At 32.3% G+C, this 71,150-nt stretch overlaps 9 protein-coding genes and 1 long non-coding RNA gene across 10 annotated transcripts; 3 read left to right on the top strand and 7 right to left on the bottom strand.

The window, feature by feature from the left end:
* Positions 1-12,589: 12,589 nt before the first annotated feature.
* On the bottom strand, positions 12,590-13,207 carry LOC11444334 (60S ribosomal protein L27). Its single transcript, XM_003594845.4, has one exon. The coding sequence runs from the start codon at positions 13,133-13,135 to the stop codon at positions 12,728-12,730; it is 408 nt and encodes a 135-aa protein (XP_003594893.2). The 5' UTR covers positions 13,136-13,207; the 3' UTR covers positions 12,590-12,727.
* Positions 13,208-18,590: 5,383 nt separating this feature from the next.
* LOC112419117 (uncharacterized) lies at positions 18,591-20,082 on the bottom strand. Its single transcript, XR_005644095.1, has 2 exons — positions 19,778-20,082; positions 18,591-19,646 (listed from the first exon to the last, which is right to left on the bottom strand). It is a non-coding gene; the product is annotated as an uncharacterized lncRNA (long non-coding RNA).
* Positions 20,083-21,800: 1,718 nt separating this feature from the next.
* Positions 21,801-28,557, bottom strand: LOC112419509 (protein GAMETE CELL DEFECTIVE 1, mitochondrial). The gene is made up of 4 exons (XM_024777451.2): positions 28,182-28,557; positions 27,770-28,095; positions 26,947-27,136; positions 21,801-22,258 (listed from the first exon to the last, which is right to left on the bottom strand). The coding sequence occupies exons 1-4, from the start codon at positions 28,410-28,412 to the stop codon at positions 22,040-22,042; spliced, it is 966 nt and encodes a 321-aa protein (XP_024633219.1). The 5' UTR covers positions 28,413-28,557; the 3' UTR covers positions 21,801-22,039.
* Positions 28,558-33,051: 4,494 nt separating this feature from the next.
* Positions 33,052-34,066, bottom strand: LOC11440562 (calmodulin-binding protein 25). The gene has a single exon (XM_003594841.4). The coding sequence runs from the start codon at positions 33,960-33,962 to the stop codon at positions 33,249-33,251; it is 714 nt and encodes a 237-aa protein (XP_003594889.2). The 5' UTR covers positions 33,963-34,066; the 3' UTR covers positions 33,052-33,248.
* Positions 34,067-35,816: 1,750 nt separating this feature from the next.
* On the bottom strand, positions 35,817-42,018 carry LOC11437639 (copper-transporting ATPase RAN1). The gene is made up of 9 exons (XM_003594840.4): positions 41,659-42,018; positions 40,722-41,336; positions 39,973-40,402; positions 39,341-39,666; positions 38,773-38,831; positions 38,323-38,665; positions 37,382-37,564; positions 37,015-37,272; positions 35,817-36,678 (listed from the first exon to the last, which is right to left on the bottom strand). The coding sequence occupies exons 1-9, from the start codon at positions 41,941-41,943 to the stop codon at positions 36,181-36,183; spliced, it is 2,997 nt and encodes a 998-aa protein (XP_003594888.2). The 5' UTR covers positions 41,944-42,018; the 3' UTR covers positions 35,817-36,180.
* Positions 42,019-43,792: 1,774 nt separating this feature from the next.
* Positions 43,793-49,193, top strand: LOC11439120 (protein TRIGALACTOSYLDIACYLGLYCEROL 4, chloroplastic). Its single transcript, XM_003594839.4, has 5 exons — positions 43,793-44,178; positions 45,039-45,285; positions 47,163-47,526; positions 48,184-48,521; positions 48,687-49,193. The coding sequence occupies exons 1-5, from the start codon at positions 43,919-43,921 to the stop codon at positions 48,882-48,884; spliced, it is 1,407 nt and encodes a 468-aa protein (XP_003594887.1). The 5' UTR covers positions 43,793-43,918; the 3' UTR covers positions 48,885-49,193.
* A 738-nt stretch (positions 49,194-49,931) lies between these two features.
* Positions 49,932-54,314, top strand: LOC11439119 (EEF1A lysine methyltransferase 4). The gene is made up of 9 exons (XM_003594838.4): positions 49,932-50,251; positions 50,451-50,567; positions 51,049-51,117; positions 51,221-51,240; positions 51,321-51,373; positions 51,490-51,520; positions 51,628-51,706; positions 51,930-52,069; positions 53,968-54,314. Exons 1-9 carry the CDS (start codon positions 50,083-50,085, stop codon positions 53,998-54,000), a joined length of 711 nt encoding a protein of 236 aa, XP_003594886.1. The 5' UTR covers positions 49,932-50,082; the 3' UTR covers positions 54,001-54,314.
* A 1,299-nt stretch (positions 54,315-55,613) lies between these two features.
* On the top strand, positions 55,614-60,419 carry LOC11438697 (choline-phosphate cytidylyltransferase 1). The gene is made up of 8 exons (XM_003594837.4): positions 55,614-55,862; positions 56,354-56,467; positions 57,688-57,783; positions 58,918-58,960; positions 59,321-59,476; positions 59,610-59,690; positions 59,918-60,028; positions 60,173-60,419. Exons 1-8 carry the CDS (start codon positions 55,741-55,743, stop codon positions 60,305-60,307), a joined length of 858 nt encoding a protein of 285 aa, XP_003594885.1. The 5' UTR covers positions 55,614-55,740; the 3' UTR covers positions 60,308-60,419.
* A 2,522-nt stretch (positions 60,420-62,941) lies between these two features.
* LOC11439626 (RING-H2 finger protein ATL78) lies at positions 62,942-63,570 on the bottom strand. The gene has a single exon (XM_003594836.4). The coding sequence runs from the start codon at positions 63,512-63,514 to the stop codon at positions 63,029-63,031; it is 486 nt and encodes a 161-aa protein (XP_003594884.2). The 5' UTR covers positions 63,515-63,570; the 3' UTR covers positions 62,942-63,028.
* Positions 63,571-67,196: 3,626 nt separating this feature from the next.
* On the bottom strand, positions 67,197-69,899 carry LOC11440180 (polygalacturonase QRT3). Its single transcript, XM_003594835.3, has 3 exons — positions 69,502-69,899; positions 68,969-69,196; positions 67,197-68,272 (listed from the first exon to the last, which is right to left on the bottom strand). Exons 1-3 carry the CDS (start codon positions 69,706-69,708, stop codon positions 67,232-67,234), a joined length of 1,476 nt encoding a protein of 491 aa, XP_003594883.2. The 5' UTR covers positions 69,709-69,899; the 3' UTR covers positions 67,197-67,231.
* Positions 69,900-71,150: the final 1,251 nt, after the last annotated feature.

Raw genomic sequence — 71,150 nt, 5'->3', positions numbered from 1 at the left:
GGTCCCCAATCCCCATAGACATTAGGCGACGCTTGTATATGAGACGCTTGAAAAATATCCCCTATTCTTTTAGGCAACGTTTTTCACAGTTTTGGCAACGATTTTTAATTGTTGCAAATAAGGATAAATGGTGCAGTGACAATTCCAAATAGAGTTTGGGAATTCTAATCCAAACAAGTACTTGTCATTGCTGCACTTTGAAGGAAGAGAGGTCTCCATCTTTGCACACTAAGATAATGATTGGCTATCAATACAGCAACCCTGCATACATAACTGAAATCAAATTGCAAAATAACACGATGTAAAAACTTAATAGTAACAAACCTAGATCTTTGATCAAGTTGTACTAGGCCATCAACACTGATCCATGACCACCCACTGTATCAACCACAACAACAACTCTCAAAAGCATCAATTTCTGACCAAACAATCCGAGGTGAAAAAGAAGCAACCCAAAAGTTGTGTTAAAACAGACGAGCAACCAGTCGCCATAGAAAGAACCTAAGGGTCGGCAATCTACGGCAAACCAAAAGCGAAATCTTGCAACCAAATGGAGTATGAACCAATAAAACCCAGAAACCCAAATCCTAGCCAAAGGTCACGTCGGAACCACCTTTCAAAACCTCAAACCAACATATATGTATATGCAACCGAATACCAGCAACCCACAACGAGAGTGATGCCGATCTTGTCTAATTTCTAATCAACACAAACGTGAACACAAGGAATACGTTTGAGAACGAAATTAAACCACGAAATCTTTGAAACATATTTCTTTTTGAGACTGTGGCAAAGAAGAAAATATCTTCAGAAGAGAAGTAAATCAAATAATTGCCAACTAAGGCAAAGAAGAAAATACTATTATAATAACTAATTCTAATATTTATCTATAAAAAAGGGTTAAAATGTTTTACTAGTGTATCAATCGAACTTTTTCTGCGATTTTTTATCCCTCTAAATATTTTGTTTTCAATTTTAGTCCTTTTTTTTTTTTTTTTTAAGTTCACGTTTCATGTTTTAAATGATATTTTATTATGACTTATCGTTGATAAGCCAATAAAATATCATTAGTTGAATAAAAAAACTATTTAATCATAATTTTCTAAATTTAGTCTTCAATTTAAAGTTATAGATGAATTAAATAGTTAGATTATTAAAATAATGGATATTTTAAGGTGTTACCAATTATATGTCATCCAAAATAACGTTTAGGGACTATAATATTTAGGACCAAAAATAAATAAAAAATAATAATTATAGAGACTATAATGGAAATTTGGTATTTAAGAGGGTCTAGAAATATATTTAACTCTAAAAAAGTTAAAAAATTTGTTGAACAAAAATCTTGACCTGGAAACTATGTACTTAATTCAAATCTAGGTAAGCTAAATGACAAGTACATGATAAATTGTGCATATGATAATGTATCCAGATAATCCCCAATTCTTTGGGAAGAACATCAACACCAAAGAAATTATTGAAAGCGAACCAAACACTTCCTTAAGGGTATCAAGCCTTCTGGCAAATTTAAGTTTAACCCTAAAAGCCAAACAATATAGTAGAAAGCTAGCAATAGAGACTAACATTGTCTTTGGATTGTTGAAAGGTTGTGGGATTATCTGGATAGCTAATTCGGGAAACCTCTGAGTACACAAAAAAATAAGGCCACAGGGCCATGAAGAGGATTGGTTTCTGAGAAGGTCTTATAGTCGCAAAGTTTAAGCACAAGGTTTTGACATACACACATAAAAAAAGAAAAAATAGAAAGAAAAAAGAAATCAAATAATGCATATTTTAAATTAAATGATGTAGAATTTTATATGTGCCTAAATAATTTTTTCTTTGCATTGTGACCAATCAAGTATTAATCCTCCCCTAAAATAATTTTTTCTACTCCCATATTGTTGTTATATACACGAATAACACTGTTGATGGTTACTCCATGATCTCTATTTAAATTAGATCTTCGTCTTACCACATCATCCATGGAATTGAAATTACAAGTAGTTCTTTTTTTTTTGGTGGAGTCAGAACGGTAGATAGAATATAGTGATTTGGTTTTATATTGAGTGATCAATTTTGAATTTTGTAAAACCAATATGGACTAATAGAGATCGAATTTAATTTGCTTGATTCCGATTGAACCATAACATGAATGAAAATCGAATCAATTTATCATGTCATTGGTTTGATTCTTATGTACATCACCTATTAATTAAATTGTAAATACAAAGTCACACTCCAGACGAAATTAATTAATAATTTTGGTCAAAAAAAATTAATAATTAAAAGAAAAATATTATAATTAAGCGAGCAGCAATGGTAACTTTCTAATAGACTATTTTCATCCTTCATATTGCCAAGTTTCCAGATAGATGAGATGATTAAGTTATAAAACATCTCATCTTAGTTTCTTACAAACAAAAGCATGTTCAAAAAGAACCTTTTTCATAGAGAAATGATATATTTAAACATCTACTCCCATTATGTTTTAGTTTATTTGGTATACATGGTAATTTTCTAATGAAAACTTTCTCTTTCATACTCGCATTATATTTTAGTTTATCTATCTATTACTTTAATTTTCGTATAAATATCTACTTTTTCTTTGTAAATTATGATTGTCTCATAAGTTGTCAAGAAATTGTTGTTCAAATAACACTTCTTTTTTTCATAAAATAATAACATTTGTACTACCATTTTGAATAAGTTTTTGGGACAACTCTGCATAGTTTATTGTGTTTTTACTCTCTTTTATTTTCACTTACTCTATTGTATTTGTTTTAAAAGAAGTAAAAAGAATATGATTGTCTCAGAAGTTTTAACAAAATAGTTGTACAAATTTTTATAGGTGAGTTGTGCAAAATTATTAATCTAATTGTTGTCACAAAATAATCTATTTAATATAGGGTTATAATTTTGTTTAGAATTCCATAAAAGTTGAACTATATGGCTAAGAGGAGTACCAAGAAAGTGGCATGTAGCAATTAAACCGGGATAGACATTACTTATACAACAACTATAAGTATCCATGAGTGGTAGATTAGACATTTATAATGGTCTAATAACAACAAAATAATTTGAAAGAGACTGTGTTTCGGTGACATTATGGTGCTAATGTGATAATGTCATGTGATATTGGTCAACCACAATGTGATAAATGATTTTATTCTCTCTTTCATATAGATTTTTCATTTTTTGTATTTTTTAAATAAAAAGCGACACCTAATACACTAAGTTGACTAATGTAACGTGACATGGACACCCAAATGTTATCCCTCATAAGCATTACTTTCATGAATTTCCTGGATCGTAAGCAACATTTACGTGTTTTTTCATCTTTAATTCTAATTAAACTTCTCAACAAACAAAAAAACTCTACTAATTAAAAACACACATTTCGAAAGAAAAAAACTAACACGGAATATGACAAAAATAACATAGAATCCTCATTGGAGAATGGAGTTTAAAGAAATTGTTTATTAGCATTCTAAAATAAAACAAAGGAAAATCAATACAACTAAGCTCAAAAGCAAAATTGTACCAATAAACCATCCAATTCACCAAAATAAAACCGATCAATGATCTTTAGAAGATACGAGAAAGCTTAGTATCAGAACTTGATACAGCAGCTGAACCACTTCATGAAGCTCTTCCTTCTCTGTAAAGAGAAAAAAAAATTAATTAAAAATACAATATTTTGTGAACAGAGAAAATGATTTCAATTCACATGAAACCAGTTAAATCCATTTGGATGCAAAGATTCATAAGAGAAAGATAAATGCTCATTCATCAACAACAACTAATGTAGTAAATAATGTTAACCATCTTATCTTTTGAGCCGTAAATTAGTGGTTTTAAATAATAATCTCTCCGTCCTAATAACGAAAATCTTACAGTTGGTGAAGAGTCACGCTCACTGCGTTGACGCTGAATGTGCCGAAATGAAGCCTTGAGTTCCTCCTCATTACCAAGACTCTTTTCTAGTTTTCTTGCTTCTTGGATTTTCGAGAAATCCATTGAATAATCTCGTATTGGGCTCTTTTGATCCCATTCCCCAAACCGCGGCACTGGGGGACAAGGGCTATTCTCCTGCATCAAAGTTAAATGATTTATAGGTTAGAGGACTGATCATCATAACATAAGTTTTTTCTTATTATAAAATGAAAGTAAGTTGTTAATTGCAATAATTGTATTGTTCATAGTAAATTACTTCATCCGATCATATTTATAAGAGATGTTTGGGTAACAAAAGTTAATGTATCTGATTCAAAATTTAGACTAGATACATCAACTTTTGTTGATTCAAATATCTCTTATAAATAAAATCGAATACAGTATGATGAAACTAATCAGTAATTGTTGAAAATCTTTCAATAGAAAATGAGTTATTGTTGAAAGATTTTCACTCCTAAAAGAGAAAGAACCTACATGGGTTGTCAAAAACCTAAAAAAAAAAAAAAAAAAGAATAACCATTACAAGCAGAAGCATAGTTCTTACAATAGACTAAATTTCAAGTTAAAAAATTATTTTCATATTAATAGAACACCCTTCAAGGGTTCAATCAATCAAAAACTCATTCTCTCAATAAATTGGATTTACGCAGTCGCCTTTTTTTGCAGGTTCGACATTAGTAGCCATCAGATCTTGATCGGATGGTTTGAAAAACATAGATTTAAGATTTATTTTGTTATTCTAGAAAATATAGCTTATTAAATTGTAATCTTGAGATCTTAATCGATCGATTAGAGACGCATGACTCCGTGAACTTACTGACCGCTATAAAATGCTTTTCTACTTCACATACACACTTGACTTGACTAGACACTTGCAGACCCAAACCAAATTATTTTTTGTATAATCGGCTTATAGTTTCATAAAGAAAAAAAACGAATAAATAATAGAGAGCAAGAGTGAGAAACTAACCTTTGTATGTCGTTCCATGACTCTGATTCCAGAGTTTTGAGTTGTTGAACTTGAGAGGTATGTTAGATTGGCCTTGATAGGGCTATTTGATAGGCTTATAGTACATTTATATATAGGCACACGCATTCGCACGTGCGCACACACGTGTTTGAGCATGTATAAATCTTCTTTATATAAAGAGGAACATTAAATAAAATCCCTTTTTAGGTGATTAAATAAAATTCGTGTAATATTTAAATAGATTCTTTTTCAATTTTCCTTTTTTATTGTTTATTTTTAATTAATTACAAAAAAAAAATCTTTTTTACGTTCAGTCCTAGTATTACTCTGTTTGTCTATTTGGAGCTATCTATTACAATACGAGAGTAAAAAAAAAGTTGTCTATCATGTACAATATTGCATAGATTAAGACAAATACAAATGATCATTTTTTTTTATTGAAAACAACTACTCCCTACATTCCAAACTATATGAATCTTTCATAATTTCAAACGTTTAAGAAATGTAATTAATTTTGTATGGAAAAGAGATATTATGAGTTGTTTTACAAGAGAGAGAGAGAGAGGTTCATCAAATTCAATCTAGATTGTTGGGTTAAAAGATAGTAGAAATCTTTCTTTTTTTGAGCGACCGGTTCTTCTAAAATTTGTATCGGTCTACTTTCTAATGTATTTTTAATATTCTTTTTTTTAGGTGGAGTGAGGCTGTTAGGAAAATAATTTGGAACAATTGGGATATATGTTCAAAAAAGTAGAATGGAGGGTTGGGGGTTCGGCAATCAAGGGGGTTACCTCCAACCCTTCAACCAAATTCACCATAATTATTTGAAACAAGTTTTACTAATCCTATAATAGGGTTTTAAATTACTCCAAATTACACATGACCAACAGGCATTTAAAAAATAAGATTTTACTACAACAAAAGAGCATCACCGAAACAAGATTAGTGTGTCAGACACTAATTAAATATGAGCATCGGGAAATGGACACTTTGGAGCAGCAGTTATTATTATGTTAACTTTATTCCCCAATTATACTCTTTAGGAACCTGGCAGGATCAGATCACCCCAGTGTTGATTTGATTCTCCTTCAATATCAAATTTGATGCCATCAAGAACAGCAGGACCAAGAGGACGAGACAAACTGGAAACTTTCAAATTACCTTAGATAGGATTAATCAACTGTTTTTACAATTTTGGTGAGTTGGTTTTAAATGGTTTTAGTGTTCAAGTAAAAACATGTGCACATCTGATCTAGTAGAAACAAGTTGCAATTAATTCTATCGCAGGAATTCAAATTAATTCTATCACAGAAATTCAAATTACTACAAATCATCAATGTAGCATTATGCAAGTTTGGAAATACAACAATATTCCCAAGATTACATCCAACTCTTTTAAACCAATTCCCTAAAATTGCAACAAACAAGTTGACTTATACTATCGTAGAGAATCAAAAGACTTGACCAAAACACAGAACAAAATATCAGTGTTTTCAAATGCAGATCACGGAAAATGATAGTTTGTTCAAATTTAACTACACACCACACCACTATAGACCTATTTGACAACATTTTGTGCTAATAGAGAGTATTGCAAAACAACATTGTAAACGATTTACTGCAACAAAAGAACATCATTAACGTCACATTATCATATAACAACAAGAAGGGATAAATTAGATAGTGCCTCATAGTGGTCTCCACTTTAAAACCAATTCATCGAAATTATTTGAAACAATTTGATTAATCCTACTCTATGAATTCAAATTACTCTAAATCACATGATAATCCAACACACATCAAAAATTCACTCCATCAAAGATAGGGAACATCCGATGAAACTGGTGGAGTGTGTGGATTAATTTGCAATTTTTTGCTATTATATTGCAATTTTCCAAGTATATTTTTGTATTATGTTGTCATTCTTTTGTTGTTTTGTTGTTGTTGTAAGTAAATATCAAAGAATGAAGGTACATTATGTTGATTATTTAATATGCTATAGCAATTGTCCGTTGTTGAATAATAGTTATTTAATCTTTCATTAAACAATTTGTAACGTGTAAAACTACAATTCTCATATAAAAATGGATGTTCAATTAAAATGCTAGAAGAAAAAAAAATTGAATTTAACAAAGAGTTGGACTCAACTCTCAAGTGATTGATGAGATTATACGAAGGATAAATTGTTAGAGAGAACTCGAGTTTTTATTCTAGTTGGAGATCAAAGTTTACTTATCTTTTGATCGAATATTGAATTATTAAGGTTGCCTTTCTTTAAGAATTTGAGGATTAAGACTCAAATATTGTGTGTGTGTGTGTGTGTGTGTTTTTTTTTTAAAGGAATGATATCAAATACTGAATTAATCATACGAAAACTAAAGTAGGAATGATATGAAAATGAAACTTGTCACTAGTATAAAAGACTCCAAAACTATACATGGATTTTACTGTTTCCATAAGTACTTACCATTTGTAATTTCACTTTATTGTACCCGTTACAAGTGCAATTTTGTTGGTGTAAATCGGATATCTTCCGTACGCAAACGTGGAGACTAATATCTCGAGTCTTGTAAGACCTAAATGGACAACAACTTTTCATAAGAATTTTAACGTTGTTGCATGCTTAGGGCTGAATTCGAACTCAAAACCATAATCAGTACAACTATTATTAAATGAGTTGAAGATATCATTTCAAACTACGGTACTTAATTCTATACTATTGAAGCATTTGGTAAGGTGGTGGCAACCTCCTTCTCATGCATGTGTTGACGTAGTCCAATAATCAAGACTAGTAGATAATAAATGAACCATAATGTGTATATGATAATGTATCCAAATAATCCCCAATTGTGTGGGAAGAACATCAAAACCAAAGAAATTATTGAAAGGGAACCAAACACTTCCATGAGGGTATCAATCCTTGTTGTATCAAATTTAAGTTTAACCCAAAATGCTAAAGAATATAGTAGAAAGCTAGCAATAGAGACTAACATTGTCTTTGGATGGAGTTGAAAGACTGTGGGATTATCTGGATAACAGATTTGGAGAAAACCTATAAGCACATAAAAAATGAAGGCCACAAGACCATGAAGAGAATTGGTTGCTATTCCCATGATGTTGTTATGTACATGAACATTACTAACATTAACATTGATGATCACTTGACATCTATTAAAATTGGATCTTTGTCTTACCACATCCACCATTGAATTGAAATTACAAGTTTTTTTTTTTTTTTTTTTCTCCTATGTGGAGTCAGAATTGTAGAATATGGAACCTCTATCTTCTTATATAGTGCATATATTTATTTTTGAGAAACGTGAAATATACTAGGAGAATTGCTGACATCATAAATCCCACCTTGTCTTCTTCTTTTGGGACAAAGATCCCACCTTGTCTTCTTTTTTTGGGACAAAATTCCCACCTTGTCTTTAACTTGGCCGGAATTTTCCTAGTAACACTTGATTTTGATAAGAGGCGTCATTGATAAATTTCTGGTTTGGTTTTTTTTTTTCATTAAAAAAGAGAGAAAAATTGGATCAATAATACTCCCTCCGGTCCTTATTATAAGAAAAAGTTGACTTTTTAGGTTCATAGAATAATTAATATATCTTATTGTAAATATAGACTAGATACATCACTTACACAATGAACCAACAAAATCAATTGTTTCTTATAATAAGGATCAGAGGAAGTATACTCCAATGAAGAACCCAAATCAAAATAGATAAGCACGGGTCTCATTCAAAAAAAAAAAATTATTTACATACAATTTTGAGGGATATGTAATGTTTCTCAATTGGACCACTTTGAAGATAATCATACTAAAAAATTTATAATTATATTGAATTAACAATTCTAGGACAATGTTGACGTCCATGGGTCCTTCCACTAATAGATCAAATATATTAATTAATGTTGATCCATTTGTTTTTTATAAAAAAGATTAGAGGAGTATAAATTTTTTTATACCACTAAATAAGTACTTAAGCTCTAATGACAATAACAATTTAGTTTAATGATTTTTTTTTTACATGGTAGTATAGTGATTCTAAAATACATGAAAGTAATACATCTTTTAGATATCATTATTAATATGGTATGAATTCTTAAAAAAATAAAAAATAATATGGTATGAATGAATAAAAAAATGTAATAAAATATAACGATTTGGTTTAAAGGGAAATATTATTGAAGAAATCAATGTTGATTTAGTTTTAGGGAAATGTTAACTGATGCACCCGGAGCACTGGTTAAGGAAGTAAATATAGAAATTTTTGCATTTAAAACTATGTAATTAAGATTTCAAAAGTCAAAAAAGTGTCTTTTTTTATTTAATTTTCATTTTTTAGATACCTTAACCAATGCGCACCGGTTAACACAACTCTTAGTTTTAATGTCGCGAAATCAATGTAGTAACTAATAGAGATCGTGTTTGACGTAGTTGAGTTGGTTTGAATCAGAACATGTATGAAAGTCTAACAATTTAATTGGTTTGGGTTCAATATTTGAGTTTATGGGATCGGTGATTGTTTTTTATATCCCTAAATACATCACCTATTAAATTGCTAGCAGCGGCGAAAACACCAAAAAAACAAAAAAAAATGACAATAACTATTTAAAATTGTTGAACTCAACGATGCTTCAGATGGTGAAATTTATTTAGAAGTGTCATTTGCAAGAAACTTATTGCTAACAAAGTTCTCTAATAATTGAAGAGACTAGAAATGTCAAAATATGACAAAATAAATTTATCAATTATGTGATGTCTTTTGACTTCCATATTTCTACCATTTTTTGATAAATAAATTTATTTAAAGTAGTTAAATATATATTATTGGGATGATAAGGTATAAAACATACATACTTATGGAAAGAAAAAAAAAAAAAAAACATTTAGGGTAGCTACCCCGTGCCACTAACCGCCACCGATTGTGTATTGGTATGTGCGTTTAAACATACAAGACTTGCTCTCATTGGAAGAAGCTCATCTTAATCAATTTCTTGCTTTTTGATAACGACTCTTTTCTGTGAATATAGTAGTTTCTTTTTAAGATTTTTGAGATTAATTTGACTTGGTCCTTTATGAAATTTAGAATCGAATTCGTTATTTGGTTTTTGTTAAGTTGATTTGGGTGCTGAAATTTGAATGTTTGGTTCGAGATGGTTAGCTTGTTGTTATGTGGAGATATTAGACATTGGTAATTTTGAACTTCAAACCCTCCTTCCTTCTGTTGCTATTGACCATGGGTGCTGCGTTGCTCCAGCAGTAGCTATGGAGAACTTGACCAGTGCAGATGAACTTGGAGCATTTCTCTAACGTTGTAAAAATGTTACTCATACTAATCTTTTATTGAAAAGGAAATAATTTAATGGCATGGCTTGTACAAGTCCATAATTAAAATACGACACAAAATTGATTCAACAAGCACCTTATTGTGCAAAACCAAATCAATTTGTTGTTTAAAAAATCAGTTACCCTTTATAGAGGGTTTTTATCCTATGAAACTGGTTGTAGGACCATTCTAACTACTCAACTGCTTGTTTAGGTTTAAGGAGACTAATGAGACAATTCAATATCAGACATGGCAAACACGACCTTGTCACATACCATCACAATATGAAGAAGAAAAAATTGTTACTGTGTGGGACAATTTTAAGAACATGAATACTAAGTGCTATGTGCTGGAGCCTATAAACTGCACAATTATGTTAAAAGACAAACATCGTTGGGAATTGGCAATGTAAAAAGTTGCTGATTCTCTCAAACCTTAATCTTAATATTAACTTCATCGCTAAGCTTTCATCATTTCACCGTTATGGAGTACACCTTTTAAGCAAATATGTTTTATGTTTTATCACTACTACGCTACTGCTGTTAACAAGTATGACACAATCCCTGCATGAATCTATTACAGGATGTGTACACGCTTTTACCTGAACACTCGTAACCAACTCACCAAAATTGTCAAACAGCTATATCAAAACACAAAATCCAACTAAAGAGTAACATCATTTTTTTCAAGGGCTTGATAGTTACATCATTTATCAATAAAAGTAACAAATTCCAAAAAGAAATTGATTTATCAAAATTGAAAACCAGGTAAATGCATCTCAAAACATTATGTTTAGCTTTGCCTCCTACCCTTCAACCAGGTAAAAGACATACTCCCCTCCGTCCCAAATTGTATGACGTTTTGAGATGCAAACAAGGACGGAGGGAGTATGAAATAAATAAGTTTTAACTTTAACAAGCATCACCAAAATAATAGTAATAAATGCAACAAGGAATTCCAATGGTGATTGGACATGTCAAAACTTAGGCTAGTCTCCCTTTACATCAAACCATTCAAAATCAATTCACAAAATCGCGTCATACAAGTTAATTAATTCAATAGCAGGAACTCAGATTACTCTAAAACACATGATTATGAAATTAAATACTACAAAAGAGCATTATCAATTTGGGTATGTTAAGCCCCCATGATTATAATAGACACTGTTCAACCTTTACAACCAACTGTCTAAAAACATATTCACCAAAATTGCTACAAGCCACAAGCTACAAACAAGTTACCTAATCCTATCGGCTACAAGCTACAAACAAGTTATCTAATCCTATCGGAGGAATTCAAATGACTCAATCAGATGAATGACCAAAACAGAAAAATCACTGTAATCAATTAAGGATTGCGGAAAATAAGTTCGTTCAAATTATAGTATGCAACAGACCACTACAGACCCATTTAACAGCATTTTGTACTAGTATGTATTGAAAGACAACCATGATTTGTTCAAATTCCACAATTTAACATCACTGTAAAAATGGATATATTAGAGAGTGGTCTCCTTTTACATCCAATGCTTCAAAACCATTTAGTCAAATTTGTTTCAAACAAATTAATTAATCCTACAGTGTGAATTCAAACTACACTAAATCACAAGAGTATCCAAAACAAAATTACCAACAACAAAAGAGTCGTAGCATCATCAAATTTTGACATGTCAAAAACCTGTATGTATATCATAGACCAGAATCTCTTTACCCCAACCCTTAAATAAACCAATTCACCAAATACACTCAAAACAAGTTAATTAACCCAATTTTAGGATTCAAATCACACAGGTAAATAACAACACATACACAAAGTTATATCCAAAACACAGTACCTTATAAATCACCATACACCAAATCCATTATCCAAAATACAAAACCAGTTCACAGATCCAAACCTATAGAACAACATTTTGTACTAAAAGCAAATTGGAACACAACAGCGATTTGTTCAAACAATGCTAAGCTTGAGCATATACTAAGACCATATTGCCACAAACTAAAATCTACTACAACAAAAAAGCATTCGACAATGTAGCATTTTGATATAACAACAGATGATTCCTCTGGTGATTAAGCATGTCTAACACATGTGTACTTACTATAGAAAATATTGTCTCTCTTTACATTCAATCATTTCAAACAAATTCCTGATAATTGCTTCACACATGTTAATTATACCTATTATATGAACTACAATTCACTCCAACCAGATCACACAAATATCAAACACACTAAAAAAGTTCACTACAACAAAATAACATATCAATTAACATCATCTTAGGGATTCAGATCAAAATCAAGCAAATAATAACACATCCTAAAAATTAAATCAACAAAAAAGCAATATTATAAATTCTCATGATAGTACTAAATTTCCAAAATACAAAATAAAACATTAGTCTCAGATTCAATATCAAAAATACTAAAAACATGATAAATCAAAACAGTTTCCAACAAACAGGTCAAAACCTGAGCTTGGTAAAGAACCACCTATTCTTTCCAGTCTTAAACCTCTCCTCGAACCTCTTCTTCGCCTCCTTCAAAGCAGTCACCTTCTTATCCTTACTCTGAAGAACATCAGTAGTAACAACCTCCTTCAAATCAACATCAAGAGTGTAACGAGTCGGCATCAGATGCTGATAGTTGACGAGTTTCACGAAAGCCTTCACACGCGATTTCTTCGCGGTTTTCTTCGCTGAATCCTTCTTGATAACCTTAGCTGGATACTTCTTGATCCCTGCAACAAGACAATGGCCGTAAGCACGGTCACGAGTTCCGTCGTCGAAATTCTTCACGATGACGGCTTTCTTCCCGGCGTACCGTCCTTGGAGAACGATAACGGCCTTGTTTGGTTTCAGAAACTTCACCATCTTTGGGTTTGAGGTTTTCGCTCTCTCACACGCCGTTCAGGGTTGAACTGAAAGTAGTTGCTGCTGTGATGTATAAATGGCGAAACCCTAGATTGTATAGTTATTTGGGCTGAGGTGAGTTTGGGTTTCATTTGGGCTGAGATGGGTTTGGGTTCTCATTTTATAGTTTTTTGAACTATTACTTCTACTACCTCCATTTCAAGAATATCATTTCAATGTTTTTTCCTTTTCAATTATACTACTTCAATTTTTATACACCGACATTGTATAAATTGTATTGGAGGAGGGTTTTTGAGGGCTTATATAAATTATTTAAATTTAATCTATATCATTTTTAAAATTAAAAATATAGTAATCATATGCATTAATTTTATCATTCTTTAAAAAACTACTATTTTAAAAAAATTTAAAAATTTCTCCATTTTCCCTCGTATTTTCCACCCCTCAAAGTCTTCTCTTCCCCTCCCCTCCAAACTCGCAATCAAACCTAAGTAAATGTGATGCATGGGTCATTAATATCATTCTATAAATTATGCATGTATTCGGGAAACAATGTGATATTTCCGAAGATTTCAATATCATAAAGCTTGATTTTGATTCAACCGTTAAAATATGTACCCACAATGGGCTCAAGTGGTAAGGAGCTTAGGATGGCAATTGGACCCATGTCCGATGGGCACCCGCAAAAAATACCCACAATGGACGACTAAATACTACGATTTGTACGATTTTAAGAGTTGATTTGAATAATTTTGGATCATAGTTTTGTTTCAATTGTGATGATTTTTTATTTTCTTTTCATAGATAAAGTGCGGGTATTGGGTGCGGGAATGAGCACTTTTGTGCCCATAGGGTATGAGGTAGGGTACTAAAGTTGTTGCCCACGAGAGTACGGGCTCGGGTACGGACATTTTTTACAAACGCGAGTATGGGATTGGGTACTATAGTACCCTACCCATTGGGTACCCATTTTCATCCCTAAAGGAGCTCCTTCCAAGGACGTACCCGGGGAATACTAGGTTCGATTCTCAGGGGGAACAACACTTGACCAGTGCGCATGCCTCTACGCACAAGTTAGATTAGTCGTTCATCTTTGATAGGTCGGAAACCGATGCGAAAGCCAAAAAAAAAAAATCATCAAAACTATTACTCCCTCCATTCCTTTTCTTTTGATGTTTTAGCTCTTGACACAAGTTTTAAGGAGTAATTAAAGTATATAAACATTTGTATATTTTTTACTTAAATGTCCTTATTTATCATTAAATTCACATGTGATAAACCAAAGGTCACAACTACTTTAATAGTTTATTGTGTTTTCCAACAAGGGTAAACTTGAGAAAACAATAACAAATTCACTAAAACATCAAAAGTTTTGGAATATAGTTGAAGTTCTAAAACATCAAAAGAAAAGGAATAGAGGGAGAATGTGTTAGATAAGTTTGAAGATGTTTGCAGTATAATTCTAATTTATTATGAAAGAATGGTTTAAGCTTTCTCAATATTAAACAATAATCTAAAAGTATTATAATATGTTTTATAATATTAAAAATAATTATTTAATCTACAATGCATTAAAAATAATTAAACACACTATTTCTCAATACACTCATGTTTGTTGTTTGCATTAATATGATTTTTTTTCTTGTCAAGTAGCTTAGTGGCTAGAACTCACACAATTAACTGTAGAGAAGTGGAGTGTCTGGGGTTTGAACTCCGGCCCCTGCATATAATATGCAATATCCCTACCAATTGAGCTAAGCTCACGGGGATCATTAATATGAATTTTTATGGCAACTATGATATAACTTTGTAATTTATTGGGCGGTTCTCTTTGCACATCTTGTGTGATATGAACCAACTATGGTATTGAATTCCTGATTTGTTCAAAAAAAAAAAATTATCATATATTTTTTTTCTAAGAATTTAACATTTTTGAACAAATACACATTCAATATCTATTTTATTTAAAATCTTCCCAGCACTAATAATAATATTAGCAAATTCAAATTATCTATTTTTCCAAATACTTAAGAAAACATTTTACTAAATATATAGCTACATTTCCCTTCAAAAAAAATATATATAACTACATTTATGCACGTATTTGTTTTAAACTTTTGCTAAAATGTCCGCAAAAGATTGTATATTTTATACAAGATCCTTTAAAATAAAAAATTTATGACTACCATAATAGAAAGATAATGAGACAAATAAATGAAAAAAATGATCGATTAACAGAGGTTTACACAATGAGACTTTGTTTTATTGATGATCCAACACACTGAGAAAAAAATATTATAGAAAGTTAAAAAGATTAAAATATATTATTTGTTTCAAAAGATTGAATATTTTATACAAGATCCTTTAAAATAAAAAAATTATGACTACCATAATAGAAAGATAATGAGACAAATAAATGAAAAAAAATGATCGATAAACAAAGGTTTACACAATGATACTTTTTTTTTATTGATGATCCAACACACTGAGAAAAAAAAATATTATAGAAAGTTAAAATGATTAAGATATATTATTTGTTTCATACGGTCGATGAATAAAGACTTGCACAATGGGACTTCTTTCATATGGTTGATATTTTTTTTATGTTATTTTGTTTGGATACTTTTAAATTTTTGTGCAGACTATGGTTATGGTGCTAATAATTTTAGTTTTAAAAAGTTGGATATACATTATTCAAAAAATGTTGGATATACATTTAAGATTCGGTATTATCTCCCCAATTTTCATGAGAAAAAGACTCTAGTATTCTTAAGTTTAGTTTGGACGCAAGTATGTCTGTCACATATTATTCGAATTAAATATTAAATTTGGATACTCTTGATAAAAAATAATTTTTTAATTAAATAAAAGATAAAAATAAAATTAATATAGAATTAATTTTGGATAAAAAAAATCAATGTTGATTAAATAAATCATACACAATTGATTCTTCCTCATTCTCATATTTTAAATATGATTCTTAGAGTCATACATATCAATCGCCAAAAATACCACCAACTACATGCATGATTTTCCCTTCTCTTCATCCATTACATATGATTCTTAGAATCATTAATGTCATATGAGAATAAATATTATATAAGTTAGATATACAGAGTGATTGTAAATGCTAACTCATATTACATTTATGTATCATATATCTATTATGAGTTTTTCTATTATGTGCAAATTTGCACATGTTAAGAAGTTTAAAGTGGTAACTTTGACTTAAAACTTGTGCATTTCATATTAAATATGTAACTTTTTAATAAATAAGTTTTGTTTTTCAATAAAAAAATTACTATATTTAGATGTAGACAAACCCAATAAAAAATATTATCATGTAACTATTTACAAATACTATTAAAAAGTGATGTCCGTCTAAATATGTATGCCAGTCAAAATATTACAACCAATAAACATTTGAAATTTTTTAATCTTTTTAGATGAAGCTTGATTTATTTTGCAATAAAAACTAATTAAATATCAAATACATTTTTTTTAAAAAAAAACACAAACAATAAAAAAATCATTTTTACAAATGTCCAATTATTGAAAAGAAATGGAAAATAAAGTTGATTAAAGTTAAAAAAAAAAAATCACACCTCTAAATATTAGTTGTTGTGAATGACTTTGTACAACAAAAAAAAAAATTAATGATGAACTTTAAGTCAAAAAGTCTAGACTTTAAATATTGTGGTGAGTGAATAAGTGTAAATTAGTAGACCTAGTTAGTTAGTTAGTTTTTTTATGATATTCTGTACAGGATTTTGTGTACCGGAATTCACAGAAGCGTGAATTGTTTCTGTTTTCACGCGCCAATTACTTTGTTCAGACAAAAACAAAAATAAATTAAATAAATAATAAAACCCTTGATAGAAATGAAACCCGCCGTTCACAGAAAAAATCAAAGAAAGGAAACCACCGTTCATCACCACTCCTGCCGCTTTCCCGCGAAGCGAAGAATCTGATTTGAATTCAATCTCGTTTGTTGTCGTCGATTTTTCGTTTTCACGCTCTTGCCTTGTGAGTCAGGTCTCATATTCATCCTCACAACTCTGTTCTTGCTTAGAATCACAGCTTCCATTGATTCATAGCACTAAAGCAGAGTATTTCAGACCATTAGCACTAATTTTGTGCCGATTGATTGATTTTTTATTTACTTAACTGTGTTAGTCAATTAATATAGGTTTTTTTTTATTTTAAATTTGTTATATTAGTGCAAGAAGTATTTGAGTCTTGTGATGAATTGGAAACTAATGATTGTTTAGAAGCAAATGGTACCTGTGAAGAAGAAACACCTTGTGATGGGATGTCATTCGGATCTGAGAAGGAAATTACTGAGTACTACAAGAATTATTCTGAACGGGTGGGTTTTGGAGTTAAAAAAATAAGTTCAAAAAAAGGAGATGTTAGAGCCAAATCCTATAACTCAAACGCAGTGTAAGGCTAGATTGAATGCGTGTATGTATTTAGACGGAACAACTAGTTTTTTTTAGCATAATCATGAGATCTAAGTCCAGGGAAAGTACGATATTTTAGATCGAACAAAAATATTGAGGCTCAAATGAAGAGGAGGTTAGAACTCAATGATCAAGCTGGGATTAATGTGAGTAGAAATTTTTGGTCCTTGGTCGGTGAAGCAAATGGGTATGAGAATCTCACATTTGGAGAAAAAGACTGCAGAAACTACATTCACAAAGTAAGACGATTACGACAGGAGATGCTGAAGCAATACAAAAATACTTTGTTAGGATGCAAAAGCAAAATAGTCAATTTTATTATGTGATGGACGTGAATGATGAAAGTCGACTACGAATGTGTTTTCGGCAGATGCAAGATGTAGGGCTGCATATGAATATTTCGGCGAAGTCATAACTTTCGACACCACTTACTTAACAAATAAATATGACATGCCTTTTGCTCCTTTTGTTGGAGTCAATCATCATTTGTTGGGTTGTGCTCTGTTGTCAAATGAGGATAACTTTTACTTGGTTGTTTCAGACATGGTTAGAATGTATGCATGAATGTTCTCCAAATGCAATAATCATTGATAAAGACAGAGCAATGAAGAATGCAATTGAGATTGTCTTTCCGAAGGCTCGTCATCAGTGGTATTTATGGCATTTAATGAAAAAATTCCAGAAAAGTTAGGCAGACACTCTGACTACGAGTCTATCAAAACACTTTTGCATGATATTGTATATGATTCTTTTAGCAAAAGTGATTTTATGACGATGTGGGAAAATATGATTCAGTGTTACAAACTATAGGACAATGAATGGCTGAAAGTGTCATTTGTTGAGTGACATGTAAGAGACACATTTTGGGCTGCAATGTCAACTACACAACGAAGTGAGACACATTTTGGGCTGCAATGTCAACTACACAACGAAGTGAAAGTATGAATTCATTTTTTGATGGGTATGTAAGCTCAAAGTTTAAGGAATTCCAATTGAAAATTGCGTCTGTAAATTTCATTCGATGAAATGTATTACATAGATTTGAGTAATATTACATTACATGGATAGTCTTAATAGAGACTTCTGTCATGGTTACATAGACTTTCTAAAGATCAAAAGGTTCCCTAACTAAAAGAATGATTTAGACAATACAATTGCTTTTGAACCAATTCATCATAATCTCATAGCTTAAGCGCAAGTAGCAGTGGCACAAGCATGTCCACCAAAAGTTGTATAGATATCAGCCACATACATCAAAGATTGCAAAATCTAGCTCCAAAACTTCAGTAGTAACATTTTATCTGATATGGAGCTTTTCCATTTGCATATCCTTTCTCTGTGCATCAGCTCAAAACCAGTTGGCACTTGGCAGCATAGGCAAGCATTGCTTGCACTCATTCCTTACCACACTTGCTGTTTTATCATATGCCATCAGTACCAAAAGCTGACCATAATCAATATCCTGTAATAAAAAACGTATTAAGAGCAAAACAGAAGCATATTTGATAAAATTCAGAACAACAAGGCACACTAAAAAGCTCAGAAAACAAACTGAAGATAAAAAAAGGGTCGTAAAAATTCGGTACACAATTTATCTGGACATAGAATCTGCAACACAACAGTAGCAGCAGGCCTACCAACACCATAACATAACCAGCAAAACGTCAGTAGATCCATTATTGTAGACACCTTATGTGATTTTAGTGAAGCTGACAATATGCCAAAGATTGAAGACAATGTTCTGGAATCAAATACTCAACCACAGAGCATTATTAGCAAAGTAAATGAAGATTATAAAGCTAAGGAAGAAAAGCTTACAATTGTTCCTCACATGGTAATTACAGGTGTCATTTTTTTTATTTACATAACCATTTGGTTCTATGTTATTATTACCATCTGCTCATAGTTCACAAATCTATTTATATCTTTCAGAATTCTACAATTAAGAAAGATGATGCACTGTGTAACCATTGCTGGAAAAAATGAAGGCAAAAGCTGTATGTTTTCCGTGAGAACTTTCCACAAACGCCTGGCACAAGAGCCACAATCTGCAATTTCAACACAGCTCATTTCTGAAACAGAATACTCAGTACAATACAGCAGTAAAACTAGGAAGAAGATGGTATATCAGCGATGCAGAGATTGGGGGTATACATATGTGCACGATTACTTAACATACATGATTCACAAAGGCGAGAGCATAGAAACGAGAAGACGAAGACGACGATTCACAAAGGCCAGAGCACGAAAACGAGAAGACGACCACGCCGCTGGTTCACTAGTTCACAACAAATGAGAGTGAATTTCAATCACAGTTTTGATTCGCGGGAAAGGAGAAACAATTGCGGCAGGAGTGAGTGGCGAACGTGGGTTTCGTTTCCATCAAGAGTGGGTTTCCTTTAAACGAGAGTTTTTGTTCTTTTTCCGTAAAAAAAATCAGAAGCTGAAGCGCGTGCAAAATAGCTGAAAACACGCGTCCGTGAAATTTCGTGATTTTTTGTTCATCCTATAGCACTTCTCATATATATAATACTCCCTCCGTCCCTAATTATAAGATCCTTTTGAGAATTTTTTTTGTCCCTTTTTATAAGACCCCTTTGCTATTTCCAACTACATTAATTATTTCTTTACATGCATGCCCCTATTTATTATACATAATTTTCTTCAATCAGCAATAAATATCATATTGAAAACATAAACCAATTCTCTCTCGAAGGATAAAATTGTAAAAACAATAGTAATTACAAACATATTTAATACAAATATCCATTATCTTAATTCCCGTTATTTTTTCAAAAGGGTCCTATAATTAGGGACGGAGGGAGTATAACAAAATTGTTTTCTTGTGTCCTCGTGAGTTTAGTTTAGTCGGTTGGAATAATGCATAAAATATGTAAGGTCTGAGGTTCATACCCTAGCCATTAAAAAAAAAATTGTTTTCTTGTGGGGCTTATCCTAAGTAACTTTTTTTTAAAGCAACTTGTTGTATTTTTTTTTAAAAGTAACTAGTGAAATAAATATCTAAATTCTACTGCTGCTCCCCCTTTCTGACCATCTCAAGATTCCGCTGAGGTTGGCCTCAAAGAGCATTGAACCATATTGAACCATTTGGTGATTGATGTGATTACGTCATTTTATTTGTGCCAGTTGGAAATTTGAGTTGAGTATTTTGAAAGAGTTGGAAATTGATATACTGCAGTGATGAACTCGTCGTTAACCGTGAGGAGAACTGATGTCAAGATAATATACAGACAAATTCATCTGATTACAAGATGGAATGGGTGGTGGTTCTTCCGCTGCGGGCTCAGGGTTGGAAGGAGTCTTGGTTTCAGCGGCAGTTTTCGAACTTTTCTCCAGCATGACTAGGGTTGGAAGGAATCTTCTTTTTCTGACCGGTTAAAATTGCATACTTGGCACGCTGAGTTGGAATTTTATAATTCTTTTATAATTTTTTTTACAAAAATTCTTTTATATTTTTGTTTATTCAATTTAGATTTCTTTTATTAAAAAAAAAATTCTTCCCTTCTCTTCAACTCAACTCCCCTCTCTTCTCTCGAGTACCTCTCCCATCTCGGTTCTCCCCCTCTCTCTCCCCCTCCTCCTCATCCTCATCCTCATCCTCCTCCTCCTCCTCCTCCTCCTCCTCCTTCTTCTTCTTCTTCTTCTTCTTCTTCTTCTTCTCTCTCCATTGTTTTTGACCAATAAGAAGAAATAAAAACAAAGTTATCATGAAAGTTGTTCAACATAGATGTACATATATCACTACTCAAAAATAAAAGCTTTATAACTTATACAAAAGTAAAAGCATTTTAGGTCCCAAACTCACCCTTTAAGCTTTATAAATTCATGCCTACAAAATAGAAATAAAAAGCTTTATAAATTCAATTGAGCAATCAAATATGCTTGAATACTTATAACTTGTGTACAACAAAAACTCAAATAAATTATTGAGATTAAAAAAAACAATGATTCCGTAAAAATTAATCTCATTAAAAAATGCATCAACACACCAGGAAAAAAAAAAGGATGATAAGTGGTTGGATAAACGTGCAGTCTTAGGTGTTGAACAACCATACCTTCTTTAATAACTAGATTCCAGAATATCATCTCTTCATGCCTATACCACCATTGATAACTGAATGTGGGCAATATAAGTCACACTTTTTCAATAAACTGAACGCAAATAACTTTAAACACACAAGTTCCACACGCTAAAATCGGTGTTAGTTACCTTTTTCTTGACAACAAAGAGGATCTTAATTATTGACATCATTGTGCATAATTTGAGCTAGATAACGAGGATGAATTAAAAGAAACCCTTGGATAACTCATCCAACCAAAAAGGATAAATAATAATACATATGCATATCTCAAACCATTTGATGCATTAGACTACAAATTCTAATTTTAGCAGCTAGTCAAAACAAAAACAAAAATGTAATCAAGGAAGGATCCTGCGTCGCCGGCGTGGAGTCTCTCGTCTCACATACATTTTTTCCATCTCATTCAGTGGTCGGGTTGATCCATCAGGCATGCTAGCAAATTTCCAGCCCCCACCATCTCCACGCTTCCCTTTGGGTCCCATTTTCTCTATAGTGAAAGTCCATCCATCTTCAGGGCGTCGTCGACTATACTTGTGGCATTTCACCTCTCCAGCCATCTGTACATAATCACAACCACATTATTTCTACAAATAAAAAACTGACTAGCAGCACATGGAACAAAGAAAAGACAGAGCACATGTGTTTGGGGATTTTTTTTTTTTTTGAGGGAGGGTGTTTGGGGAATTGTACAGTCATATACTTGTTACAATGTGTATTGATCAGCAAACAATAAATATTTGTAAGAATAAAGGCCAAAAATAAATATTTGTAACAGTAAATTACGTTATAGTTCAGACAACTCTAATCATCTTTCCCTCAATAGTTTTGCTACTCCGGTTCCCCGCCCCCTGCCCCCCCTCAAATATTTTTTTTTTCATCTCAACAAATTCTTTCCCTTAGACTTCCACTAATGCAGTTTAGCTCTCTAATCTCAGAAATAGTTTTTTTTTTTTTTGCTTGTTTGAACTTCTCAGTCCAACACTCATCACCATAGAACATTGTTGGTAACTATTAAATAAAATTTTCTTTTTAGTAGGCACTTTGGAATCACAACTCACAAGTAGCACTAGAAGCATTGTGTCCTTTATCAATCAGCTACAATCCAGGTAACATCCCCATTGATGATCAATCTCTCGATTACGTTTATGGATCTTAAACCATGGTATGATGTGGTATTGATTTTTTCACATCCAAAGCATTACTAACTTGCATTCCACGTGCTCCTTACTCCTTTTTAAACTCAACAGAGAACTTCAGAATTCCAAACTTCAATTACAACTCAAGTTTACAATTTACTAATTCTATCCAGTCATCAAATGGGACAATATCACCTCCATGAATTCATCACACACTATCATATACACCCTTTGTAGTTCAAAATACATGCAATACAAGAGTATTTCAACTCTAGAACCTTCAACAGGATTTATGCTATTTTGAAACCAACAAAGTTTGTGTGCAGAGTCACCTTTCATTAAACCTTTCAACATGTATATATCCCCCATGGTTGAGCTAACTTACATAAAACCAAACATATGGGTGTCTTGTCTCAATATTCTCATTCTTTTTGGTTTCATGAAACTTGTAGATGTAGATAGGTACATAGTACCCTACATACCCTACAATTTGCACAACTTTGTGTGCTTATTTTTTCCCTGTTGATAGGCATCTAAGGGTGTGTTTGGATCAAGGGTTTAGGAGGGGAAGGGAGGGGATGGTTTACTTTTCTTTTTTAAATTACGGGCTATATAACATGTTTTTCTAGAATAAATTAAGTGTGATTGAAGTATTATATGATCATTTATCATGTTAATATGTTAGCTTTTTAAAAAACATTTCATAGTGTCCGTAATTTAAAAATGAAAAGTAAACACTCCCCCAAGGTTTACAACTCGAGAGTTTACCTAAAATTGAAATTTTATACAATTTATTATATGCATGACATATGTAAGCTAATATAATATTGTAAAAAGATCAATTGTGAAAAATATAGACTTATTTATAAATGCAAAGTATACCAAACCACTATAAAAAAGTGGTATGCTTAACTTAGTATCAAAATAGAAAAATTAACACACAAAAGCATAACGTTTCATTTGTGATTGTGCTCTCTTGTTCTTAGAAAATGAAACGTTTCACTTCAAAGCTGAAACGTGTGTTACTGTAAAGCTAGAAAGTTGAACTTTTTCATTTGGGCTTGAAAATAATGGGCCGAAAAAAATGGGCCAATTTTTCTATTTTTTTTATTTTTTGAGGAGTGAACTCGTAAACTCGGCCTACTGAGTGTTAATTCGGTCAAACTCGTCAAACTTTTCGATTTCACCAGAAATCGAGTTTACCTCTGAGTTAACACGATTTTGGTACCTAAACACGTAAAATTGGTAAACTCGGAGTGTTAACACTCGATTTGCGGAACATTGCACTCCCCTCCCTTCCCCTCCTAAACCCTCCATCCAAAGGCACCCTAAGTGTTTCATCTCCACTAATCCAATATTTTCTTAGACATGGTAAAAAAGAAAAAAGAATAAAACCTAAACTCCCCCTGAGAAAAAGTGTAAAAAAACAAGTAAATGATGATGGACCAAAAATAAATAAAATTGGAATGATGGCTACACCAATGCCCTGATGGTCCATTAAACAATCTGGATGTTCTTAAGGGTCACACTAAAAGCATTACCAGAAATGTCATTGATCAATAAATAAAACATCTATAACTTAACTCTTCCACTCCACAATTTTCCCTTTCAATAAAAAGAAAATGACAATTCGGAACATCGTGCATCCAAGTAGTTATACACCTAAACTATATCTCATAATATCTGTACAACCATAAAAATTTAATGCCCAAGCTTTGTCCTATAATAAATATCTAGATATCCGGATCTTCATAAGACAGTTTGTCAATTGATAAAAAAAAAAAAAAAAATAAGACAGTTTGATCTGATCAATTGATAAAATAAAAAAATAAAAAAAAATAAAAAAAAAGACAGTTTGATCAAATGAGCAACACAAAGCTCCACATTACATTGGCTATATATGCTAACTGAGCAGTAGTAGCATCAGTTGCGAATAACATCATTCTATGCAGGAGCACTAGAAAGAATTTAGCTGTGGGTTTATCTTTGATTTTCATAATATTTAATATCATTTTAGTTACTACTGGTTCTGGGTAATATTTTCTAAAATCCCAAGGATTCTTAAACGAACTAGGATCAGTACTTAGTACCAAGTTCATATGGGAGTTCATTTCTTCTAAGTTAATAAGTTGGGCCTTTTCTGAGAGCATAACCATACTCACACAATAGTTCTACTCTTTTCTATTCTTATTTGTTGAAATATATTATTTCATTTGTTATCATCATCCTATTTGTGGTAATTTATTTGTCTTTATATCACTCTTAAAATCATGGAGTTGATTGATTGTATTCTCTCCTATAAAAGGAGCCCCTTTTCATTCATAATAATATAACACTCATATTATTTACTACATACCAACTTACCCATATTCACATTAGTGTTCTAGTCTTGTGTTTACAATTCCATTCTGATATAGTGTGTATGTGCTATGCAGCTTTCAATGGTCTTTATATAGATCATGCATGCATGTCACAAAAATTTGGTTTGTGACGTAAACTCTGACTTGATTAATTTGTGAGCATCTAATATATGAATCGAAGTTCTTCTGAACATGAAATTTAAATCTTTTGAAATTAGTAAAATCATCCGACTTCCTCATCTACAAAATTCATGTTTTTCCACTAAAATCATCAGTGAAAGCAATCTATCCTTACTTTTGCTGACGGGTTTAACAGGACCACAAATTAAAGACCAATATGTACTAACTAAAGAATTTGCGAAGTCTCCAAGTGTTCATCTCTGAAAATTAGTCCATTCATTACTTCCGATCAAGTAGTTTTTTTCATGGCTTTGAGGGATACTAGAACTAGAACTGTGGTAAACCATTCAGCATTTTCTTCTTTTGAAGAGTCTTCAAGCCATAGTCATATCCGCTGTCACCAGTGCTAAAGTTGCACCATATCTTCTATAATTGTGTAATAGATATTACAATGAGATGTGCATAAACAACAACAACCAAGTCTTATCCTACTAGGTGGGGTTGGCTACATGGATCAAATGAAGACATAATGCCCGATCATAAATATAACAAGTATATCTAATAGGCTGAAATTATATAGCCTGTACTATTAACATTCTATTTGAATACATCTTATTATCCATGATTAAAATTCTATCAGAAGTCAGAATTAACACCTTACAACTTTTACATTGAAACAGAAAGGAAAACTCCTTTGCTTCTAATCACCCAATACTCAGCTAATTGTCTCAGCTCAGGATCAGCAAATGATTCATTATGATTTGTATTTTGTACTATTCCATTCACTTTTCACCTTACAATACCTTTTATTTCCATAGCCTGGCTAGATTGGGGGCTCTAATAATGGTTGTTGGACACTGACTCATCAGAATACAGTACAAACAACGAATCTATTACAAAAATAATTCCCTCAGATCAGCATCAGTTTGATACAAGTTTGGAGACCCCATAATGTAACAATGGAAATGTACCTCTGCTCTACATTTCAGGTATTCAATAGACCTAGACTGTCCCTTTCAAATTCCACTCCCAATAGTTAACGAATCAAGAGTCCACACTATTCCTTCCCTCTTCTTATTATGTAATCCTAGCATTAACAGATACTACCTCGTATTTCTGTTACTAACTGAGTCAAGCCCGGCTGCAGCATCTAACAAAGACTACATAATATGAAAGGTAATAGTTGCGCCAATAAAAGCTAAGCGTAAGCATTTTTCAGGCTAAGGCAGGTCTTTTGTCTCGAACACCAAACCCAAAACCAGAATTATCAAGAATAATGTTTGTTTAACCAGTCATTCGCCGTCTTTAAATCTTCTATTTTAAAACCTTTTTTTATTTCTCAGTCGAAACTTATATAAACTGTGTTCTACAAAAAATTTGGAAGTCCTCTACACTCAACAGTTTACCAACCATAAACCCACCAAAATACCATGCCAAACTATCCGCATAGTACCCTATTTAATTTCTACAATGAAAATACCAAACACTTTTACTACTCCACAAAAACATAGCAAGGCCATAATAAAGTACACAGGATATCTATCTATTTCTATATAACAAGGTATGCTTCATTGACAAAAAAAAAAAAAAAAAAAAAAAAAAAAAGAATAGCAGCCAAATAGAACTCACTTTCTTCTTGTTGAAGTTCATCTTCTCAACAAAGTCTCGATAAAGCATATCATCCTCCTTTTTGGAGATTTCATAATGAACTTCATCCAAATCTTTGGTAATGCCATCCCACCCCTCAGGCATCACCTTGAAGTCAGGCTTATAAGGAAGCGACGCAACATGGAATTCCCTATCATGGGAAATAAAAAATCTGCAACAACAACATAAAGAAAAAGCAATAAATACTATAAATTATAAATTCAACTTACTAAACATATGAACAATCAATTTTAACTTAACAACCAGAAACCCTAAAGTCAACTAATCATAAGAACTTCATTTTTCACTTAACAAGGAGTGTATGTTTGATTCCACTTTTGAAGGAGGGAAAATTGATTCTAGAGATATAAAATTAATTTTGAAATGCTTGGTTGCTCTCAAATAGAATTGATTCCAAATTTGATTCTAGCATTGGTTTTGCTTCCAAAATTTAGACTTCAATTTATTGTTCAACTCACTTTAACATGAATGTATCCAAACATAAATCACTTTACATTCAACTCACTTTTCGTCATAATCAATATTACAAAATCAAATTTTATTACCGCAGAACTAAACACACGCTAAATAAACCATAAACCCTAAATTTAACTAAACGCTAAATAAACCATAAACCCTAAATTTAACTAAACATATGAACAATCAATTTTCACTTAACAATAACTAAACCATAAACCCTAAACCCTAAATTAAACTAAACTAAACATACGCACAATCAATTTTCACTTAATAATAACTAAACCAAAACCCTAAATTCAATTCAAATGTTCAAAAAAGTACTAACTCCGGAAAAGTGTCAAGCAAAATCTCAACAGAATCATCAAGTTTATGTCCAAGTTTCTTCTCTTCTTCCTCTTCAAGCTCCTTCAACCAAAGAATAGCATGAACTCTCTGTCTCATTATCCTATAATCCTTAGCAAGCTTCTCAATTGTATAAACCTGAGGATCCTTCTTATGCAACCGATACATTTCGGCTTTTTCACTGTCCTTCAAATACGAACCTCGCGCACCGGGTTCATGAACTTGCTTCAACATAACACATGTATCCGCCATTCGTTGCTTCCAACTATCAACATAAACTTTGCTCTTCCGATTCTCTTCTTCGAGTTCCTGTTATTCGATGTAATAATTAGTTACAATAATTACTCTTTTAATTAATAATTAGTTACAATAATGTTTCTGTTCTATCGTAATACCTGAAGTTTTTCTTCCATTTGTTGGAGATCGGAGAGAGTTGATTGAGGATCGGAGTCGCCGTTGAAGTGGTCTTTGGTTAAGCCGGTGGACCAGGAGGAAGGAGTTTCCCAGTTAGGGTCGTCGTAGGATCCGCCGCCGGAAACTGAGATTGAGAATGTTCGGAGATTTGAGTGGCGAAGGTCGGTGGTGAGGTGGCGTGTGACGGAGATGAGACGGTTGATGGCTTGCATTGTGACGGCGGAGGGAATGGTGTTGATGGAGTTACGGCGAGTGGGAGTGAGGGAGAAAGGGAAAGGAATGGAGATGGTGTTAGTGTGTGTTAGTGGATTCTGTCTTTACCGTAGACACTATCGGTGGGTGATGCACACTACAATTGTAAGACGTTTTTGAGATTATAAAATTTTGGGTGCGTTGTTAGGCTAGTTTGATTTGATAAACAACAAATAGAGCGGCACACACGACAAAACAACACAACATAAGATAGAATAACGATGCATTAAATTTTGTTATGATATTGAATAATTTTTTGTCTTAAATAATTTTTATTTTTGGACAAAAGTTTATTTTAGTATTTCAAATAACTTATATGTGGGAGAAAAATTGTGTTGTGATTTAATAAAGGACAAGCTAGCACTCATCCATCCGTTAAGATCAATTGTTGTTATGATCATGAACATACCTCTTATCAACTTGCAATCGATAAGGAACCAAATATTTCTCATTTAAAGATTTTTGGTTATGCAATATATGTCTCAATAACTCCACCACAAAGAACAATAATGTGACCTCAAAGGAGGTGGGAATATACGTGGGGTATGAATCATTGTCTATCTAGAACTTTTAACAAACAATGTTTTTCAGGCAAGATTTGTTGATTGTCATTTTGACGAAACAAAGTTTCTAACTCTAGGGGAAGAAAATAAACAATTGGAAAATAAGATAACATGATATGTACCCCCATTTATTACATTTGGACCCATATAATAAATAATGTGAAGGAACTATAAAGAAAATAGTGCACTTACAGGAATTAGCAAATCAACTGCGATATTCATTTACTGATTTGTAAATAGTGACAAAGTCGCATGTATCAGCTGTAATTGTCCCAACTCATATTGAGATTTTGAAGCTAAATGATGTAGCAGGTACATCTAAGGCACGCTTGAAGTGTGGCCAACCTATGGGATCCAAAAACAAAAATCCCCGAAAAGAAAAGGAACATAAAAGGTGAATATAATTGAAAGTGATCTCGAAAAGACACTAGATAATAATAAATTCATAACTGAAAAGTGTGCTATCGAAGAACACAAGATGATAATGAGATCATTGATAATGAAACTGAAAACAAGAATGATCTTGAGATTTCAATTAATTATGTTAATACGGAAAATAAGTGGAGCCGAAGAGGCATGAATATTGATGAGATATTTTCATTCTCCATTGGATGTGAAATTACGAATGAAAATGATGATCCCAAACCCATAACTACTAACGAATGATAAAATAGACATGATTGGAAAAATTAGAAAGATGCAATATATACCGAATTAAATTCTCTTAAAAATCGAAAAGTATTTGGGCCTATTGTGGTTATTCATGAAGGCGTGTTTGTCAAAAAAATAAAAAAAGACTGAAGGTGTGAAACCTCTTGGTATAAGTGAGTTTTTGTAAGAAAATGAAATGAGAAAAATGAAATTGTAAGATACAAGGCTCGTCTTGTTGCACATAGTTTTTTCCAAAGACAGGAATTGATTATGATGTAACATATTTTCCTGTTATGGATACAATTACTTTTTGTTAATTAATTGGTTTGTAGGTTTTTAACAATCTTGATATGTATCTTATGGATGTTGTTACTGCTTATTTATATGGATCACTTGATAATAACATATACATGAAAATACTGAAAGGACTAAAGAGGCCTAAGACATCAAAACCTAGAAAAATGCATGCAGTTAAGTTACAAAGATCATTGTATAGGTTAAAACAATCCAGACGCATGTGGTACAATAGGCTAAGTGAATATTTGTTTAAAGAAGACTATGAGAATAATCCAATTTGTCCTTGTGTTTTTTATAAGAAAACAATATTTGGTTTTGTAATAACTGTTGTTTATATTGATGATTTAAATATCATTGGTAATAATGAAGAAATTAAAGAAGTAAGAGAGTACTTAAAGAATTTGAAATGAAAGATTGGGGAAAAACTAGGTTATGATTTTCTCTACAAATTGAGTACATTAAAAAAATGGTATATTAGTACATCAATCAAATTATGCAGAGAGAGTATTAAAAGGGTTTAATATGGACAAGACAAACACTCTGAGTACTTCAATGATAGGTAGAACACTTAATGTTTGAAAAGGATCCCTTTAGAACTAAGGAGGATAATGAAGATGATCTTGGCTTTGAAGTGCCATATCTCAGTGTAATTGGGACACTTATGTACCTTACTAATTGTACAAAATCTGATATAGCTTTTGCCGTGAATTTACTTGCGAGATTCAGTTCATGTCCTACAAAGAGACATTGAAAAGGAGTAAAACATATATTTCGATATCTCCGAGGTACACGTGAGATCTTGGTTTGTTTTATTCTAACAAAAAAAAACTAGTTTTGCTTGGTTTTGCAGATGCAAAATATTTGTCAGATCCACATATTGCTAAATCACAAACTGGATATGTGTTTACATATGGTGGCTCTGCAATATCATGCAGATCTCAAAAGCAAACACTTGTAGCAACTTCTTAAAATCATGATGAAGTAATAGCCGTTCATGAAGCAAGCAAATAGTGTAGATGGTTAAGATAAGTTACCCAACATATCCAAGGAGCGTCTAGTTTAACAGTTAATAAGAATCCAACAATTTTGTATGAAGACAATGCTGCTTGTGTTACCCAAATGAAGGAAGGTTACACCAAAAGTGATAGAACCAAATATATCCCTCCAAAGTTCTTCTCATTCACACAAGAACTTGAAAGAAGTAAAGAGGTGGATATTCAATATATTTGTTCGAGTGATAATGTGGCAGATCTTTTCACAAAAGCACTTACATCAGTTTTCAAGCACGTACAAAGTATCAGAATGCGCCAACTTCAAGATCTTTAAAGAAGAACATCGTGTGTTTGGTTGAGGGGGAAAAATGTTGCACTTTTTTTTTTCCTTATTAAGGATTTTATCCTAATGGATTTTTTTAATAAGGTTTTTAACGAGGCAACATAAATTATCCTCGACAAGACTTAAATGGAGCATCATGTAGATATTTCAAAGGATCAGTGTTATAAGAAATTATAAAAATCTAAATTATTCTAGAATTATATGTCTTACTATTTATGTTGAAATATTTATCAATAATGTCAACTTATAATAGTAGCGGTCAATTACCTATCTAAATGTCAACTTCGAATAGTAAATTAAATAATTTCATATGTAATAGTAGTAAATTTTGTAGTATAAATAAATACCACACTTTTGTTCATATAAAAAATACACTATTTTTAAGAAATCTAAACATATCATCCTACTTCATTCTCTCTTGATTTTCTTATTAGTTTGATAAATCCTAACACTATATATTAGTATTTGAAGTATTATATAATAAGATTAATAATTTATATTATAAGTTCACTAATATCATAAATTTATTTTGAATATCTAAATCTTTAACACTACTATCTTCTACTATCTTTCTAAGGGTCTGTTTCTTTTGTTGGAGAGTTATGACTATGCGATGTTTCTTCTATATTTTTTTATTAACATCGTTATACTACTGTAGATTAATTTGTACGTATATTAAATCAATATTGTAGTGTGAAACAGAAAAGATAAGGTTGGACTTTGTTCAAAGTATACTTCATTAAATGCAGATGCAGCCAAAACTAGCCCACCATCTACCCTTGTTTCCCTCGAGCTGGTCCCTGTGACCAAGACTAGATCACTCCTTTTGAACTATCCAATTCAACACTAGTAATTGATATTCTTCCTGCTACAAGATGTGATGCACAACATTAGCTTATAACACCTCTCTCACATTGTTAACTGGCACAACCATTGAACATACTTTACTTAATTTATGGTTAGATTTTGGATTACTATGACCTCTTTATCAGAAGAGAACCGTTATATATAGCAAAGTACATCTCTCGTGAACACCACGAATGTTTACGTCTCAACCAACAGTAGAAAAAAAATTGAACCTCTGCATTTGTTGGAAATTAAGAGGGTATGCATTATGAAATAACCAATAAGACGTTTCACTATTTGTTCGCTATCATCCCTCTCGCTACAAATATCATTTCCGTTTTTAGAATTTGACGGTTAAGACGAACAAAAAAATCATACTTAAATAACATTGTTGTAAAGAGAAAGAGAAACTCTAATCAGTAATCACAATGTAGAATATATATGTTTAGAAGTGCTAACAACAGTTACTCTAACACTCTTCGATGTCAATATTATCACACATATTGAGGGACATTCCCACATAAAGTAATTGTACCTGCCTTGATTTTATTTAGGGTAATGTTAAGTTGTGCATTCAATTAATAAAAAGTAATAAAATTAAATTCAAATGCATTAATTTCAACAATATATTTCTACTTTTGACTCATTAACTTATGTTTTAAGAGCATAAGTTAACATTTTCCTTTTATTAATAAGAGAATGAATAATAAAAATAATGTTACCACTTTTCGTATACAATCACATAAGTTGAACTACACTTGAAGAATTTAAGAACATGAAGAAAAAGAACAATTTAATCAAGGGAATTCACCGGGAACAAAAGGGATTGAAATCACCTTTCTTTTCCTATTCATCTATAATCTAAACAAGAGATAAATATTAATTTTCAAAATAAATTGAACTAATATTGAGATGTTATGTTTTCATTATACAAAAAGAGACGTAAAATAATAATTGGTGTATTAACCTGAAGAAAAGATAAATAGAAACTAAATTGAATTTAAAGATATTAAAGCTAGCATATAGACCTTATACATTATTCTTATATAATATGTGGAAGCATACACAATGAACAAAATATAACTAAGTCCACCTCTATTTTCATCACATAAAAGTATCATTGGAGAATTCATTCACAGTTAGATCATGCAAACCAAAATCATTATCCACAACCAATCCATCAGAAACATCCAAGTTCCTAGGCCTTGACAACGAGTTACCCGAATTCGGAACAAAATTGTTGTTCTTGACATATTCAAATGAGTTATAGCCACTCTGCTGTTGCCGAGGCGCTTGAATTTGCTCCTTGTTCCATGGAAATGGCTTAGTCACTTGATGATGAACTTGATTATAACTTGTGCTACTAAGTTGTGACATTAACCTAGCTGTTGTGTCATGTTGAACATTCTGTTTGCTACTACCTTGTTGAAAGTTTAAGGTAATAGGTCCTTTATGAACACCTAGCGACGACGACGAGGACAAAGTTGTACTAGGACAACCAGTGAATTGTTGCACAAGTTGTCTAAAATTGGTTGTATTTGCATTGAGTAGTGTTGTTGGTGTTCTCTTAGAAGCTCTAGATCTTCTTCTAATTGGTTTGGATATATTACCACCCTTTGGTGTCAATTGGTCACTAGTGTTTGTGTATGAATTTGTTGGGCTCAAAATCATAGTCTCTAATGGAATAGGATTTGTTGTCATCACAGTTGAATCAGAGAAATTTTCTATAGGTGGTGGATTTAGAGTATGATCCATGAGAGGTTGTTGATAGTATTGCATCCAATATTGATCAGTAGAAGCAGTCATGGTACTACTCATATGTGTTTGGATTGGATTTTTTGAAGTAGGTGTGAAAATGTGAGGAGGATCAGTGATGAGTACTCAACTCTATTGACATAGTCTTTGAATATTTAAAACAATGAATTGGAGCATGTTTGTTTACTAGTATGTGTTATGTATAAGTATGTGTGTATTGTCAATTGTCATGGTCAAAGTAAAAATGTCTAATTTTGACTATTCTTTGATAGTGATAGGGAAGAAACTTAGGGCCAAAGAATGGTGTGCTTCCAGGAAATAGCAGCACATTTGAAGTTTATATATGAGTGACGAAATCAAAATCAGGGACAACATCATGTTTGGGACTCTTTTTGTTTGTTATGTTGGTCTTAGTGTTTGTGCATGGTCAGAAAAATGTGTACTGTAAGGTTGAAAATTATAAATAAATATCTCCATGCTCTAGCCACCCACCCACCACACCATATCTTGTTATCATTTGATTTAATTAAGTTTCCTATGTAATTATACAAATTTTGTATGACCGTATAAGGTACTTCATGCTATAGTAATAATCCAATGAGAGACCACTTTTTTTTATAACTGAAAAGCAAAGTCTGTGTCAATTGTATCAACAAGGGGAAAGGAATGTAAACTAAAGAAATTGAGTATCTGTTGCTTAAATTTGTATGTGAATTTCGTGCATCGATAATTACATCTAAAATCTTAAAGCATTCAATTAAAATGGTTTATCTATTAACGTCTATTGATAAAAACTATGACGTAGTATGTTAAATGAACATGTGATATTCCATATAGATTGTTCATCAACGTAAACTTATATAACACGCTATTCACAGATTTCATTTAAACTCTTGAGATATTACCCATTAAATAAATTTTATCTCATAATTTTCATATACAACTTACCACATAGATTACCTATAAATTTCATTTTCACTTAGCTTCTTAGTTGTCATTAAATAAAAACCTTTCAAATTTAATTATAGATAATACAAATTTAGGTCATATATCTATTATATACACTGTAGAAGAATAAGTCAAGGGGCACGTGAGATTTGTTATACGTTTCCATTCCACATACATATCCATCCCCATTTTATATTTCTGCCACAACCACATGATAATATTTTTACTTTGTCCTTTATTCTTGTGCATGGACTTCATGCAAGAGACTGTATCTACATGGTGATCCTATTATTAATATTATAATGTCATAGAAAGGAAGAAAATAATAAATGGTTACCTTCTATTTTACTTTTAAAATTCCTTAGCTTCTAAAATAATTTTTGTGACACTTCTCTTCAACCCGTATCAGAATCAGTGGTTCAAGGGTGGAACTTTACTTCATCAATTTCTCTCGGAGTTATATGGTGAATTAGTTGGTTTAATAGGTATTAGAAAAAGAAAGATTTCCATTGAAAACTGGAAGTATAAACTTTGTTTATATTCAATTAATCATACTGTTCCTGATTTTTTTTAGCTGCTTTAGCAGCCATCAAAACCTCGGAATTGAACACATTGTATGCAACCACATTCGTTCATCTCAATCTCTCCTTTTTTTTACCACAAACAACTTACACATATTTCAAAAATACATACAAATATGGACATTGTACGTATTCAACATCAAAGTTCTTATGTCAAAAATCATTTCTCAATATAGATCGATAGAATGAAATAGACGGCGACCTACTCTTAACCACCAATAACATAAAATAATCATTGGCTAAACCATAACTGAAATGGTTTAGCTAGTTACAAGAGATCACATATTCTATACTCCAATTATCCCTCTTAGAGATGACAAAAAGAATATGCACCGCAGCTGCAGGTATCAGTTGATTAAAACCCGCTACATACATGGGGGCGAGTAGCTTGAGAGCAAACATCAAAATTCACTTTAGATTAAATAAATAACAGATAAATATAATCGTGATTATTCATTTTTAGAGACAAATTCACCTTAATGAATCGTGTCCCAAATATTAAACCTAGGTTCCACATGAAACATGACAAGTTTCATCAACCTGCTATGTTTCTAGACACACTCACATATATACTACACCAATTCTAAACCACAAGGAAGTTTACAACCTATTGGCATCTACAATTACAATAGCACACCCTAAGGGGTGCATGAACTGAAGGAACATGCACAAAACTGTAATTACAAGTTCCTATCAAAAGTCCTTTATAACAGGGATATAAGTTATAACTTTTTTATTTTATTACAATCATGTTATTCTACAATTATTTCAAGTCCTGTGGTAACTCTGGGTCTACTATATCTTAGTCTGGGTCTTCTATATCTTTTAAGAAGCAAAGAAGAGCATACAACACTTACAGAAGAGAGAGCCATGCATGCACCAGCAACCCATGGTGGCAGCTTGATACCCAGTGAAGGATATAAAGCCCCAGCTGCAACTGGTATAGCAACAACATTGTATCCCATTGCGAATACATAATTCAATCTGATACGAGAGAACGTCTTCCGGGAAAGATGAATGGCTGTGATCACATCTTCCAGGTTATTTCTCATTAACACAAAGTTAGCAGCTTCTATTGCAACATCAGTTCCAGCCCCAATTGCCATGCCAACATCAGCAGCAGCTAATGCTGGAGAATCGTTGATGCCATCGCCCACCATTGCAACTATGCTTCCGTCCTTTTGGAATGAACGAACAATTTCGGCTTTTCCCGCAGGCATCACCTCTGCCCTTACATCTTGGATTCCAACCTGTCATGCAAAACATTTGTTATCACAAGTTTCATAATGATGTCAATTTCTGTTCCATAAAATTTATGTTGCAACTTGCATGTAAGTACCAATTTCTTTTTACATGGATCATTGATTAGTCATTATTCACAGTAGGGTGTAGAGACCTCAAGAAACTGGTAATTAATGATAATAAATTTAAAATTCTGGCACTTCTTTCAGTTATTATTTTAGTTATCATCAATAAGAAAATCAATAGTCCAGATGTTGAATGTTGATACTAGAAGTACAGCTAGTTACCAGGTATGAAAATCAATAGCCAACATAAAAGAAAAGTTGATGCATATATATTCAGACCTCCTTTGCAACAGCACGAGCTGTTCGCCAGTTATCTCCTGTAACCATAACAGGTATGACACCCATTTTCTGGAGGCCCTCTATAACCACAGAAGCTTCTCTCTTTAGTGGGTCTGCAACCCCCAAAACTCCGATTAATATATCATCATATGATACTAGTATCCCTGTCTGCGCATTTTGTTCCAGCTCAACCACAAAATTTTCCACTTCTGTTGAAATATCTATGCCATTTTCCACCATCAACTTTCTGTTGCCAACCTGTTGAGGACATGCTGCCTCTGATAAGAAACTCTTCAGAAAAAATAAAGCAAATTTCAATGTATTTAGATACCAAGACGGACATATTACAATAGTAAAGTGACAATACCAAAATACGCCTCCCGTCTATAGAACATTGAACACCTCTTCCCGGGAGAGCGGAGAAGTCTGAGACATCAAAAAGCCATCCAGACTTTGCATCATTCTGCGTAGCGTCTGAAGAATCCTCAAAGAAATGAAAGTGGCGTGCATATGCTAATACTGCTTTTGCCAATGGGTGTTCACTGCTAGCCTGAATTATAAAAATAAAAAAAGAAACAAAATAAGTAATTAACTTAACTTTGGTTCCTCTAAAATAGAAGGGTGAGTTTTTCCAACAATCAAACAAACAAGAAAGATAGATCTACTCAAATCTTGTTCTTTATGCCATGCCTATGACACCATGTCATAACTGCTGTTGTGTATGACTCATATTTACTGATAAGTGGCAGTCACTGATGCGTAGCAGAGGGTTGGGACTGTAGTATTCAGCAAAAATTGTAATCTTGTACCCATAATCTCGATTAATAGAAATCACAGTAGCTACTCTGCCGTCAGGGAGACGTAGGCCCAATTGGCTGAACTCTTTGATCAAATTGTGTGTCCAATTAATCACGTTTTTCGGGGAGTTTGTTAGGCAGTTCGGGGAGCACCAAGAGCAACAACGGTCTAATGACCGGAACAACTAAGAGACCTTGACACCACGTATTCACCCAAAACATTAAGGTATTGATATATGGGTCACCTCTCTTATATATCCTTGATTTAGCTTTAATTTTAGCTGATGTGAGGCTAACCACTCACACTTCAATTTCAATAATAACACTATTAAAGAAGTTAAGCAGTCTGTGACGAGAGGAGGGGAGGAAATATGAAAAATATTTTATATCCATATGATATTCATATAGGTCATCTTTAACAACCCTACGACCTAAGCTCTGAACCAGATATGTGACAGTATAATAAATAAAAAACAAGAATAAATAAAATGGATAAGAAATCAGAATTCACCTCAGCAGAAGCCACCAATGTAAGAAATTCCCCACGTTGCATTCCAGTGAATACTTTGGCAGTAGTAACACTGGCTTTTCCCTGAGTTAGAGTGCCTGTTTTATCAAATATCACATACTTCACCATCTGAGCCGTTTCCAAGGCATCTCCTCCTTTAATTAATACTCCATTGTTAGCCCCAACCCCTGTTGCCACCATGACAGCTGTCGGTGTTGCTAAGCCAAGTGCACAGGGACATGCAATCACTACTACAGATATTGAGAACATTAGGGCAAACACAAAGTGATTTCCATTTTCTGGAAGCCATTCTTCTGGGTAAGCTCCAATAGAACCAGCAATATACCTACAGATAATAAATCCATATTTAAAGATAAAATTAGGAATAAGCATTTCAGTCATATTAGAAGTCAACTTTAAGCCATTTACCAAAACCAGTTAAGATGAACTTACCAACCCAAAAATGTCAATAATGCCAAAGAAACAACTGTCGGTACAAATATGCTTGCTACCTGCCAGCCAAAAGAACGGCACCAGAGTTCATATCTAATATTTCCTCAGTCATGTGAACCAATCAACAAAAAAGAAGAGCATAATTTTAGAGCATAAAGAACAAGCCAAAGAAACAGCTTAAGTGAATCCCTTCACACCACAATTTTCAGCAATCTGAGGAGAGCCTTCAAAAGGTTGCCCAACTATGCAAGCTCAACTAAATTTCTCAGACAAAGCAGGCAAGCAAGAAGAGACCAAATTCCAAGTCACTAGCCACTCAATGTGTTTTCATTAACTGAAGCATACTAAATTTTGTAAGTTTTGCATGACAAAATAAATACACAGCAACAACCACTGGTAAAACTACCATCTTTCAATTACAAGAAACATTTTGCAGAATAGAAGATATGTTTCACAGACTAAACTTCTTCATAAAAGAGAATGATACAATTTCATGCAACACAGAAATGCAAACACCATGAAAGTAACTCCGAGTTTGAAGGTTTACAACCATGACCCAGGTACTTACATAATCAGCAAACTTCTGAATGGGAGCTTTGGACATCTGTGCTGTTTCAACCAAACTTATTATCTGACACAAAACTGTATCAGATCCTACTTTGGTAGCTTTAATGTGAAGGACGCCATGCAAATTTATTGTACCCCCAATAACAGAAGCATTCACCTCCTTCAAAACAGGTATAGATTCACCAGTTACCATGCTCTCATTTACATGACTTGAGCCACAAGTAACAATACCATCAGCAGGAATCTTCGTACCAGGAAGAACTTTCAATGTGTCACCAGGTTGAACAAGCAAAGAATCAATTTCCCTTTCTTCAAAAGATTTACCATCTAGAAATTGACATACTTGTTAATTATTGTTGTCAATGAATTGATGAAGTCTAGAACGTGGGCAATGATGTACCCTTAGGAAATGACATTTCAACCTAAACATAAGATAATCAAAGCCACCCGTCTCCTTTTGGATTCACAGTGAGTTTGACAAAATCAGAGCGAGCTATTGTGACTTTGCAAAAGCTACACTATGGAGCTTCAATAAAATTACAAAATCACGATGCCACCGTGATTTCGTCAAACCCGCCGTGAATCCAAGCATGAAGTAAGAGAACAAGCAAATAAAATGAAGGTAATATGCACCTTTATCATTAATAATTAATATTGCTGTTGCAGGAGCAAGTTCTACTAATTTCTTGATGGCATCGGATGTCTTTCCCTTAGCAAGGACTTCCAGATACTTCCCCAACAATACAAATGTTATAAGCATAGCACTTGTTTCAAAGTAAGTTGGGGACCAAAATCCAGTAAGAGCACCATATAGAAGTGCACAGACAGAGTAAACGTAAGAAGCGGTAGTTCCCACAGCAATTAGGACATCCATGTTTGTTGAACCATTTCTAAGAGCCCTGCCAGCTGCAACGTAAAAGCGTTTCCCAATTCCAAATTGGATTACACTGACCAATGCCCATTTCAACCAATCACCCATGAGAAAAGGCCCACATCGCCAAAGTAACAAGGAATACATAAACGGAATATGAGGACAAACTACCTTCATGAGGAAGAGAGGAACCTGATAAATGCATCAAGCTAAAATCAATTCAAAAGATCAAACAAGAACATAAAAAGCATAAGGTATGCTAACACAATATCACTAATTGAATGTAATGACGACAAGTATTTCCTAATTTGAGGATAGCAATCAACAGAACTTATGTAATTTATCTTTGTACAAATTAGAATCGAAAGTTATATTCAGTAATTTTGCAAGCGATTTCACATGCTCCAAAGAGATCACAGTTCATGAATATATGAAAAGGAATACAAAAAAAACAGGAAATATAAAAAATTCATAAGATTATTTTGTAAATTAAGTTTAAAGAAATACTCACACTAAGACACAGGCTGGAGATAAAGAGCCGAAATATAGTCGAGGTCTCTTCAACATCTTTAGAAGCCATTCTTGTATAAGGGCTTCTAACATGTAATTCAAACTTACCATTGCTTTCCCCATGGATCCCATCAACCAAGGATCTTGGACTGAGAACTTGAGGATCAAACAGAACATCTAATTCACTCGATAACTGGTCAAAACGAAACTGTCTTACTCCTTTCATGTTACTAAGCATGCCTTCTAAAACCTGTGTGTCTGTTAAACTATACACACCAACAACTCCAAAAATAATTTTATCCTGCTCGTTGCTCTGTACAAATGAGGCTTCGAAGCCAGAATCTTCAATTGCATTGACTATATCATCTTTACTAATTACACTTGGATCATATTCAACTTCGCCTAACGAAGTAGCCAAAGCTACCACAGCCCTTTTAACCCCTGGAAGATTTCTCAGAATACCTTCAACAGAATTTACACAAGCTGCACATGTCATACCTCCAATTGTGAACTGTCCAACCAGGGTTTCATGTGGAACCTTTCCTGGTCCACTGGATTCAGGTAATATATCTGCTTCAAACCCTGCATCTTCGATTGCATTTTTTATGTCTTCATCCTGGAATATGATAAGTTTCAAAATATAATTCAATATCTATTGAATACAAGCTTCTGGTAGTAATTCATGCAAGCTTTTGATTAATATATTTCTTGAATGGTAATTTTTATCACCTCATAACAAAACAAATACACACACTCTTTAGTATTTTTCTCATAAGTTCGTACCATACCATAAGAATTCATCATACCTGGCGCGGGTTCAAACCATGCAATGCAATTCTCAGCTTCTAAGTACTAAGTATGTGTGAGTTTCGCCGCTAAAACTAAAAAAATAAAACTAACTATGATCAAATGCTAATTCAAGGAAAGAAGCGATGAACCTTGACGAGAGCAGGATTGAAAACGACGTCAGCTTTGTTCTGTAGTAGCGCGACAGAAGCAGTGAGAACACCGTCAACGGCTTTCAGAGCTGATTCTATGGAATTAGAGCAAGCGGTGCATGTCATACCGGAGACTCTCACCTGAATTCTTCTCATTTCATCGTCAACACCGTCGTCGGAGTCTAGAAGCCGTACGTTTTCCAAGTCATCGGAGTTATCGACGGCGGCAATCTTCCGGCCGGCGGGTAGATTAGTGAGTTGTAAGTCTCTCACAGCGGAGGCCATCAGTGTAGTTAGTGAGAGAGGGGGTTTAAGAGAGAAATTGAGATTTTGAAGAGTAAAATGAAGAAGATGATCAAAATATTTTTTTTCAAAAATGATCATATACACGTCGTATGTACTATACGGTTGACATTAGTTTTTTTTTTTTTTTTGTTGATTTTTTATTTATTTATTTTTCATATACAAACATATTTTTGCAACATTTCATCTAAAAATAAAATAATATGGCAAATTCTATGATACATCTAAAAAATTTGAGTGTACTGGTACACCAAATCGTTAAATTAATAAATGAGTTGTTTTTTGAAGAAAAAGAATCATATTCTATCATTAAATATTATAATAATTAAATCTTATTTACCAAAAGCGTCGATGAAATAAAATATACTTTTTTTGAATTTTTATTTCTCATAACAAAGAATATTGATTATTTTTATGCGAAAATCTTAAAAAATTTATATGATTCTTATAAACAATGAAATGATATTTTTTCTTATGAAATGATGTTTTCTAAAATATAAACATTGACAAATACCTCTTTACTTCATAAAATGATCGTTAATTTATAAATTTACGAAGTAGGATTACCTCTACACCTCAATTTGTGGGGTGTATATTAGAAGTTTCCAAATAAGAGTACCATTTAAATCCCAATTTTTTGGTCATATAAGATGAAAATAAATTTTATTTTTTAAAGGAAAATCAATTTTATCCAATTATTGCTATTCTGAATAAGTCGTCTTTGATTAAATTAATTAGTCATTTGTTCTCATGAGCATAGCTCAGTTGGTTTAGACAATGCATAATATATGTAAGGTCCAGGGTTTAAATGCCGGCCACCACAAAAAAAAAAACTAATTAGTCATTTTTTTAGGCAAAAACACAGTGAGGTAAAAGATTGATAAAACAAGTACAAGTAAGTAATGAGCTCATAACTTAGGAATTGAGCACAAGTTAATTCTATTTACACATGGAAACAAAAGAAAGTAAAAAAAAAAAACACCAATTTACCGAGCAATACAACAAGTTAACAAACCACTCATAAAACAAACAAGGACCCTCTTCCTTTATCACCAACAACCATTCCATTGTCAAGAAATATTTTTGATTGAGTCCACTATTATTACCAATGCCTCTTTTATCCATACCTCTATTTTTTTTTTTTTTTAAGGGCTATCCATACCTCTATTATCACCCTTGAAAATTCGATCATTACACAACCTTCAAATAGTCCAAACACTCACATGGTAGAAATAAAGAAGTCTCGTTCACTACTTAAAAATTAGGCAACAATTATTTGTTTACACCTAAAAATAATCATTATGTCATCTGATCTCGACAAATAGGCTATTAAACTATCTTGCGAGGAAGTCTGTCAACCGAATGGCGGAAAGGCAATACTAAAACAGTCGAGCGAATGAGTTGATTGTTTCTCAATGCTATTAACCCCGTACATAGTTCTTCAAAACCCTATAACTGAGTCAAAACACATTAGGACCAAACAATGACGTAAGAAACTCATGTTCCTTTTTTTGGCACTACTAACCACTTTGAGGAATGAGAGAGAAAACAAATTTTGATGGAATTATGGACTAAAAACTCTATCATCGAATCACATCATAAAAATGAGATTAAAGTTGAATGTGGAACACTAAATTTTAATATATATAAAAAAAAAGGTTATTCTATCGTAGAATTAGAAGCTGACTCTCTAACTGGATTACAATTAATACGTTTCTTGTCAAATTCTTCGTAATTTTAAACATTTTCCTTTATGAATTGAAATATAATTTATTTAATTTAAATGTTGGGTGATTTTAATTTATAATAATAATCCGGCCCAATATTCTTTTTCCTCTTTTTCTTGTGTCAAACCAAACACAAAATCCTTTTCCAACACCGTCTCTTTTGAACACGATGAAGAAGTGTGAGTGAACAGCAACAACCACCAGAACGAGGAGCATTAGCATCTGCAGTGATGAGGAAACTAAGATGGGTAATGGACGGAGGAGGATTTTGGGATTTAGACATTTCAACACCAAAAACACTTGATGGCTCTGCTTGTCCTGTTCCAGAAGACCCTCTTACGTTGGGTTTATCACGAGGTACAAGACTTTCTAGACCAAGACAACTTCAATTCATGCAACTTTTCATGAATGCTCCTCTTCATCCCACTTTTTCACAACCTCAAGGTTTCAGTCTTCAACGTGTTTTATCGCTTCCCTTTTCTGACAACTGGTAATTTCTTCACTTCTTTTGATACCCCATTTTTAAAGTTTTGATTTTTATGTCTGTTTGAGCTTTTTTAGTTAATGGGTTGCTCTCAAATTAATAGTTTATTCATGAATTCATTCGGTTTGAGTTTATGAATATGAATTGACTAAGACCCTGTTTGGATAAACATTTTGAAAGTTTTGATTTTTATATCCATTTGAGATTTTTCAATTAAGGGATTGTCCTCAAAATTCACGAGTTCATTCAGTCTGAGTTTATGAATATGAATTGACCAGACCCTTTTTGGATAAACAACTTAATTAAGTTGTGCTTATAAACCTTGAAGCACGGACGCTAGACACAACACCGATTATAATTTAAGAAAATGAATTAATTGAATGAAATTACTTGTGTTGGTATTATGTCAGTGTCAGACACTGGTGGCAATGACATTCGATCAGTTATGTTGGTGCTATAAAGCTTATAAACTGTTTTATATTGCAGCAAAATATGGCTGATGCAGTCAAAATAGTGGCATTACGATAGCAATTGCGGCTGCAGACTGAAATTTAAAACAATAAGCCCTTATCATATAAATGCTCATGTATAAACTATATTTAGAACAAACAAGAGATAAAATAAAGTTAAACTGTTTTTATAAGCTATCGTGGAAAACTTATAGAAATAAACTGAAAAACAACTTATCGTGGAGAGCTAACTTATCTCAGTGAAGTTCAAATAGGTCAATCCAAATACGTCGTAAGTCAATAAAGTCTGCATTAATGAAATTGGTTTTGTTAATTTTTAGCTGTGTTTTGATTATGATTGAACTGTGTCTGTTATTAGTTTATGTTGACTGATATACAAGTTTGAAAGTTTTGCAGGTTTGTATTTTTACTGGGTCAATTCAATTTGCAGAAATTTGTTTCCTCTGTTAAGAGCAGTGACGAAAAGCCAGCACGGTTTTCCTCCTGGTTGAAAAACTTTGGGAGACACCTACAACAGAAATCTTTGTATGCCTTGGGATTATGTTCGGAGTTCCAGTTAACACCGGATGATACTTTACTTTTTGGCTTAGATTCATATGACTATACCGATAAACCTCGTGGGAAAGCTGTCTTTCATCATAAGGTAATCAATAGTTTGTACTGCTATTCTGAATTTCTAAGTTTTTTTGCGATGCCTTTTATTCTTAATGATTTTTAGCATTTGCTGCTATGATAATGTTTTAGAGTTCTATGACATTATGTGTTTATTGCAACATTCTTGATCATCATAAAGGGGTTAAGTCAGTGTTATCGCAAATCACAAAATAGCGGTATGTTTCAAATTCTGCTATGCTACAGAGCTATAGTGCTGCAATCTAATAACACTTTGCACTCTAAATCAGATATCGTGGAATAATAACATGTTGTCCAAATTCCACTATTCTATGGTACTATAGGCTACAGCGTCATTATAGCTGCAATTTGACAACACTGGATTGAGGGTTTTTCAGAGATTAGTTAATAGCATGATCATGTGAGGATGTTTAGGAGAGGGAAAAATAGAGTAACCGACTGAAAGAATTATTAGACCTTGGCAGCTTGGCTATTCCTCATTAAGATTGATCCTGACACACCACCATAAAATAGTTGCAAAGACATTCGTCTGTTGTAACACCTTATCTCAGTCGCTGGCTCAATTGTCTGATGTGTCTTCCTACACATTTAACTGATCACATGCCATCGTGATTTAATGTCTGTATTCTGTCGTGTCCATTATTGTTCTGGTTTGTGCTCCGTCAACCCTCGCAGTTCTGGTGTGTGCTTTGCGGTGAAATACAGAACAACCAGACTGCCATGTATCTCCTTCTAGCTGTTTCTCATCCGGCCTCCATCCTGGTTGATTTTGGGTTATATTTTATTTCAGTTTTGTGAATTCTTTTTTAATATATATGCACACATGATATCTCCATACAGATCAAGTTGTCTAAACTTTTTTGTCATAAGCCAACCAACCAAACCAAAGCTTTTTAATTAGTCAGGACTTGTTTTCCCCCTAAACCTGACCCAACCGAATTCAATTACATTCCTAGAATCAGTCAGGAATCGGACCGGTAGGATAACTTTTCAGTGGCATAGAGCCGTGGTGCAGTGCATAGAAAAGTTGTGGTAGAGGAGATTGACATGGTGGAGCCTGTAGGTGACTGTCAGTCTAAAGCAAAGAGGTGATAGTAATGCATGCAATAGAAGACAAGAAGAGCATTGCCATTGGCATGATCATACTGGTGAAAAAAAATGGAAGCATCATATCCAGTCTTTTGACTAACTGGACCGTCCATCATCTTGTGGTAACCACCTTGACTTTCATAGACACGGCAAGCAAAGAGAGAGATAAAGTTGAAAACATGCTTAAATATTTGTATCATATCTGTTGAAGTCGGTGTCGAGGCCTTACATTCATAGGGCTTATTGTACATTTGAAGAAAACTGTTACAGAAGCTAGCTAACTATAACTGAATTTGAACAATGGTTTTCAAATCATGAATCGGAAGACCTATTTTCCGAATCGTTAATCGAATCTTATTACGAATCGTAGATGCATCACCAATAAAATATCATATTTTTAATATAAAGCAAATGATATAGCAACATTATAAGCCGGCATGTCATATATGTACATCAAAGTAATGCAAATCGTAAATCAAATATTCATAGAAAAAAGTTGTAAATCAAATGAAAAGAAAAGTGGCTGACTATTTTGAACAGTTAACGGTTATGAACAGTTGTGCAGAAGATAATAGCTTATGTAACCAAACTATAAACTAGCTTACTGAGCTGCATGAGTAAATCTATCACACAGTTGATTATAAATTCTACATTATCTATCTGCGAGTATGTGGAAGTTAATCCAATTTATGCTAAATATCTACTTTATTTTTCTGTTGTCACATTTTGACACAAATTGAACTATAATTGGGTTTAATTTTATCAACTAATACAAAAATTTATCGCTGTGGTTTGTAGTTTCCACATCATGATTTAACAGTGGAAGCAGTTTATCCCGGTCTCTTTGTTGATAAGATTGGTAATTACTGGGATGTACCATTATCAATGGCTGTTGATCTTGCTTCTTTGACTACCAGTGACTCTTCGGCTGGTTATCATTTGTCGGCGCACTACAATTCAGGGTCACCCAAGCAGTTTGAAAGTATTCAATATGAAAACGATAGAGTACCTCAGACTCTTCTTCCGGGTTTGGCCTTCAAAAGTGTCTTTTCTTATAGGAAAAACCTTGATATCTGGAGAAGCGAAACTCCTAAATTGAAATTGATACAACCATATGACATCTTTCTTTCAAATCCTCTTCTGTCTGCCTCAGGGATGATCGGTAAGTTGTTTCCTTGTTTGTAGTGATTTGCATATACGTTCTAGAGTACAGACATAAAGGGACATTTGGCTATGACCTAAGATTATGCTAATTTCTTTGCTTAGTGAATTGAGGAAACTGATATATTTTGTTAAAATTCTAAATGCTTGTTTTTCTATCATTAGATTAGATATTTAGGATTTGGGAGCCTTTGGGATGTATGACTTGAAGTAGCGGGTGCGAATATGGTATAATAGTAGGTGTAGTAGAAGATTTTGGACATTATGTTTTGATAAAAAACTTAATTAAGCATTTATAGCATAACCATTTATCGTATAAGTGCTTATTCTTAAGCTATTTCTATAGAAAAAAGATAAAATGAAGTCATTAATTTTATATCAGTAAGCTGTTTACATTAGCTGCCCTAGAGAGCTTACGAATATAAGCTGAAAATAGATTATACACTTATTGTAAGCTGTTTCCACTAGCTCTCACAAACAGTCTCACAAGTACTTATGCCAACAGATAAGCTCAAATAAATCAATCCGAACAGGCTGTAGAGTTATAAGTAATATAAAAAATTACATCTTTTATCTGTTGAGCATTTCTATGCTACCTTAAAGTTGCAGATGTTTTTAGAAAGTGCTTATTGTTTCCTTGAATTCTTTATGGTATAAGGTGCTGCTGCAACAGCATATTTTGGGGAGAATTCGACAAGAGCTCAAATAGATGACGATGGACAACAATCTTCAGGATTGTTTCTTCAGGCTCCTGGAATAAAGTCTTCTTTTCTAGCAGATATATTTGGATCCGTTTCATTTACAGCCCAACATGGAAACTTCCAAAGGCTTTTTCTAGATCTTTCTCGATTTCAGGCCCGGCTGGATTTTCCTTCTGGTTCCAAATTCCTTTTAGGTGCAACAAGTCTTGCGCAAGATCTTCTCAATTCTCAAAAGCCCAATATGGAAGCTGTTCAGGCAATTTGCCCCAATGCTACCTTATCTCTTCAGCAGCAGGTACAACCAATTATTCCACAAACTTGAAAGAACTATAAGGACTAAAACAAATAATGAAGTATGAGTTTAATGGAGATGCACTGTCTATGTAAATTAGTTTTACATTGACATACAATGAAAACTAATCATATTGTCACATATGGCCGTTTTATTTTCATCTTGCAGATTGTTGGTCCTATCAGTTTCAGAGTGGATTCAGGAATTGCAATTGATCTGAAGAACCATAAGTGGCCTATACAAGCACAGGATCCTATATATGCTGTTGAGTGGGCATTGCAAGTACTTGGTTCAGCAAAAGCAGTTGCTTGGTGTTGTCCTAAGCGCCAAGAGTTTATGGTCGAACTTCGTTTCTATGAGACATAAGCCGAACCTGAATCTCTACGGCCGGCCTTATGGTGCAGCATGCAGTAGAGATCCAATTTGACATAAGCCATAGTCAATAGGCACTATAGAAATCTCTTCCTTTCCTAAAAATTATTAAACACTTTGGTCCTGAAAGCAAGTTGGTAAATGGTCCATTAATTCTCATGATGTACTATGGCTTTTAAATGTAGATTATGCTTCTCAATTTCTTTGCAAATGATTATTTATCTTGTATTTCTATCTCTTGGGATTATACTGTAGTTCCAATTTCAATAAATACAGGGATAACTAATGTAAGAAAATTTTGTACGAGTTCTTTAGAAATTTAATGTGAAACACTTTTATTCCTAATTTGGCTGGGTAAGAAATTAATTTTCAACTATTGTGTAAAATGTCAAGTAAACAAAGAAGGGTTATGGATTCAAGAAGAATGTTCCAAATGACATATCATTTGAAAGATATGGAGTAAGGAGTATCATGTATATTTAAATGGGAAATACTAACATATGTCATAAGACAATTGTGCTAATTTATTTCACAAAATTTTGATAATTATTTTCAATGAATACTTACTATTAATTGAAACCATATCTTAGAGCATATTTTAGCATGACTCTATTTAAATACTTCCTTCGATCACATTTTTTATATATAACTTTTGCTTTGTAATAAAAAAAAAATATACAACTTTTGCTTTTTCAAATTCATTAAAATATATTTTTTAATTTATATATCTAGATTATACTCTATTTGATTCTTATTATAAGAAACAATTAATTTTCTAGTTCTTATTATAAGAAAGAATTAATTTTTCAAGTTCTTTGAATAATCGGTATCTTATTTCTTATAATAAGGACGAGATTCATCAAATGTTGAAAAAATAAAAGATGTTTCTAATTGTGATCGGATCAATATCGTAATTAACGGTGTTAAAAATGGTGGTTAGTTAACTATTGTTAAAATCGAATGTCCAACAAAATTTATTTATGTTTGAAAAGGCATATTATAGGAAATGAAATAATAATAAATAATCCGCAACAATATGTGACAAACATAACCACGTGTGTGTAAGACGAACGTGGCACTTGTTCAGTTTGATTGATCCTTGTTTCAGATTTGGAACAAACATAAAACTAACAACAACAACTTTCATCATTCTTCTTGTTCCAAACAACATATTTTGAAGATCGAAACAGTGATGGCAACAGGTACACAAGCATACGGTGAATCATGGTACTGGGACAACCGTTACACAAACGAACCTGGTCCTTTTGATTGGTACCAAAAGTATATTACTTTGGCTCCTATCATCAATCTCTATGTTCCCAAGAACCAATCTATCCTTGTTGTTGGTTCTGGTAATTCAGGCAAGTCAATCCAAAAATACCATTTTTCTTCTTCTTAGATCTCTCTTATAGTATGATATTTAATGCCACCCCATTTATTCTTTTTCATTTGGGTTCAATAAAAATCTTTTTTTTGTTTTTTTTATCACCTTTTGTGTTATGCATGTGGGCATGTTAATTTTCAAGGAAATGAAAATTTTTGTTTTTGTGTTATTTGCAGCGTTCAGTCAAGGTATGGTTGATGAAGGTGGTTACAAGGATGTTGTTAACATTGATATATCTTCTGTGGTCATTGATGCTATGCAGAAGAAATACCGAGATCGTCCTCAATTGAAGTGTATCCATATGGTGATTAATTCATGCTGTATATGATGTTTTTAAATTGCAGTTGGATCTTAATTTTTCATATTATATAGAGAATTGTGGTCAAATGCGGTTTATATCGTGATCACGAAGATATCAAAGTGTATGTTTGGATTCACAATGATTTTGCAAGAATCACAGTAGTATTTCTAGTGTGATTTTGGCAAAATCTATACTTCGATGCTTCAACAAGATCACAGCTAGTGTGATCTTGCCAAACGAACCACCAAACTAAACATGTACAAAAATAATTATATTTCGGTTCATGTTGCGGGTGAACACCTCTTTTTAAAACCTTTGTTGTGTATAAATATATTGTTTTTCATTTTCACACTACTACATTTGTTATCAGAAAAAGTATGCATTATTTTCCAATACTCCATGTTATAGAATCATAAATAAAATTTTGATGAAGTGGTGATATTGAGGGTGAAACATCCTTAATAATTATACAGATTTGAAAATGGATGTCAGAGACATGAGTGCTTTTGCATCAGAGACTTTTGGTTCTGTTATTGACAAAGGTGTGCTTCCCATTGATTCATAGATTTATTTTTGAATAAAAATATAATTAGATTACCTGTTGAACAACGAATCATTCTGATATTGTTTAATTTTGTTTTTCAGGAACTCTTGATTCTATCTTGGTGAGTGATGATGTTCATTGAAATACTTGTGTGTTTAACAAGACTAACAGTTTGCTCATTGGATATTTTTGTTGTACTAGTGTGGAAACAATTCAAGACAACATGCTACTAAGATGCTTGAGGAAATTTGGAGGTATAATGAAACCATGAACAAAAAGTCCATAGTTCTTTACCACTTCTGTTTCATTTTGGATTTTTTTTATTCTTGATCTGTTCACCATTATTGAAGCAGTTGATGACACACTATAGGGTTCTCAAGGCTAAAGGAGTCTATATTCTGGTAACCGAACCTCTTAGTACCGATTTGTATTCAGATTTACTCTCCAATAGATGAAACATGTCTTTGAATTTCGCCTAATCGGTCTTGAATGCGTGCAAAAATTGCAGGTGACGTATGGAGCTCCACTATATCGCTTACGTTTGCTACGTGATTCATGCTCGTGGACAATTAAACTCCATGTGATAGGTTGGTTTAAATCCTCTTATCATCGCCATTTTTTGTGCCAAGTTAACACATGAATGGTTCTTATATCATATCTTTAATCATATATACCATTTTTCTAAAAAACGTTTTCCTTTATAAATTTGCCCCCCTTTGGTCGAATATATAGGCATTGTTTTGCCTTGTTCATTCATAGTTGGAATGTTAATTAAGTCATTGACATTAACCACTTCCATGATATGTGCAGAGAAACTTGCATCAGAAGAAAAATCTGTTAATCCACTCTGGGAGCTGACAAAACCTATTCCACTTAATAATGATGGAAGCTCTGTGGATGAAACCCTAGGACTGAATCCCGATGTCCATTATATATACATTTGCACTAAGGTAAGCAGATGATTTGTGGTACTTACACTTCTTATAAATTCTTGGTCAATAGTCTTGGTATAAATATCTAAAACATTATTTGCTTTTTTTGTGGGTGTCTAGTCATTAATTTTACCGAACGGAGGCAACTTTAACTATATTTAGCAATAAAAATTAGAAGAAAAATAAATAAGATCGCCACAAATTTTGAAGTAGAAAATCCCTTCAATGTAAAATAATAAAAATCACAAGATTCATTGTTTTGAAGGTGGCCAGTGAGTCGTCACTCCTACAGAGGGACTCACTTGACAAATCTCCCCATCACGGCTCAAATGAGGCCAAACCTTGATATCTTAGCAACAAGTCTCAAGATTCTCTCCCTAAGGCAATTCCACTGTATCATAAATATGATTCTCATATATGGCTTCTGTCCACTCTTCATTATGCTTATCTTATATAGTTTCATCCAAATGTTCTGGCTCTCCTTCAAAATGCATGAGTAAAAAATTTCTAGTCTCCTAACAGGCGAGTGATTCTTCAAGAAATGTTATTTTGCTCTCCTACAAAATAGCCAACACAATTCTGCATATGCGGATTTCTCATAATAGGGAACACGTCTCATTTGACTGGCTCAACCATGGCTTTCTAATTCATGCAACACAGCCTATTATTATATCGTAATAACACCTTATTAGTTGATTCTTTCCACTACTCGAACATCATCTTTAATTAATATTACTTTTATCTGTGCTATGTAAATTGTAGAATATAATGTACCTCTAGGAACATATGTAGAACCATTTGTGAGTTTCCAATCATTCTATAAGAACAAGCTGTCATTTTAACACATAGCTTAGTCCCTAAAAGCAAATTTGGTTGGATATCTAAGACAATATTAATAAAATGGGAGAAGGAAATTATTAGATGCTGCAATAGCTTTGCCTTCACTAGTAATGTCTTTTTTTTTTTGCACTTTATTTGTGTTTCTTCTCCTTTTGAAAGTTGGCAGTACTTCTAAATGACTAAATATGTCATTATCTACTACAACGGCGGCATTTCAACATTTTTCTTTTTCTTATTTTTAGATTTACATTTGACTTGGTCTCTATGTCAGTATGTCTTGAATTCCTGTTCTTGCTTCTCTCTCGAGACTCAATAACCAATACCTTTTAGAAACTAGAGAACTGAAGTGAAATTGTGCATTAGTGACTGATAATGTATGAGCTTGAAGATCTTTACAATGGTGGAGGTATGGCGACAGAGAGAAAATGACACGAGAGTTCTAAGAACGCCTAGACCAGAGAGAGATCCTCTCATAAGTGATTCAAACTTACTTTCTTCAATGATTCACTTATTAACCTTCCCTCTCTTTATAACAGAAATTCTCCTCAACTTCAGGGTATATCCTAACAACCTTTACTCCTTCAACTTCTTGTACAACCTTCTAGAAACTGCACTAGTGTGAATTGGGCCTGATGATTGCGCCCTCACTCTTACTGGACTCTGGTGCTCTATTTTCTTCTCATTTCGTTGAAACACCCATGACTTTCTTCTCATCTTGTTTAAAATACACATGAGTATATAATTAGACGTTGATAAAAATTCTCATTCTTCACGTTAAGAAAATTCACATGTGTCCCACCAAATCATGTCGGTCCCATATATATTTGGTGCGACCCATGTGACTTTTAACCAATCAAAAAGAGTGTGCTGAAAAGTGTATGTTAAAATTTGTGTTGCTAGCAGCATTACTCTTTGAATAATTTAAATTTACCATTCAGTTTTCATTTGTTCCCATTGCCGCTTATTTGAATAATTAATCGTCATGGTTTGAAATTCATTTCTGAGGGATGTTGAATGTAGCAGTATGTATCCTTTGCCTATTTATATTAATCATTCTGTTGTAATTTTTCTGACAGGAAATTTCTGCTAACTCAAACGTAAAAGCATGAATGCGCAGTTTAGCGTGGAAGGCATGCATTTCCAATCTACACAAATTTGTGATAACTACTCTTTTACTCTAGTTGATACTAGAATTTGTAATGTCAAATCGAAAGTTAATGATGTTATTTGGTACATCAGTTAGTATTATAATTTTTCTCAGCATTTGTGTGATCTAAAGACAGTATAACATTTCTTCACTTTTAGATTAGGTTGATTATTCCATAAGTTTTATGTTAATTGGACCATTTGTAATACAGTTGTGATTATTCTCTTGTGTTTTAAATATTGAAAATGGCTATTTTGATGCAGCTAGTCACCCAAATCTCAAGCTACTAGAGCCAATTACTGTTTGAATACAAATAATTTGTGTACTTGCTCTCTTTCAGTTTGAATAAGTTGAAGGAATTGTTACCATATTCTCATATAGGAATATTATTTATCTATATAGAGGAGAATTAGATTATAACGGTGTAATATTTGAATTGTTATACCGTTGAATAACTTTTTGACAAAATGCTTTACTGTTTTCTTAGACAATTTGCAAAATTTACTATTGAACTGAAGATTTAATTTCTCTAAAAAAAAAACTGAAGATTTGATTTAGTATACTATTGAGTTATGCCTAAAATCATACATTTGTTTATAACATAAGCCACGTCCTTCAAAAAAAAAAAAAAAAGTACATAAGCCACGTCACAATTTATTGGACTCATGTTTCAAAATTAAAACGAAGAACGGCTGAAAATGCAGAAAAAGGGTCAGTCGGCAGGGAGTTGCAAGTTGCAAAACAAATTAGTGGGAAGATATTCATTCTCATCTCATTTAAGCGTTCTCCGTATAACTAAACCAAATATGAATTGAAACACGAATAAAATTGAAAATCTATAAATAAATAACATATTTCTTTAAACAAAGTTGTACAAGGGTAAAACATCGATAGGGAATTTTATGTATATTTGTGAGTTTGGAGACAATTGTTCTTGATTGTGCCAAAGCTCAATTTGTCTAATATACACACGGTCAAAAGCACAAAAATCCACATTCAACTATGAGAGTTGTATCATATTTAGGAACGCAAATAATCAAATCTCGTGATTGAATCATGACCTTTTGATGATGATCAGGCAATGATTCATGATTCAATTTGGATATACAGCAACCAAAGTCAGTTACATGACATCTATATAAAGGACCCTCACTTTAGTTAAAGACGAAAGTTATGTTTTTTTAATTGCTTAAATCTTTAGGCTCTTCTAAAATCCTTATTAGAGTCCTTGTAGATATACCACCCTCTCTATTGAGTTAACACTGTCCACTCCGTATCAAATTGTATAATACCCTACTCATTGTCATCTATATGCAAGTGTTTGATAAACTAACCGCAACACATAATTATTTATTTAAACTAATTAACTATTTAACCTGTTACTAAATACATAGAAAAAACTTATTTATTCGTCAATGTGCATCATCTAAATTGGAGATTCAAACTCCAACCAATACATCCTACTCAAGCGTCCCCGCCTTATTTTTTTAAAGGAATCTCTATAATTGAAAATTACAATTTTATTAATAATTCATTTAACTTCAACCTATGTTTTCTTTCATTTAAACAAAAAGACAAAATGAGAGAGTAAAAAAGAGAGAGAAAAAAAACAACAATAAACGAAAGAGGAAAAGTGTGTGACTTGTTTTGGAGTTCTGTTTTGACTTGAACATTGAATTCAACAACAACAAGTACAGTGATCATGAATGAACAAGATGACTCTGAAGTTGGCAAAAACGATAAACCTGTTCGTGTTTATGCTGATGGTATCTACGATCTCTTTCACTTTGGTCATGCCCGTTCTCTTGAACAAGCCAAGAAATCGTAATTTCAACTACAACCCTCCTTTTTCTTTGGCTTCATTTCATTGAAATTTCTCTCTTTTTCATCACCCATCTTTCTCAATTTCATTTTTTATTCAAAAAGATCCCCTTTTTTTTTTTTATGATTTTTAGTCCAACCCCATTTTTTGTTCTTTTTCGGTTGGTGGTTTTTCATGGCTATACTTCAATTTTGCTCAATCACATGTTTTTTTTTGTTCTTAAGATTGTTTTGTTGTTGTTGTTGTTGTGTTTTTAAGGTTGTTCTTTTTTGTTTTGTTGTTATGATTTTGTTTCACTAATCATCAATTTTGTTGATTTCACATAAGGGTTTTTATTTTTATTTTTTTATTTTTTTTTTATGGTTTTCAGTGGCATGTTGAATTTTGCTATGGTTTTTTTTTTTCTTGTTGGATCTATGCAGATTAGTGTAGTTGTTGTTTGATTGAACTTGTTCATGTTATGATAATAGTTTTTGTTGTTTGTTAATTGAAGGTTTCCGAATACATATCTCCTTGTTGGATGCTGCAGTGATGAGATCACACACAAGTACAAGGGTAAAACTGTTATGAATGAGCAAGAACGCTACGAGTCTCTTCGTCATTGCAAGTTCGGTTTTTTTCTTTTTCCTTTCTTCTTTGGTTAAATTATGAATCATTATTGCTGATATTTTAACTTTTGATGTGTACTTCAGTTAGAAAGCTTCTGTTTTGCATAGAATAGTAGATAGTAGACGTATCAGGTCATGTTTAGATTGAAGTTTGATTAATCTGTGTTTGAAATTTACTTGCTTTTCTTTCCGCGAGCTTGTGGAATCAACTAATTGTTGTATAATTAATAAAAAATTGAAGAGTTTGTGCGGGTCCAAGCAATGATAGCAGGCACTAGTTTGTGCGGGTTAATGGTTTTTTGCGGTTCAATGGCATGAAAACAGTGTTTCATTGCACAATAATTCGATAATGGTGGGTACAGTGGATCTGTGGTACTTCTAGCTTCAAGTTCAGATGTGGCTATTGTAGGTTTTAAATTTCGGCGGTGTGGGGAATATAGAATATGGTCGAGATTTGGTGCTTCAACGATGGCATGATTGCGTTAGGTGGTGAATAAGCTAGGTGCGATGACAATGAAATGGTGACATTGACCTTGTTGTCTTGGGGAGCCTTGAAGCTTGCTTCTTCTCGAGTTCTTTGCTATGCTAGATTTTCTTTTCCCTCTTTTTTATGTTAATTATTTTTTTTAGTTTAATCTTGCAGTTTTGAAGTTTGAGATCTGATGACATGGCCTGTTATAACATGTAAAATTTCATCCTAACCAGTAAGGGGGTTTTATTCTCCGTTATCATAGACGTCGCTCACTTTGTTGGGCAACCAAATGTTTTTTTTTTTTCAATAATAGATTGATGAAGTGAACGGTGAGATTGGAACTGCAAAAGTAAACACGAGATTATAGGTTAGATTGTAGACAAAAGTCTTGTATATCATTCTGTTTCCATCTTTAAAGATCGTGTTTGCAGATAACTGGCGGAGTAAATCACACAAGTTCGTAATGTCAAAGTACTTTGGTGTCTTTCTGATTATGTCTGGTCAAAATATTGGATTTGATATCCTCGTTTAATTGCTTACGGATGTGGAGTGGGCCCGTCATGTTATTTCATCTAGTTATATTTTGGAGGGATGAGTTTTACTTCCAAAAATTTGTTTTCTTTTGTTAACTCCTAAAATCTTACGAGTGGTTATAAAATCTTACGAGTATATTAGACCTTCTCATTTTCTATTTACTTATTTGCTTTCACTATGGATTGGTAATCAGTTCAATTGCACTTGCTGCAGGTGGGTTGATGAAGTTATTCCAGATGTGCCGTGGGTAATCAATCAGGAGTTCATTGACAAGCATAAAATTGACTATGTGGCACATGATGCTCTTCCGTAAGATCGACCAATCCCAGTCCAGCTATATTTCTCTTTTTATTTTATCAGGGTTCTAAATTTGTGGCTTCTTGATAAAAATTATTGATACACAACTATTTTTCTTCACTTTGACGTACCTCAGACACAACTACAGTGACAGCAAACATGTCTAATATTTTTACAAAAATTTGAAACTAGAAAGCTTTTAAAAGGAATATGATAGTATTTTAATTTGGCATTTGAAAAGTTTTCACGTACAAATATCTTCATCCTTTTCTGTTTCCCCTTTTTGTCTCCTATTTAACCTGTTATGATTTTGTTCTGTTTTGGTGATCATTTGATTCTAAATTTAGATGCCGCACACGCACATACACACAAATAATGCTTTGCTGTATAATTAAATTACTTCCTTTTTTTTACTGGAATTAAATTCCTTCAAATAACTTAAAGCCGGAATTGAACGACTACTAAAGCATATTTTATATTCATCATGATAGTATTGATAATAAATTATACCCTCTTCTCACATGATATTTTTGGCAGTAACTAGTAGTTATTGCCTTCATGATTGACTATATATTTTTAAGTGAATAGTGTGGATGGTGATTTATACAGTACTTATCTATTAACTTTGTAGAAAATGTTATTATCATAATGAAGTAACCTTATGTAAATTTAAGAAAAAGGTACGTGAAAACTATTCATGGTGAGGTCTGTTATATTGCCTTGGTAAAGGGGCATTATCCTTCCGTAAAGGAGGATGTGGTAAGGGAAGGGTATATATATGTATAGGCGTGCCCTATGTTTTTGAGATAGCAGTGTTTGCATGTCGTGTCAAACTCTGTCTTCATAGGATAACTCTCGAGTTGAATTTGTTTTTGTGGCTTCTTAAGTTAGATCATTTGTTGAGTGAGTATAGATGTTTTTATTTGTTTGTAACTTTGTATTATTATTGTTTCATTTGCTTGTTGTTATTATTATTATTAATATTTTTAGCACTACAGGTTTTTTTTTTCTTCCATTATCACTACTACTATATTACTATAGTTTTATAAGATTCTCTTTTGTTGTTTGATCATACTTCTATTCAATCTGTTCTTCTTATATATTCTCGTATATGTTAATACTTCCTTCGTTATTTTGTTACCATAGTTATGCTGATACAAGTGGAGCTGGAAATGATGTCTATGAATTTGTAAGTATGAGTAATAGAACTACCTTTTAATTTAGTTGTATATGATCATTGTTTTTTCTTCCCACCTTCTGGTGTCATTCATCTTAATTTCTCCAACAATTTGTCTCTTTGATTATGATTTCTTTTGACTACTTTTGAAGCCCTTTTATCATTCACTTTTATTTCTCCAAGATTTCCTCTGTATATATGCTTGTCGGCCTACAGCTTGAAGATTTCTTATTTGTTTAAACTTTAATTTGTTTCCTCAGTCTTTTTCTTGTCTGGCTGTGTCATTATGTATCAGATTAGGTGCTTATTGTTAATATCTCAAAATTTTCAAGCTTCCATTGATGGTCTTATGCCTATCAATTTCTTATACAGGTTAAGGCTATTGGGAAATTTAAGGAAACAAAGCGGACTGAAGGAATTTCTACCTCTGATATCATAATGAGAATCATCAAAGATTATAATCAGTATGTAATGCGTAATCTGGATCGTGGTTATTCAAGAAAGGAGCTAGGTGTTAGCTATGTCAAGGTTTGTTCTATTCGTCAGCTCCTCAGTTTTGCTTACCCTCATGATTTTCTGTTCCGCTAATCAGTTGCCGTATTTGTTTACTTTCTCGCATGTTGGGAGGAATTATCTTTGATATATGATCTCTTATTTGTAGGAGAAAAGATTGAGAATGAACATGGGACTTAAAAAGTTGCAGGAGAGAGTCAAGAAACAGCAAGAGACTGTAGGAAAGAAGGTAACGGTGTAAATCCTGAACTGTAATGGTGTCAATGTTTCGGATGTTCCAGTCTTGAGTGTTAGGGTGTGGCAGATCAATGAATTACTAGAGCAATAAAATGATCGTATCAAGTACATGAAAGATTGAAATTATATTTAGTTAATTCACAAAAATCTGTCTGATTATTCTAAATGATCCATTGCATTATTAAGACACTATCATATGACAAGCCAAACTATGTGCAGATAGGAACAGTGAGAAGAATTGCCGGGATGAACCGTACCGAATGGGTTGAAAATGCAGATCGATTAGTTGCTGGATTTCTCGAGATGTTTGAAGAAGGATGCCACAAAATGGTTGGATCTCTCTTTCCTCCCTAAAACTAAGTTTTACTATATTAGATGACTAATTTTTGCATGGAATCCTGTTAATTTCTTGTTAGATTCTGCATTTTGTATAACTTCTGATTGACTGAATTGGTTGGTTTACTGATATACCAGGGAACAGCAATCAGAGACAGAATTCAAGAACAGCTGAAGGCACAGCAGCTAAAATCTCTTCTTTATGACGAGTGGGATGATGATGTTGACGACGAATTCTACGAAGATGAATCTGTAGAATACTACAGCGACTAAAGTGAAAAATATGCTTGTTTATTTCCAGATTCTGAACTATTACCATAACTATGTCTTTGTGTAAAATATTAGATATGTTTCGTATATGCAATGCAATATGGTTTGAACATAATTTGTCTTCCTTCATAGTTTGATGTATATTTCCTGTCAAAGTGACGTGATCTAACGAGGTTACAACGGTTGCACGGTGCAACAACAGTAAATAATTCAAATTCGAGGAGATATGGTCGAGTTCCAAGTTCCAACCCAGATTCTCTCCAACGGTGCAGTCCATCCAACCATATTACCTAATAAAATAATTTGATCTAATTATAATTTCAGTATGAATCAAATCAAATTCGATCCGAAGATCAAATCTAATATAATTCTTGAATGGTTGTAACTCTTGTAATATTGTTTTTGGGCACACTTGTGGTTGGAATTTTTTTGTAAGTACAAGTTTGGCTAACTTGAGTAATATTTGTCATGATAGAGACATATTTTTGGGGTACAATTGATAGAGGCCATTACTAAAATGAATATTTATGTAGAGAAATTATTAAATAGTATGACTCTTATTTTTCTTTAGTAAGAAAGTTCGGTGAATTGGGTTCCGAGCGCTCACCAATATTAGGGCAGACTTCAATGTTCAAATCGCTAACATAGATATTCTCATATTACGTATCAAAAAAGTCTTATCACTGATAATAAGAATTGAACCTGTGTCGGATATGAGTTCATTCCTTACCAATTAGGCCAATTTACTTTTGTCAAGTGTTGTGTTTTAGCTAATATATCCTTCTACATCCTCATTTATTACAGGTCACCATTTTGATTGAACGTTTTGTTTTGTCTTTGTTTGAAAGAAATGAAGACATTCAAATAGTGGGGCATATTATGATGATTCTATTTATTGAACCCAATCCTGTTATATATAAATAGTGGTTTTTGTTGTTGTTGTTTGAGCTGATAAAAGGCACACAATCCTGATCAGATAATAGTGATGGGACAAACGTGGCTTTATCACACACTTGGATATGTCGGAAGAGAATATGCATTTATAAAGAATTATGCTTATAGCTATATAATTCATCTATATGTTTGTGCCTCAACAATGATGTCGTTATCACCCAACTCATGCTTGTGGATTATGATTAGGGACATCAAAATCAAACTAATTATCTGATCTACTCGAAATTTTAATACAATTTGATTAAATTGGTTTGGTTTTTTTCTTCCCGTTTTCATGTTTAAACCAAACTAGATTAACCCGATCTCAATTGGTTTGGATATAGATTTCTCATCGTTTAAAATCATTTATCTAATACCTAAACTAAATTATTATATTTTTCACACTAAAAATTTGTTTTTGGTAGAACACTAGTACTTTTTTTGTCTTATAAAAAATTCAAGTAAGTTGAATTACAAGATTCATCGGAGGTCAAGAAGACCTCAAAACTTAAAATTCTATATAAAGAGATACAAATTATCTATTAAAGAGGTCCTCATATCGACAATGAGATTGAACTCTCAATCTTATTGGTGAATCAACTTCTTACTAACAACCGACCTTTCTACTTATGTATATCTTAATGTTTATACGTTATTTTTGAAGAATTTTTTTTTTATTTGTTTTGTAATAAGATTTTTTTTTTTGATGGAACGTTGTTTGGAGAATTTCTGGCGCATGAGTAAAATTATGTTTGGCACATATATTTTAACCAATAGTTGAGTTAGTTTTCCATCGTTGATTAATTGTCAGCAAATATGTATTTATAGGTAGCCACCATCCTCTACTATATAAAAAGTAGCGTTGTTTTTGCAGTCTAATCTTCAATAAATTAAATCTCTTAAGTATGTTATTTAACAAAGTAAAATATAAAATAAAATTTTACATAAAAAAAATAAAATTCAACATGTTTAATTCATCATTTTTCAACACAATATTTCATTATTAGTTTTCATAACAAGTGTGCTAAGAGCTCCTTTAGCATCTTCTTAAGTATTATATATGTGTACTATATCATCCAAAATAATAGTTTTAGTAGTTTTATTTAAGTTAGTTTTATTAGCTCAAATTCATTTGCAACATTAGCAATTGTTAATTGAAACAAAAAAAAACCATCAAGCTACGCTAACATTTCATGCTTATAGACATCCTTCATATTTATTTATTTTTGGGGCAAAGATGGTTTTGTATGTATATATAGGAATGAAAAACAATCGGACAATAAAGCTACATCGCTCACCCTTTATGAACGACAAAACTACTAATTCTCTCGAATTCTTAAATCTAGGAAACACAACATTGGTGTGGATGACTCTTTCTAAAAGATACACAATCTCCGATGTTAGAAAGTCAAAAATGTCAAACACAAATGATATAAAAAAGGTTGATCGTCAAACACTTTCGAATTAAGAAATGTGGTAATTTTATATTAAAAAAAATTATGATTAACTTTATAAAATTATATCCTTTATTAATGACATAAGAAAATAATTAAAAATATCAATCTCTCACTCTCATTGTTAACGATGGCACTGGAAATGCCAATGGTTTCCCAAAAAATGCAACATATTTAAATTTATGCATAATTTTGAGCAGACAATAAGAGAATATAGAAATAATTGCAAAAACAAAATTTGATTGCGATCCAAACATTTTCTTTCCCAAAAAATACAAGCACAAGAGACATAGATAGCACGTAGAATATGATATGTAAATTCTTGCATAAAAAATAACTATGATATGACAATGCTTAAGCAGTGTACTGAATCATTGGACTTGATCATTTTCCTACAAGTAGGACAAAAAGAATGAGCAAGTAACCATTCATCAATGCAAACAACATGAAAACGATGGTTACACTTTGGTAGCAACTTCATGTTATCTCCATCACAAAACTCAGCTAAACAAATGGCACAATTAGAATCCAAAGATGGAGGTGAATGAGTATTATAAATTGATGTTGGCAAAGCAACCATTTCTTTCTTCTTGAGTCCGGAATTGCGTCTTCGAGTAGCAATCCATTGTAGAGGTTCAGTAAGGACACGGTTGGCACATTGGAATACACATTGTAACATTGTGTTGAGGCCAAGAGCACAAAGTAAAGCACATACTATAGCTGCTACAAGAACCATTGAATTGAGTTTATAACCTTGTGGAGGATTACATGGTTTGCTTATCATGGGACTAATTGTTGGAGTTTGAGTGTGGATTTCAGCCATGCATGGAGTGTTGTGCTAGTTACCTAGATGAAGTTATGAAGAAATTTGATACATAAACTAAGTGTTTGAAGATTTACACAATGGTAAAACATATATATATATATACTGCACTTATAGTCTCTCTCTCCTATCTTGATTATAAGTAAGGGTAGGAATAGCCTGTTATTGGTTAGACTTTGTAAGATCTAAACCTGATTTAATATTGAAATAATTTAAAATTTAGGTTTGATTTGTAGTCAATACTTATTTTTAAGTTTGAGTTTGACATTTTAAAAACTGATATGACTTAGCCTACTTAACATATTTTACATGAACGTAATTAAATAAGTAATTTAAATAGACTATCGAGTTAATAGACCAATAAAATTAAACACTATTTAGATAATTAGTGTAATATTTAAGAAATTCCAACTATACTTCTATATATGTTTTATTGGTACAATCATATTTACATAAACACACAAAAACACACGAAAAATATATTTAAAACACAACAAAAATAATACATTTAAACAAGAAAAATTAACCTAAACTAATAAACTTTTTTTTGACAAAACGTAAACTAATAAATTTAAATTATTGAAAACGTAAACAAATTTATAATTTAATGCAAAGTACAAAATTTTTAGTTTAATAAGAAACATCATTCATATTTACTGGCATGCAAGATAGGCTTAAAAAAACTTTTTCGTGGTCCAACCTAGTCCATTTAACTAAATAGCTTCTAAAAAAAGTCTCAACATTATCTATTAAAAGATATTTTTGCTTATATTCGATAGAGTATGAGACATAGGAGGATACATAAATTAGTGGAGCAAGGACATGGGATATTAATTATTGCTTACTTGGTATTCCACTTTCTTTGTCTATGCACTTCAAAGGAGTGTAAAAAGCACGTGTATTTTGTCTACTTTGCACTCTTTCCTTTTATGTTGGTGATATTCTTCAGCTTATGGATATGTACCAGGACTCATTTCTCATTCAAGTTCAAATTGAATTGCATCTAATTTTGTGTTGTTTTCTTTCTTATAATTAAGAAAAAAATTCAAGAAAAAAAGAGTTGGTATAACATCCTCTAACAAATAATCAAGTATTCAATCATAGCTTAACTAGAAATACTCCATCACAATCTTATTTTTTTTTGGTTACAAGGCAAATGAAAGGAAAAAAAACAGAAGAAAAAAAAACAGAAAGAAAAAACAAAGGAACTACTCTATAGAAAAGAGAGTTCAAGCCGCGTTCATCTTGAGGAGGTGCAAGAGATCCTCTGGAGAAGAGATATGGTATTGTAGTTCAGAATCCGAATCTGCTTCAAGCTTGGCCATAAAATCCACACATTGACTTCCCTAAGAGTGTGGCAAACTGTTACATTACCTTACCTAATCAGATCCTTCACATCTTAGATCAAGACAACATAAACATGATATCTCATTGACGATATTTTGAAAAGGTTTAAACAATGCAAGGGGTCGGTATAGCAAGCAAGCTTAATGGTGTTCAAGCTTTTCGCCAAAAGGAACCCCTGGTAAATACTCCCTTCGTTCCTTTTTAAGTGTCACTTTTTGAGAAATTTTTTGTTTCTATTTAATTGTCACTTTCGAAGTTCAATGCAACATTAAATGTTGTTTTACCAATATTGTCCTTAGTTATTTATTGCGGAGAGAGAAATATATGAAATGAGATATTAAATGAATAAGGTCATTATAGTAAAAATATAGCTTATTGCATCAAAAGTAGTATCAATTGTTGATTATCTTGGTTTGTGTAAAATGTCAAAATGTGACAATTAAAAAGGAACGGAGGTAGTAACAATCTTAATTAGGAGCATACAAAAAATTATAAGTAAAAAATATTTAGAATGCATAATTAAAATTACAGCAGTGTATCATGCTTAATCAATTCAAGTAAAAGTCTAAATGCATGGATAAAATAAATAAAAAGAATTTTCTGAGGTTATAAAAGAAAGTGTATGGTAAATGTGTAAACAGAAATTAAAATTTAAAACAAGATATGTCATCGTGAAAGAAAAATATATTAAAAAATAGATCAATTTTAGGCATTTACGAATAACTCTCACATTCATCAAATTAAATCACACTATCATATGTCATGTAAGCACAACTCAGTTGATAGCTGCAAAGATAATATTATTATGGGATTGATGTTTGAACCCTAGACTCTCTACTTCTCCACATTTGAAATGTGCGAGCTTCAGCTATTAGACTATTTAAAAAAAAAATCACACTATCATATTGGACTCTCGCCCTTTAATAAAAAAAAAAACACTATAATATCATATTATTATATGATTTTAATTTATACACACCTATAGTTTATTTCATTTTTTTACATATATTAATATACACCGATTGTTTACTTTATTTTTTTACATATATATCCAATCAAATAATTTCATGATATCATATTTTATATCTAATGTATTGTCTCTATCAATTGAGTTATGCTCAATATAGATGGTCATTGATTAATGTCTACATAGTGAAGTTCGAAAAAGGTATTGTTAAAAAAATTACACCAAATATGATACAAATTAAAGAAACTATGATAGTACAAATTAGGAATATATTGATTGAAAAACTAATGACTTAAAGAAACTTAATTTGGTGGATAAGAATGGATAATTTGGCAAAGTTATGCACAACAAGTGAAAAGACTCGTACAATGTATTTTCCTTCCTGTTTTTGTAACGCGGCGACAATGCAGCAAGTTGAAGAACATGAGATAATTAATGTGATTTATCTTTTAATCTTATGTTTGGTTGATGCATGATAATGTTTGGAATTGATTTGATTATTGGAGAGTCTAATGAAGAAATATTATTTCAAGTGAGTAATTAGAAGTCTTCTTGAAAGTGTAACAAAATTGTTGAAACCTAACTTTTATATCTTTTAACTGCTTCTTTTTATAACTGTAGCAATTTGGTTATTGAATAATTCGGGGAATCTAGACAAGTGTTTAGCATTTAACTTGCATAGGAGTTCACACAATTTTGTAACTAGTTTTGATCTTAATAGAATTTGACATGTTTTAATACTTCTGTGGAAGATAGAGAATTCCCTCCAAAGGATTATTGGTTGAATCAATTGTGGATCTTATCCAAGAACTTTTCAAATCTCTTGTGGCGATTTGAAAATGTGATCCTTTTAAAATTTAATATTGCACATAATTACCTTTATCAAATATGAATTTGAAAAAAATAATAATTCGCTAAAAAACCTTTTATCGCAGATGAGGTTTTGAAATAGGCTTATAGTAAGTCGGTTTTCAGAGTAGTTGATTGGTTCGTAGCATGATTCATGTCACCGTTCCACTTTCATATACTTCGTTCGAAACTTGCATCTAATTATCGGGGAAATAGTAATGAACTTAATACCAATTTAATAGTGAATAGTATTGGATTTAGCATAAGGAGTGTGTGTTAAGAATATCACACACAAGAAATAAATTGGCTCCTCTAACGTGGGTTATCTAGTACTCAAAGTTGTGAGATTTTTATTATGATGCTTAGAGAACGTTCTCTAGTATGCTCTTTCCTCTTTAGTCACTTACAAATTCCAGCAAGTAGTAGAAAATAAAATCGAACAAAGTACAAAGTTCATTTATGATAATTAATGGCAATGAAAATATATTAAGTTTTCCTTTGTATATAGTATAACCATAATTTATCAATGATAAATACTAGACAAAGTTAAAACATCATTGTTCAACAAAGTAGGAAACAACACCATGAACTGGTTTCTCACTTTCAACAACTACAACATTATTTGACACATTACTCACTGAATGTGCAACAAACTTTGGTCCTTCTAATGTATGAAATGAATACTGAAAATGACTAATCCTATTAGGAAACACCAAAACATTTGAAAAATCACCCACCCATTTTGTGCCATTACCATCCACACTTAACTTCCCAACCGTTGATCTTAAAATCATACCAATCACATTGTTCCTATCAATCACCACTTGATCAATGTTACTAAATCCCCCATCTAATTTTACAATTGGAACATTATTATTAGGGTTTCCACTAAACATATTGTTAACAATATTTAAACCATAAACTTTCCCTTTAATTGACTTCAAAACAATATTAGCATCTCCTAAGAAAAAACCATCAGTGACATGAACTTGAACAGGATCTTCCATGACTATACTATTATAATCCATGTAACAATTATCAATTCTTGTTTGTGAATTCCCTGCTAACTTCAACAAAATTCCAATTCCACCAAAACCTGTTGCTTTGTTATAACAATGCACACCTGTGATTATGTTAGCTTGTCCCCTAACAACAATTCCAATGGCTGCTGAGAAAATTGCGACATCGGTGATAGCATTGTCATTGCTAGCAAGATCAATTGCAGTTCCAGAAAATTGTCTTTCGCCTTTGTCTCCACCGACTGTTGAGTGTTGTCCAAGAAAACTACTTGATATGAAGGTTTCATGGCCACTTTGAACTTTAATTCCTTCTGTGTTGAAATGGAGGAAGAAACAATTGTCGATTCTGATTCTAGCTGAATCGACGATGAATATTCCTCCACCTCGGTAGCTTGAATCAAAGAGGATATCTCTAAATGTTATGTCTTCATAGTAAATTCCTATTGTTTGTTGAAGTAATTTGTTGTTGTATGCTGTTGTTGCATTTTGGAGTACTTTGGAACTTGATGCACACAACTCAACAAGGTATCTATCAGTTGGAAATGTATTGGAAGCTCTTAAGGTTCCTCCTTTTACCTTCAAACATTTCATGTACAAGTTAAGTGTAAAAATTCTCATTTTTTTCTTGTTTACTTTTACCTTTTTTTTATTTTTAATTCAATTGAATCGTTAGATTTGTTCATTTTCCAACACAATTGCTAGCCAGACATTTTGGTCAAGGCTTAAGTGTACTCAAGGGTTTTCCCACATCTTGTTGGCTACCTTTATTATTGTTTGGTGAGACTTAAATTGATGGAGTTATTAAGAATTTGCAGGATGGTGTTTTCCTAGTCTACGCTTCTAGCTCACTAGACACATTTTTTTTTTTTTAAGATTAAGACATACCACCATATTCAATGCACGAAATATTTTGGCGCCAAAGAAAACAACATAATATTTTTAAAATTTTAGTCCAAAATTAAATGAGAATTTTGTTTATAACACATATCTAACTCTAAGAGAGATCCTTTGGTAAGGAAAAAAACACTTATAGAGGTCGTACCTAATTTAAGTAAAAGTAAAATGAAAAGTTAAAGATATTCCCCTAAAAAAAATTGATTTTAATAAGAAATTATTGAGAACGATCGCCAACTGTCATTTTTAAAATTATTAAGAAATTATTGAATTTTTTTTTTCAAAATGATTTTCCAAAAGGAAAAGGGATCAACAAATTCATCAAAGTAGTAAAAGAGGAAAAGGAAAATAATTAATTAGGATAAATTAGATGCTAACCACAAGATTGCCAGAAGATGAAGGAAATGTGATGGGATTGCTGATTTTATAGTTTCCACCTTGAAAATCAATGATAACACCTCCAAGGTCTCTAATTCCTAGTAATAATTCAAGCCCTAAATTATCAATATCAAATGCAGCTTCTACAGCTTTCATCATGGCATCACTGCTTTCATTCACTCCAGTTGGATCTGCACCATATTCAATTGGGTACACCACTCTTCCACTCTAGTTCAATTTCAAAACCAAAAACACATGCAGATAATGAGATTGTTATTGTAATTTAGATATATTCGCAACGTAAAATTGTTTGCATCATCAAACAATCACATATTTTAATTAAAGTCAAATATTTTGAATATAACTCAATGATTATGATTGATTGAGAGTGTAAAAAATATCCGTACACATTATATGTCAATTAAATCTATCAATGAAATCCTAGAAAACCAAAAACTAAAAATTTATTAAGATTTATTGTGACATATTCATGATGCATAACAATTAAATTTTGTTATTAATTTGTCACATACCTTTTTTGTGTGTGAAGATGGTGATGGAGAAGGAGAAGGAGAAGGAGAGGGTGGTTGTGACAAGGCAATGTCTACTTTATGCTTAGCAATTTTTTTCATGAGATGAGAAAGTTGTACGTGTTCATTGAAGCAAATGGTTTCTTGTACTTGTAGTATCACCAAAAGTGATAAGAGAAATGCTAGGGTTGAGAATCTCATGGTAAACATAAATTTAGTTTAGAATGTTAAGGTTTTGGTTTTGGTTTCTCATACACACAAATGAAGGGAGTGAAGACAATTTATGTAGAGGCAGGTGTAACTGTTTCCTTCTAGCTTTAAAGAGACTTCTTCATTTGTACACCATTGAATTTAATTTTTTTTGGTTGTTTCTCTGCATTTGCATGTTTCCCATGACCATGAGCAAAGCAAAAAAGCTAATAAGCCTACTATAGAATTAATTGTAGTTTTAACGTATTCTTTCTACTTTTTCTTAACACTGAAGTAATAATGTGTGAGTGGCTGATTTATTTATTTTTTATATTTTTTTTACTTTGTGATCTGTTCTGTTTTTATTTTATTAGTATGCTATGGTGATTAGTGGGCTGGCATTTCTTTTTCTTGTGCTAGGTTTTCCTAAAGTATAAAATGTTGGGTCATGCTAACTTGTTTCATTGAGATAGTACTCCCTCCGTTTTTAAATAGTATAAGCAAATTTTAACTTTTAAATTTATTCAATTAATGATATATATGATCATGTACATCATTAATTGAATGAACTTAAAAGTCAAAATTTGCTTATAATAAAAAACGGAGGGAGTATATGTTAAATTTCTACAAAATGAAATTATTTATTGAAAAAAATTCAATTTTTAAAAAAATAAATTGACGCAATTTTCAAAGTATAATTTTTTTTAAGAAGTCAAAATGAAATTAGATTAAACACTGGGAGTAATTCATCTCGCACAAGGTGTGCAAAGAGAGTCACCTCAAAGTATAATTTCTATTTTTGATACCTTAGCATTTCTCTAAAAAGTTTACACTAATAAGACCCCGCTGGTGAGGTCTTAACCATTTAAAACTCAGTACTAATATGTACCCCGTTAGGGAGAAATTTTTTGAAGGTCTTATAGGTCTATAAAATATATCAAATATTGTTGAAATAAATAAAACTCGAATACTTTTGATCGCTTTAATTAGTACTCCCTCCGTCCCATAATACATGACACAGATGACCATATTACACATGAAAATGCATAATTTTGAGTTTAAATATCTTGAGTAATATATTATAAAAAATTATGAAAATTTGATATTTTGAAAATACTCATCGAGACGAATCTAACGACATCTTATATGATATTATTTATCTTTGTATATTAGTATAAAAATATGGTCAAAGTAAGTTAAATTAAAATTGTACATTTTCAAATAGGTCATCTATTACGAGACGGAAGGAATACAATATAGTGGTTTGACTGTAAGGACCTATGGGACTTGAGTTTGTTCTCGGATCTACACACTCCTTGCTACATGTCTTTACGTGTGTGTTTTCTTTTGGTTACACGAGCAAAAAAGAAAAGGAAAAATATGAGCAGTCGAGTTCCTTATAAAAGACACTCCTAGAACAAATAACGAAAGGATCAAGACCATTAGCTTCCAATTTGGTTAGA

Source organism: Medicago truncatula, chromosome 2 (genome assembly GCF_003473485.1).
Source record: "Medicago truncatula cultivar Jemalong A17 chromosome 2, MtrunA17r5.0-ANR, whole genome shotgun sequence".
In the NCBI taxonomy this organism is placed as follows: domain Eukaryota; kingdom Viridiplantae; phylum Streptophyta; class Magnoliopsida; order Fabales; family Fabaceae; genus Medicago; species Medicago truncatula.
The sequence above is the reverse complement of the archived record's forward strand: the minus strand, read 5'-3'. Positions and strand labels throughout refer to the sequence as shown.

Excerpts from the sequence above, each read along its gene's own strand:
- LOC11444334 (XM_003594845.4), bottom strand. The coding sequence starts at position 13,135 with ATGGTGAAGTTTCTGAAACCAAACAAGGCCGTTATCGTTCTCCAAGGA.
- LOC11438697 (XM_003594837.4), top strand. The coding sequence starts at position 55,741 with ATGAATGAACAAGATGACTCTGAAGTTGGCAAAAACGATAAACCTGTT. Across the intron at positions 56,468-57,687 it reads GAGTCTCTTCGTCATTGCAA|GTGGGTTGATGAAGTTATTC; the intron begins GTTCGGTTTTTT and ends CACTTGCTGCAG. Across the intron at positions 60,029-60,172 it reads AAGAAGGATGCCACAAAATG|GGAACAGCAATCAGAGACAG; the intron begins GTTGGATCTCTC and ends CTGATATACCAG.
- LOC11440180 (XM_003594835.3), bottom strand. The coding sequence starts at position 69,708 with ATGTTTACCATGAGATTCTCAACCCTAGCATTTCTCTTATCACTTTTG. Across the intron at positions 69,197-69,501 it reads CATCTTCACACACAAAAAAG|AGTGGAAGAGTGGTGTACCC; the intron begins GTATGTGACAAA and ends AAATTGAACTAG. Across the intron at positions 68,273-68,968 it reads CATCTTCTGGCAATCTTGTG|GTAAAAGGAGGAACCTTAAG; the intron begins GTTAGCATCTAA and ends AAATGTTTGAAG.
- LOC11439119 (XM_003594838.4), top strand. The coding sequence starts at position 50,083 with ATGGCAACAGGTACACAAGCATACGGTGAATCATGGTACTGGGACAAC. Across the intron at positions 51,118-51,220 it reads TGGTTCTGTTATTGACAAAG|GAACTCTTGATTCTATCTTG; the intron begins GTGTGCTTCCCA and ends TTTGTTTTTCAG. Across the intron at positions 51,707-51,929 it reads AATTAAACTCCATGTGATAG|AGAAACTTGCATCAGAAGAA; the intron begins GTTGGTTTAAAT and ends TGATATGTGCAG.
- LOC112419509 (XM_024777451.2), bottom strand. The coding sequence starts at position 28,412 with ATGCAAGCCATCAACCGTCTCATCTCCGTCACACGCCACCTCACCACC. Across the intron at positions 27,137-27,769 it reads TTGCTTGACACTTTTCCGGA|ATTTTTTATTTCCCATGATA; the intron begins GTTAGTACTTTT and ends TTGTTGTTGCAG. Across the intron at positions 22,259-26,946 it reads TGAACTTCAACAAGAAGAAA|ATGGCTGGAGAGGTGAAATG; the intron begins GTGAGTTCTATT and ends GATTATGTACAG.
- LOC11437639 (XM_003594840.4), bottom strand. The coding sequence starts at position 41,943 with ATGGCCTCCGCTGTGAGAGACTTACAACTCACTAATCTACCCGCCGGC. Across the intron at positions 37,273-37,381 it reads TAGACGGGAGGCGTATTTTG|GTTGGCAACAGAAAGTTGAT; the intron begins GTATTGTCACTT and ends TGTCCTCAACAG. Across the intron at positions 36,679-37,014 it reads CTCGTGCTGTTGCAAAGGAG|GTTGGAATCCAAGATGTAAG; the intron begins GTCTGAATATAT and ends TTTGCATGACAG.
- LOC11439626 (XM_003594836.4), bottom strand. The coding sequence starts at position 63,514 with ATGGCTGAAATCCACACTCAAACTCCAACAATTAGTCCCATGATAAGC.
- LOC11440562 (XM_003594841.4), bottom strand. The coding sequence starts at position 33,962 with ATGAGTAGTACCATGACTGCTTCTACTGATCAATATTGGATGCAATAC.
- LOC11439120 (XM_003594839.4), top strand. The coding sequence starts at position 43,919 with ATGAGGAAACTAAGATGGGTAATGGACGGAGGAGGATTTTGGGATTTA. Across the intron at positions 44,179-45,038 it reads CTTCCCTTTTCTGACAACTG|GTTTGTATTTTTACTGGGTC; the intron begins GTAATTTCTTCA and ends AAAGTTTTGCAG. Across the intron at positions 47,527-48,183 it reads GTCTGCCTCAGGGATGATCG|GTGCTGCTGCAACAGCATAT; the intron begins GTAAGTTGTTTC and ends TTATGGTATAAG.